Source organism: Alligator mississippiensis, chromosome 14 (assembly GCF_030867095.1).
Source record: "Alligator mississippiensis isolate rAllMis1 chromosome 14, rAllMis1, whole genome shotgun sequence".
Taxonomy (NCBI): Eukaryota; Metazoa; Chordata; order Crocodylia; family Alligatoridae; genus Alligator; species Alligator mississippiensis.
In genome coordinates, this window is record NC_081837.1 from 23,007,241 (window position 1) to 23,059,743 (window position 52,503).

A 52,503-nucleotide genomic window follows, 5' to 3' on the forward strand; every position below is an offset into this window, starting at 1 on the left:
CAGAAGTTTGGAATACTCCCCGACCCAGGGATCTATAACAGCACCGACCATGGCCATCAGGTGCTTGGCAATCTCCAGACTCCCCGACTTCTCCTGATATAAGCCCAGGAGGTGGGTGGAGAGTACAGTTAGGAGCAGACTCCAGGGTTAAGGGAAAACATCACAGGGAATCTGATCCTGGCCGTGGGAAGGGAAATGGGGTATTTCCCCTAAGAGAACAAGTGGTACCCGGGCCTCTCGAAGATGATGGTGAGCCAACCTACCATCAAACCTTTGTGCACGTTCCTTTCAATACATCGGATTTGTATAATTGGAAGAACAATAACCCCAGCTTGAGAGAGAATCCTGAAAAGGTACAAAACCAGTTTAAAACGATTTTCAAAACCCATAACCCAACCTGGGCAGATGTTCAGTCTCTTTTAGATATCCTGTTTACACCAAAGGAAAGGAGAAGGGTAGTGAACAAAGCTCGTGAGTACGTGGAAAAGGAAATTACTGCAGGGAACCTGCAAGGAAATAGAGACGATCATGTCCCCATCCAGGAGCCAGATTGGAAACCAGACCAAGATATGACCTCCATCCGTGCCTATCGAGAATATATCCTCTGAGGCTTGAGAGATGCTGTGAAAAAACCTCAAAATCTCAGTAAGGTGTATGAGATTCGACAGGAGACTAATGAGACCCCAAGTGCTTTTTTGGAAAAAAATTATACTACTTTCAGGCAATACACTCGTGAGGACCCGGAGGATGCATCGAACGCTCACATGGTAAATATGATCTTTATAGGTCAGAGTGCACCAGACATTAGAAAGAAATTGCAGAAGGCAGATGGAGCAACAAGTATGCCTATTTCCCAACTAGTAGACATTGCTTACCAAGTATTTACTAACTGAGAAAGTGTTCAGGAAAAGAAACAGGACAAGAAAGAGGAGAGAAAGATGAAAATGCAGGCAGCCCTAGTGGCAGCTGCAATCATGGGAAAACCTAGAGATGAGGGATCCTGGAGACAGCCGCAGAGACGGGGTCCATTAGAGAAAGATCAATGTGCCTTTTGCAAACAAAAAGGACATTGGAAACGGGAATGCCCTTATAGGAAAAATGGGGAAGGTGAAAAGAAAAAAGAGGAGAGCAGTGGATTGTTTGCTTTTGGAAGGGATTCAGATTGAAGGGGACCGGAGGCCCGGGAGGGAAAGATAACCCAGATCCCAGTGTCCCCTGACGAGCCTCTGGTTAAAATGCAACTAGGGGACAGAAATGAACTGGTAGATTTTCTCATCGATACAGGTGCTGCCCATTCTGTCTTAACTCAAAAACTGAAACCTTTAAGTAAAAAGACTGTGCCGGTGGTAGGGGTTACAGGGAAGGCAGTAACACGACCCTTCCTACAGCCAATGACCTGTAATCTTGGGCAGGCAGAAGTTACCCATCAATTCTTGTACATGCCAAACTACCCCGTTCCCCTTTTAGGGAGAGACCTCCTTTGTAAACTGCAAGCTACGTTGTTGTTCCAGGATGGGCAAATGTTTTTAACAGTGCCTTCTGAAAAGGGGTGGCATTTGCAGGCTTGCCTTCTTGGCCTTCTCCGAGAGGAAAGTACACCGGATATTCCTCAAACCCTGCTTGATGCTGTTGTTCCATGGGTATGGGCAGGTCACCGACCCGGGAAGGCTAAAAATGCTGACCCTGTGAAGATTCAACTTTTGCCAGGGGCCCAGCCTCCATGTGTGAAACAATATCCAATGCAGATGGAAGCCAGGAAAGGACTGAAGCCATTAGTTGAACGGTTCCTGGAGTATGGCCTTCTCCGTGAATGTACATCAGCTTTTAACACACCCATCTTGCCTGTGAAGAAGCCTAAGAGTAATGAATATCGTTTCATCCAAGACTTGAGAGTTGTAAATAAAGTGGTTGTGAGTATATACCCGGTCGTGCCTAATCCGTACACCTTGCTATCTGCTTTGAACCCAGATCATAACTGGTTTATGGTTATTGATTTAAAAGATACTTTCTTCTGTATACCAGTAGAGAGGGGATCCCAGGAAATATTTGCATTTGCATGGGAAGACCCAGATACTAGCATTAAGACTCAGTTGTGCTGGACTGTTTTACCCCAAGGATTTAAAAACAGCCCAACCCTATTCGGCAATGCATTAAGCAAGGATTTACGCAGGCTAAAATTGCCACTGTCCTGTGCTCTTTTGCAATATGTGGATGACTTGCTTTTAACAGCCACCACTGAAGCAAGCTGCCTGGAAGGAACAATTTGCCTCCTTAATTTTCTGGGTCAACAAGGATACCGGGTATCCAGAAATAAAATGCAGCCCATATCCCAGAAAGTAACATACTTGGGATTTGAATTACAGCCTGGTCAGAGAGCCCTGCTGCCTGAAAGAAAAGAAGCTATATGCCGGCTGGCACCCCCAATAACAAAGAAACAACTAAGGGATTTTTAGGTACAGTAGGTTATTGCAGGATTTGGATTCCAAATTTTGGGGTTATTGCAAAACCTCTGTATGAAGCGACACACAGAGATGAAAAGGTGCTCGAATGGACTGAAGAGTGTGAGCAAGCATTCTGCCAGTTAAAGCAGGCTCTCATTGAAGCACCCGCCTTAGGACTACAGGACATGAGTAAGCCTTTTTCCCTTTTTGTGCATGACCGAGGTGGGGTAGCCGTGGGAGTCTTAACACAGAAATTGGGTAGCTGGCAATGACTAGTGGCATATTTTTCAAAAAAATTAGACTTTGTGTCATGTGGATGGCCTGCTTGTCTCCGGGCTGTTGCTGCTACCTGTCTGCTAATACAAGAAGCTGAAAAGTTAACCCTAGGCCATGAAATGACTGTATATGTGCCTCACGCAGTACTTACAGTCCTAGAACAGAAAGGAGGGAACTGGTTAACTCCGGGACGAATGGCTCGATATCAGGCCATCCTCCTAGATAAGCCTGAAATAAAATTGGCCATTTCTCGCACTGTAAATCCAGCAACACTGTTGCCATCTATGGGTGACACACCAGATCCTGTGCATGATTGTTTGCAAACATTGGAAACTGTTTATTCTTCAAGACCAAATTTGAGAGAGAGACCTCTTGAAAAAGCTGACCTGGAGTTCTACACTGATGGCAGCTCGAGTATAGAGAATGGAATTTGAAAATTCGGATACGCTATCGTGACTACACAGAATGTGATAGAAGCAGGACCTTTAAACCCATCTGTTTCAGGTCAAAAGGCTGAACTCGTTGCTGTGACTCGGGCTTTGCAATTGGCGGCCAACAAAACTGTCAATATTTATACTGACTCTAAATATGTTTTCCTTGTTTTACATGCTTACGGAGCACTATGGAGAGAGCGAGGTCTACTTGATTCAAAAGGAACAGGCATTAAGCATAGCAAGCAAATAAAAGCCCTCCTCAAGGCAGTCTGGGAACCAAAAGAGGTAGCGGTAATGCATTGCAAAGCACATCAAAAAAAAAACATCCCTCCACAAAAGGTAATCGATTTGCTGACGCTACAGCAAATAAAGCAGCTAAAAGACCTCAGGCAGACTTGCTGCCCGAAGTAAGTAATCTGTTACCTCTCCTCCCAGACTTATACCAGCCTGTGACACCACAGTACAGGGAAAGAGACAAACAATTGATAAGAGAGTTTCAAGCAAAGGAGGGGGAGCACGGGTGGCTAGTAGCAAAGGATGGCCGCATTATCATCCCAGCTTCCTGGGTTCATATGGTAGTGAAGAGAGCTCATCATGGCACCCACTATGGACCCAGGGCCCTGGTAAGGTGGATAAGTCACTATGTAACTGGAGTGGGATTAAGAGAGGCTGCCAAGAAGGTATCAGAGACATGTGAGGTCTGCCAGAGAAATAACCCAAAAGGAGGGAGAAAAGAAACTTCAGGACATCAGAGAATAGGCAATGGGCCAGGAGAAGAATGGCAGGTGGATTTTACTGATTTAACCTGGCAACAGGGGATGAGATATCTCCTTGTCTTTGTGGACACTTTCTCTAATTGGGTTGAGTGCTTCCCATGTCAGACTGCCCAAGCCCGAGAGGTGGTCAAGGCACTCCTACGAGAAATCATACCTCACTTCGGACTTCCAAAAGGAATAGGGTCAGACAATGGCCCACATTTCATTGCACAAATTATTCAAAAGGTTTCTGAGTTCCTGGGAATCAGCTGGCATTTACACACCCCTTGGAGACCCCAGTCCAGTGGAAAGGTGGACCGTATGAATCAGACCTTAAAAAGACACCTTGCAAAGATTTGCCAAGAAACTCGACTCAAATGGCCAGAGACCCAACCCTTGGCCCTGTTACAAGTAAGGGTCGCACCACATTCTAAATTGGGATTAAGTCCATTTGAGATAATGTATGGTAAGCCTTACCCTCTGAGTCTGCCCATGGGTACTGAACAACAGTTACATGTTTTAGGGGAGGGAATGATTAGAGAATATGTATGGTCTTTGGTTTCTGTTTTGTCTTCCATCCATCAGCAGGTACGGGACGTGCTGCAGACACAGGACCAATCTCCTGCCCCGGAACATTGATTATTACCTGGGAGTTACGCTCTTGTGAAAGATTGGAACGAGGAACCACTTCGAGCCAGATGGAAGGGCCCATATAGAGTACTTTTAACGACCGCAACGGCAGCAAAGCTCGAAGGAATCAAGACTTGGATACATTCCAGTCACCTAAAGCCGGTGGCTGGACCAGAACAAGAAGAAACTCCTGCAAACTCCAGGACCGGAGGCAGAGAACAGTGGAAGGTGGAGCCAATAGGAGACTTAAAATTCCTATTCAAAAGAAAGGAACTTTGAATAATTTGTCAATCTTTGATCAAGTTTTACAAGCCTTATTATGAAATTGTTCAAGGTTTTAGTGTGGGGCACCCTGATCTGTGCACTCCTACTTATAGGAGGGGAAAATCTTTTACAACAAGAATTTGACCCTCAGGAAAATGTCTGGATTTATCTGGCCCGGGAAATATTAAATAGAACGGACTTCTGCTTAGCGGGAGGGATCAATGCTCATCTGGTTTTTACCTCATGCTTAATTGCAGTACCTACCCCTTTGAAAATTTTACAAAATTATACTATGCTGAAAGATGTAGAGAAGGAAAATACGTATCAGGATATATACAAGTGGGGGACTATTGTAAAAGAGAAAAGCAGAGACATGTTTTCTGTACGGGTTCAGGCAACAGCTAATGCTTCTGAATGTTTCCTAATAGTCAATTGTACCAATAATTGCTTTGAATTGAACCAAGGTAGAAAAATCTTCTGTAATAAGACCAGTCAAATATCCTATGTATACACGCATACCATCCTTCCTCGAGGATGGTTTCTGGCCTGCGGGAGAATGATATATTCATACCTTCCAATGAATGCTACTGGGGGACCATGCACCAATGCCCGGGTAACTGCAGCTCTTCCAAGGAAATCTGACCTAATGCACATTGAACAAACCCATCTTGGTGGGAGGTTTAAACGAGCATATACTACTCTCACTGCTGATTGTGACGAGAATGATTCCCCTGGACTATTATCTAAGGCAGAATACATAGCATTAGCTGCATCTATGGTGGGGGTTCCGGGTTTTGCTGTAAGTAATAGCAGAAATCTTAATGCAGTGGCCTGTGTTTTAGCAAAGGACTAAATGCTACATCTCGAGCGCTCTCAGCCCTGAATACTGAGCAAAAACAACTAAGGGACGCTGTTTTAGAGAATAGAGCTGCTATTGATTACCTCTTGCTACGACACAATCTGGGGTGTGAAACCTTAAAAGGAATGTGCTGCTTCAACCTCACTGATAATTCTGTGCTAGTTGAAGACAAAATTGGTGCCTTACAACGATTGACACAGACGTTGAAAGAATCATCTGCCTTAGAATTTTCCTGGTTAACTTCCTGGTTTCCCAATTTTGGATGGTTGAAACAGTTATTTTGTATGGTTGTTCTGTTTTGTTTTATAGGGATTTTGGTTTGTTTCTGTATCCAATGTATACCTGTTTGTATTGCATCTATCTTCAGGCCTAAGGTAAATCAAATGATTTTGAAAACAAAGGAAGCTGAGAATACTAGATTTCTGTTAAGTCAAATTGAATGGAGCAATCATAATTAATAATAATTATGAATGCTCCAGAGGAGGAAATGTGAGGTTTGACCAAGAAACTACTATACAAAGCCTAAGCAAAAGTGAATGTTATGTGACGAATGCCCATCTGCAATGATAAGGAGCAGACAGTCTTAGATAGAGGAGGCTTGAAAACAAAAAACAGAATCAGAAGTACTGGGAGAAAGAGCTCATTAAAATACTAAAAACCACACCCCTAGGTGGGCAAAAGATCTGCTAATGAAACATGTATGTATATTAATGAGATACATAGCTAAAACACAGGTATAGAGACATGCTCAGTAAAGAACTCCTTGCGTCACTCCTTTATAGCCAATTAGCAAACAAGGATGCTTATAAAGGTTAAGTCAACAGATACTACTACTACTACAAGAACAACCAGCACCACTACTTCTACTACTACTACTACTACAAGAACAACCACTACTACTACTACAACAACAACCACTACTACTACTACTACTACTACTACTACAAGAACAACCACTACTACTGCTAGTACTACTACTACTAATACTACTACAAGAACAACCACTACTACTACTACTACTACTACAAGAACAAACACTACTACTACTACAAGAACAACCACTACTACTGCTACTACTACTAATACTACTACTACTACAAGAACAACCACTACTACTACTACTACTACTAGTACTACTACTACAAGAACAAACACTACTACTACTACAAGAACAACCACTACTACTGCTACTACTACTACCACTACTACTACTAGAACAACCACTACTACTACTACAAGAACAACCACTACTACAACTACTACTACTACTACTACAAGAACAACCACTACTACTACTACAAGAACAACCACTACTTCTACTGCTACTACTACTACTACTAGAAAAAACAACTACTACTACTAGTACAAGAACAACCACTACTTCTCCTACTACTACTACTACAAGAACAACCACTACTACTATTACAAGAAAATCCACTACAACTACAACTGCTCCTAGTACAAGTACAACCACAACTACTACTACAAGAACAGAAACTACTACTACTACAAGAACAACCAGCACCACTACTTTACTACTACTACTACTACTACTACTACTACTACTACTACAAGAACAACCACTACTACAACTACAAGAACAACCACTACTTCTACTACTACAAGAACAACCACTACTACTACTACAAGAACAACCACTACAACTACTACTACTCCTAGTACAAGTACAACCTCTACTACTACTACAAGAACAGACACTACTACTACTACAAGAACAACCACCACCAACTCTAGTACTACTACTACTACTACTACAAGGACAATCACTAGTACTACTACTGCAAGAACAACCACTACTACTACCACAAGAAAAACCACTACTACTACAACAAGAACAAACACTACTTCTGCTACGACTAATACTACAAGAACAACCACTACAACTACTATCACTACTACTACTACAATTACAACCACTACTACTACTACAAGAACAACCACTACAACTACTACTACTCCTAATACAAGTACAACCTCTACTACTACTACAAGAACAGACACTACTACTACTACAAGAACAACCACCACCACCACTAGTACTACTACTACTACTACAAGAACAACCACTACCACTACTACAAGAACAACCACTACTTCTACTACTACTAATACTACAAGAACAACCAACACTACTACTACAAGAACAACCACTACTACTACTACTACAAGTACAGCCACTACTAATACTACGTGACAACCATTACTACTTCTACAAGAACAACCGCTACTACTACTACTACTACTACTAAAGAACAACCACTACTACTACAACAAGTACAACCACCACTACTACTACAAGAACAACCACCACTACTACTACTACTACTACTACAAGAATAACCACTACTACTAATAATACTACTAGAACAACCACTACTACTACTACAGGAACAACCACTACTTCTACTACTACTACAACAAGAACTACCACTACTACTGCTACAAGAACATCCAATTCTTCTACTACTACTACTACTACAATAACAACCACTACTAGTACTACAAGAGCAACCACCTCTTCTACTACTACTACTACTACTACTACAAGAACAACCACTACTACTACTACTAGAAGAACAACCACTACTAGTACTACAAGAACAACCACTTCACCTACTACTACTACTACTACAAGTACAACCACTACTACTACGACAAGAACAACCACTACTTCTACTACTATTGCAAGAACAACCACTACTACTACTACAAGAACAACCACCTTTTCTACTACTACTACTACAAGAACAACCACTACTACTACTACTAGAAGAACAACCACTACTACTACTACAAGAACAACCGCTTCACCTACTACTACTACAAGTACAACCACTACTACTACAAGAACAACCACTACTTCTACTACTATTACAAGAACAAACACTACTACTACTACAAGAACAACCACCTCTTCTACTACTACTACTACTACAAGAACAACCACTACTACTACTACTACTACTAATACAACAAGAACAAACACTACTACTACTACAAGAACAAACACAACTTCTAGTACTAAAAGAAAAACCACTACTACTACTATAAGAACAACCACTACTTCTACTACTACTACTACAAGAACAACCACTACGAATACTACAAGAACAACCACCACTACTACTACTACTGCTACTACAGGAACAACCAATACTACTACTACAAGAACAACCACTACTTCTAATACTACAACTACTACAAGAACAACCACTACTACTACTACAAGAAATAACACTACAACTACTACTGCTGGTACTACTACTACTACTACTACAAGAACAACCACTAATACTACTAGAACAACCACTACTTCTACTACTACTACTACTAATACTACAAAAACATCCACTACTACTACAAGAACAACCACCACCACCACTACTACTACTACTACTACTTCTACTACTACTACAAGAACAACCACTTCAACTACTACTACTACTACTACAAGAACAACCACTATTACTACTACAAGAACAACCACCACTACTACTACAAGAACAACCACTACTTCTACTACTACTACTACTACAAGAAGAACCACTACTACTACTACAAGAACAACCACCACTAGTACTACTACTACTACTGCTACTACTATTACTACAAGAACAACAACCACTACTACTACTACAAGAACAACCACTACTACTGCTACTACTACTACTACTACTACAAGAACAACCACTACTACTACTACTACAAGAACAACCACTACTACAACTACTACTACTACTACTACAAGAACAACCACTACTACTACTACAAGAACAACCACTGCTTCTACTACTACTACTACTACAAGAACAACCACTACTAATACTACAAGAACAACCACCACTACTACTACTACTACTACTACTACTACTACAAGAACAACCACTACTACTACTGCTACTACTACTAGAAAGAACAACAACTACTACTAGTACAAGAACAACCACTACTTCTCCTACTACTACTACTACAAGAACAACCACTACTAATATTACAAGAAAATCCACTACAACTACAACTGCTCCTAGTACAAGTACAACCACTACTACTACTGCTACTACTACTACTACTAGAAAGAACAACAACTACTACTAGTACAAGAACAACCACTACTTCTCCTACTACTATTACTACAAGAACAACCACTACTACTATTACAAGAAAATCCAACAGCTGCAACATATTTCTAGCTGGCTGCTGCTGGCGCACAGGCAAGAGCAAAAGATCAGGATTTAAATTAGAGACCTAACCATTGAAGTGAAAGAGAGAGACACTGTACCCGCCTGCGTTCGACTAGGAGTTCGCGCGCCGCCTTGTTCCGGACTCGAGATCTTGCACCCCCGGGCTTTGTTGGTACTCCCCAGGGTTTACCCTGGCTGGTATCAAAGGGGGACCCCAGAACTCGCCTGCCATGACTTTGATGACTCTCTCAGTGGGGGGTCTTCCCTTGGGGTATCCCCTGGTACCGGCACGCCTCTTCGTGGTTACTCTCGGGGCTCCGTCCTCCCCTACACCCCGGCCATATGCCACCTCAGGTCTTCTTGTCCTGGCCTCTAACCCGTCCTCGTCTCGTCCTCTCTCGGCTCGGTCACCCTAGCCACTACCGGCGGTCTTCGGACCGGGTATGCCTCTCCCACTGGGGGGTGCTGCCCTAATCCCTCCTTCCTTGGGATGCAGACATCCTCTCTTCTTCCCCAATAGTCCCGGCCGCAGTTACCCGCGCCGTCGGCTCTGTAATGTAGGCTACAGCTGGCACCATTCTTGGGATAGCTGTTACGCCTCCTGCTGCCTCGGGTGTCGGGTTCCCCGCTGGCTGCTGCCCCACCTCTGGGGCTGACTTCTCCCCTTGTCTCCTCACTCCTGGGTGCTCCGCTGCGCTGCTCGCAGCCTGCTCCGCCTCTACCCGGCGGCGTCCCGCACTCTGCGGGTGGCGGCTGATCCCCTGCTCGCTGGGGCTCTGCGCTCCAGCTCTCTCCCGTCAGCCGCCCTGCTGCTTCGGCGGGGCCGCCTTTTGTTCCTCCCAGCTGGCATGCCCCGCCCCCGCCGCTCAGCCGCAGCTGGATAAATGCCCGGCTGATGACCTGCGCCGGCAGCGCCGGCACATGGAGTTTCTTCAGCTCCTCCGGCCCTGCGGGAGGTAAGCAGACCCCTTGGCCACCGCGGGGGTCTCCCAGTGCCCCTGCTCCCCTGGGACAGACACATAAGGGCTTTTTAGATTAAGAATGATTTCACTTACTGGCTTTTGGTTTAAAATTGGGGGTGGGGGGAGTGTGAGACAAATAATAAAATGACTATTTACAGAGAAGATAACAGGCCTTTAAAGAGTGCTGCTGATGGAAGAATGCAGCCAAATGATGGGTGGGAATACAGCTCTGGACTGAGCCGGGGGGGTCCCAGAATTATGATTTGCTCTGAGAAAGTGAGTGTGTGTGTGTGCGTGTGTGTGTGTGTGTAGGTTGACATTTCTGAAATTCTTGCCACAATTTTTCAGAGACTGTGCAAAATCTGACTGCTCTCCCAAAGCAGCATAGACAATGCGGAAGGATCAGCCTGACATCTGAAATGCAAAACATTCAAATCAGAGGCAAGGAACAGCAAGGCGGGGTTCCAGATGAAAATATGACTCTTGAAATGTAATGTTTTTTGCTGATCTTAATGCAACTGTAAAGGTGCTGAAGGGCTTCCTTGGAGTGTGCAAGCTCATTCAGGGTGTTTGCACTCTTGGGACAAGGCTCTGCCAGCAGGCTGTTCACACAGGATGTGTGCACGAGATTTGACAGCTGAAACTCCAGTGCAGGAAGCCTGGAAAAAAAGAAGTGAGACGGGCTTCTACTGTGTGCAGAGAAGCCACCACCTACCAAGTACCCAGAATTGCCTTTACTGAAGGAGCAGGGGTTGTGCAAATGGGTTCCCCTCCCCACTCTAAAGATCCCCTTGTGCAGGGGGTCCCTGGAGGGAATGAGGGACAGGGGTTGCTAGTGGAGGTTTTGTGGGAGAGCTGCAGAAAGCAGCTGTGTGGCAGCTCCAGCAGAGAGCTCAATAACGTACAGGTGAAAGGAGTGCTCCAGGTGCCAACCACAGGAGAGCTGGCTTGGGAAGTGTCTAGGGAGCTGTGTGAGTGACTGCAGGCACCCAGGAAAGACTGGACAAGGCAAGAAACCCTGGTCTCTGGAGCAGCCACACTCCTGACAGGCCCCCGCATCTTCTGTCCAGATGACGGCATCACCACCCCTCTTGTGAGGCAGAGCGAGCACCACTCCCCGGGGCTCCGCTGCAGCCACTGCACAGTGGGCTACTTTGCTGCAGGCAGAGGGATTTTGTGGAGACCTGGCTGACTAAGCATCTATACATACCTGTTATACGTTGCCTGAGTGGTAAAGTTGATAACATAATTGTTTTTGTTAGATGATGAGTATCATAATTGGGCTTATTGAAAACAGCTCAATAATGAGCTATCATTAGTAGCTCAATAGCTCACACAAGTTAATAGCTATTGAGCTTGCACAAATAATATAGCTATAAGGGCTCAAAAATGAACAACATTTTGTTATTTATGGGATGTCAAATTTGTCAGTCTCTCAGTTATTATTTGTCAATCTCTGAGTTGTTATTGTGAACAATAAACTATTGTAAATAGTTACTTAGTGTGTGGTCTGGTGCGGGGAGCACCACAGGAGAGTGCTCCAGTGACTGGTGCTCCCAGCCTGTAGACAGAGTGGGAGCAGACCGAGACCTATTGGCACCCCAGGATCCCAAAAACTTGGACATGGCTGCAGGTAGTGCTGCCACCAGGGTCACACAATATTGGTATAAAAGTGTGTGTGTGCATACATATACACATACTCATACTTCTATATAGGTGTATGTGTGTGTACATGTGTATATATACACACATAGATGCAGTACATCAAAATAACACACGTACAAAATAATAGATAATTGAATATCAGTAGATGTGTTTACATCCATATAATGCACATATAATTCGACCTTGAAAACTAAGTTGTGAGATGTGTATATTAATGAAGGCATCCTCATGATATCGGGGTCCCCTACATCTGCTACACAATATAGGTAATACACATGTATGCTTTATGATAGTGTTTGTGTGTGTGTGTTTACAGTGCATGCTTTTTTTTTTTTTCCACATGAAAAAGATCCCTCAATGCTGGTTAGTAAGATTTTCATCTACTCTTTCATTTTGCAATAAAGGCATTTTTTAAATGTAGGTCAAACTTTATTATATGTCAGCTGATCACTGTAGCTCCTTTTTATACTCATTTTGAAAGGGGGAGGGGTGCAGGCTGGAAAAGATTTACAAGCAGCTGGGTTTATTAAAAAATATTTTACTTCTTGTTGAACTACCAAAGCAGGGGCTGAGTTTCCTATCGAAACCTGCAGTGAGTTCAGAACGGTGACTTGACAGATATGTTTACTGTTAAAACCTCAGCATCCAGTGTTAAGGATATATCCGCCACATGGTGTGCGGATGTACGAGATCAAGGGAAGAGCAGACAGGCTCTCGGCCCATCTTTGGGATCATAAATCAAACAATGCAGGAAGGGACAAACAGCTTGTCTCCAAATCCACTGGACCTCCAATGCCTCAGTAGAAGCCCCGCTGACATAAGTAATCTCCTGGTGATTTATTTTAATAGTTTTACAATGCACATTTGTCTTCTTTTTAATATTGCAGGTTTCCATTTAATGAAGTAGCAGACCGGCATGAGTGTGGTGTTAGTGCTACTTCCTACGGTGCTGTCTGGTACGCTCACTGCGGCTCAGCTCACTTGCCCCAAGAACTGCAGATGTGATGGTATACTGTGAATCTCAAGCATTCAGAGATACCTCTTGGAACATTTCTGGAGGATCTCAAGGCTTAGCGCTGCACTACAACAGCATCCAGAAGCTTAAACAAATCAGTTTTGGGGCCTGAATCAGCTCATCTGGCTTTATCTTGGCCATAATTACATCAGCTCCATGGAGGAGGATGTGTTTCAGGGGATCCGAAGGCTGAAGGAACTAATTCTAAGCTCCAACAAAATTACTCATCTGCACAACAAAACATTTTACCTGGTCCCCAATCTCCTCAACCTGGACCTTTCTTACAACAAGCTACAGGTGCTACGATCGGAGCAGTTTAAGGGCCTTCACAAACTCTTGATCTTGCACTTGCAGTCAAACTCCCTGAAAATGGGACCAGTCTGAGTTTTTCAATATTGCCAGAACCTTGATTTTCTGGATTTGGGCTACAACCGTGTACGGAGTCTGTCCCGCAATGATTTTGCTGGCCTCCTGCGGTTAAGAGAGCTCCATCTAGAGCACAACCAGTTTTCTAAGCTCAACTTGGCCCATTTTCCACGCCTCTTCAACCTTCGATCCATTCATTTGCAGTGGAATATGATCCGGTCTGTTAGCCAAGGGTTAACGTGGACTTGAAGCTCCTTGCACAACTTGGATTTATTGGGGAATGACATGACAGGAATAGAGCTCAGGACGTTCCGACGCCTGCCCAACCTGCACAAGCTGAACCTGGATGCCAACAAACTCACCAGCGTCTCTCAGGAGACCATCGATACATGGCTTTCACTAATACAAATCTCTCTGTCCAGAAATCTGTGGGAATGTACTCAAACCATTTGCCCTTTATTTACTTGGCTTAAATATTTCAATGAGAATAAAGAAAGCAGTATGATATGTGTGGACCCTAAGCACATGCACGGTGAGAAGGTGAATGATGCTGTGGAAACATATAATATCTGCACTGAAATCCAGGTGGCGGTTACCGAAAGTTCATACTAGGCACCTAAAATGCCCCAGAGGCCACTTTTTATTCCCAAACCTACCCTTTCTAAACTGGAAAGTAATCATCCAACCTCCATTGTGCCAAGTCCTTCTCCAGACCTGCCGGCACCTGGAGTGGAACCTGAGTATGAGGGTGTTTCCTTTCACAAAATAGTTGCTGGGAGCATGGCCCTCTTTCTTTTAGTGGCTATGATTTGGTTGGTTATCTATGTGTCGTGGAAGTGCTACTCAGCCAGCATGAAACAAGTCCAGCAGCACTCTCTTATGAAGGGGATCAGAAAAAAGGCCAGAGAGTCTGAAAAGCAAATGAACTCCTCTTTACAGGAGCATTATGTGGACTACAAGCCAACTGTGGATGTATCCGTTAATGGATCTGGACCCTGCATGTAGAGTATCTCTGGCTCCAGAGAATGTGAGGTATGAACCCCGATCCTCCTAAAACTATTTCAGCAGCTGGGAAGGAGAGGTAAATGTTTGAAGCTTTTGCAGCGTTTCCAATCACTAGAAAAATTAATGAGCCTTTGTGCTCTTGGGAGTGCTCAGTGGGAAAGGTTATTTAAATAAATGACAACAGTCGGAGAAGTGACGGTGGTTATTTTCAACAGTGCAGACTTGAAAGAGGTTCATCCAAGGATGAGATTAAGTTGGAATAAGTTGCCATGTTAAACACATCTAGAGCCTGAATTTCTTCTTGCCGGGACCCGTTTTACGCCAGTTGCTTTACGGGCAGTGCCAGATTATGACATGCTAAACTATGTCCATCTTTAGAGGCCGCATACGATGAAAATAATCCAATGTATGTATACTTTTGTCACATAAGGACAAAAATGTCCACATTTAGAGAGTCGTTTTCCCAGATTTCCTTTATCTCCTTTATTTACTAGCTGCTTATTATAAAACTTGACATTGAGTCGGTTTTAATTTTCTTATTTAGAGGCCCCTCATATTGTGAGGCCCTAAAGTGTAGATTAAGTAGTTTAAACCTAAATCCAGGACTGTTTATGGGAGTCACTGACAATGTGCACTGGTGTAACTGGGAGGCGATTAAGGCACCTGCTGGTCTAGGGAACATGGAGTAGAATGCTTGCGGGGAAAATCTGTATAGTAGGGTCAGTATTATATCTGGTGGCTTCTCCAACCTATTTGACAGGGGTTAAAAAATATGATGCCGTTTCTCTTTTCCATATTCAGCCTGCAGTTCAGGGATATAATTGATCACAATGAGACTTGAGCACTAGCTTAACCCACTTGAGTGCTCTGCTGAATCAGGATGGATGGGAGCTCTTGTTTATGGACTTGCCTGAACTAGGGTCCTAAAGTAGGGAAAAAGTCAAAAGTAACATTTGCAAATGCCTGGTTTGGTGTTTTTTGCTGTAAAGTTTCAACCGAGAGACCAAGAGATGGCAGAAGGGGATGTAGCTCAGAGTTGCACCCTTTTACATGAGGTGATGTTTTGGCTCTATAAGTGTAAGTAAAAACCTGGAAGTCATGGGGGAGCGTGTGTGTGTGTGTTGAGCATATACACACGTATATATGTTGAGCTGTAATTTTGTAATAATTAGGACATTAATAAATAAGAAAGGGTTCTACTTTAGATCCCCACGGCCCATTTATACATAGTAAGATGGATTTGTGTTATGCCATTTCAACAAAGACTTCTTTGGGTAACTGACTTTCTGCTTATGTGACATTGTGCATGTGCTGCTGTGGTGTTAAAGCCAGGTTAGACTTGGTTTTTCTTATCACTGTAAGCATCCTAATGGGAAACATGAACAGCTTGTTGTGGCTCCTTCCCATCCCTGGAATTCTCAATGACTTCCGCAGGTTGGGTTTAAACCAGGTTAGGGCTTGGACAGTGTCTTTGACGTTCAGATATGCTAAAATGTAAGGTCAAAATTGTTTAAGTGTAACAACTGATTTTGAGTGACCAACTGGAGATCCTTTCCTAGGACCTGATCTTTTGCGCACTTTTCTGAAGATCAGGACCCTTTAAGATATATGAATTTGGGCACGCAAAAGCACCAGTCACTCTTGGAACATGTTTGCTCTAATGAGCCTGATAAAAAGTAGAAGTCTGTGCTTTGTGTTTAACTTGCTTAAAGCAATATCCCTGCTGAAATCAAGGGACCTTGCATATCCTCACCTTTGCCACCAGAAGTAGTGTGAATAATGTATGGTATCACTGTCAGCAGTGGTACGGAGAAAAACAACTCGGTGGAATTACTCTGGGTTAGCCTTGGTATCAGTGTGACCCCCAAGACCTCCTTCTCTTGTCACTCCTGGGTTTGGTTTGGTTTTTAAATCCAGTGTAGCTCCATTAGCTTCAATGAGATTCCCTTTGATTTATGCCAGCACAACTCAGAGGAGAATCACATCTCTAAAGAATGAGTCACAATCCAGTATCTGAGTGGAATGACCACTAAGAGACACAGGAGATGTTATACATCAGAAGTAATTTAAGGTTTGAAAATATCTCCAATTGGTGTGTGATCATGGCGATTGAATAAAAAGGTATGTGTTTTACCACGGGGTAGTAAACAAGGGGGTTTATATTGCATACTTTCTCCAGGTCTATAGTGATCTTAATCTGAGATGAACAATAATGAGACTTCAGGCCATGGTGATGCTGCTGTAAAGGTCATCTCCTGGGAAGATAAAGTCTGAGCATCTGTTTATGACCGATTACCTTGCAAAGAAAGATCATTCAAGTAAGGTTTTAAGACCATTTGTACAAGTGCAAGATGGCCTTTAACAGTACATGTTCACGTCTTTCTTGTGGATTTAGAAAGCTGGGGTAGCTGAAGATTTCTGTGTTCACAAATGATACGAGTTCAGATGCAAGTAGCAAAGAGCACAAGAAAGGAAATGTAATATAAAGGTATTTAATCAGAAATTGGCATTTAAATGGATTCTGATGCAATCTTAAGAAGGACAGGGCAATCCATAGTATTAGCTAAATTACTAGTTGCAAGTCAGCACTGTTCCATGACCTGCATTAGTATGTCTGTGTACCTGAGATGAGATCTGGCCCTGTAATCCCTACAAATGACATGTGTAGGCACAAATTACGTGAGTCACCTCCATCCTTGGAAAGGTCTTTGAAAAAATTATGAAGGATCATAGTTGTGGGAGCCCAGTGTAAAAATCAATGCAGAAGGGAAAGCACCATGGATTTGTAGCAGGTAGATGATACCTTACCAATCTGGTTTCGTTTTATGACAGGGTCACAAAAAGCTTAGATGCAGGAGTAGAGGTGGATGTCGTTTTCTCGGATTTTAGCAAGGGCTTCCATATGGTGTCTTATCCCATTCTCATAAATACATTTAAGAGGCTGTGACATAGATGTTTACACTGTCCAGTGGGTGGCAAGTTGGCTTAGAGGTCACACCCAGAGAGTGGTAGTAGATGGGTCGTTATCGACCTAGAAGGATGTGGGGAGTGTAGTCCTGCAGAGTTCGGTCCTTGGACCTGTAGTCTTCAATGTCTTCATCAGTGACTTGGATGTGAGTGTGAAGTGTACTCTGTCCAAGTTTGCATACAATACTAAATTGTGGGGTGAAGTGCACACTCTGGAGGGTAGGGAACAATTGCAGGCAGACCTGGACAGGTTGGACAAGTGGGCAGTACACAAAAGGATGCAGTACAACAAGGACAAATGCAGAGTGCTGCACATATGGCACAAGTATATCCAGCACAGGTACTGGATAAGAAGTGACCCTCTCAGCAGCACAGCAGCGGAAAGGGATTTCGGAGTCACAGTGGATCCAAGATGAACACGAGTGATCAGTGTGATGAAATCACCAGGAAAGCTAACCGCACTTTATCATGCACCAGCAGATGCACAATGAATTGATCCAAGGAGGTGATACTTCCCCTCTACATGGCATTGGTCAGACCACAGTAGGAGCACTGCATCCAGTTTTGGGCACCGCACTTTAAGAAGGAATTTGATAGACTCGTGGGTCCAGAGGAGGCTGCTCATATGGTTAGGGGCTTACAGGAAAAGCCCTATGAGGAGAGACTTATGAGGGACCTGGACCTCTTCAGCCTCTGCAAGAGAAGGCTGGGAGGTGACCGTGTGGCCGCCTATAAATTTCTTAGGGGGACACAGCAAGGGATCGGAGATGCTCTGTTCCCCAGGGTGCCTCTTGGGGTAACAAGGAACAGTGGTCACAAACTGACAGAGCAGATTTAGGCTGGACATCAGGAAAAACTTCTGGGTAAGGGTGGCCAAAATTTGGAATGGGCTTCCAAGGGAGGTGGTGCTCTCCCCTGCCCTGGGGGTCTTTAAGACAAGGCTGGATAGTCATCTGTCTGGGGGCATCTGACCCAGCACTCTTTCCTGCCCAGGCCGGGGCTCGAACTTGATTCTTTGAGGTCCCGTCTGACCCCAGCATCTAGGACTCTATGAATTTCATTGGTGCATTGGAGAAGTGCAGATGTATGCATCTGTCCTGTAGTCTTAACTTTGGACAGCCGCTTGGATAGAATTCACCAGATTAGACTCCTCGGGGGGATTCTCCTCTCTCCCACCGCTCTGAACCTAGAGTAACTTTACCAACGTCATTGCAGCTATTCTAGATTTGTACTAGGGGAAGAGTCTTGTTTTTTTCTTTCAACAATTGAAGGGACCGACCAACTTCACATGATCGCCATGGGTCACACGTTTGCAGGCACGTACGGTCAAGTTAATTTTATTTACTCAAAAGCCGCCTTCTCAGATCTCTCCATAAAACTCCCATCTCCCCAGTGTCTAACGAAGGCATGAGCATGGCTGCTGGCTGGTGTTCTGTCAACTTTACTTTTCATGCTGAGGATTATTTCCCCTATTTCCCTCTGTTTCCTAGCATGTTGTCTGCCAGCTGATATTTGATTGTTGGGGGAAGGACCTACCTTTCCATGACTGCTTGTACAGCACCTAGCATAGTGTGGCATTGATGTCTCCAGCCCCTACTGTAATGCAAGTATTAAATAATAAATATTTGCTTCAGTATGTCTGTTCATGTGAATAAAGTTAAGCCTGTGTATAAATATCTGTTGGATTGAGGCCACAGGTTGTCAATGCACCTGCTGGAAAGTTGACCCTGTATTTCCATGATGATTTAGTATACCTTGGCTATTAGTAGAGAAGACTAGAAAAGACATTAAAGCACCTGATCATTGAAGACTCACGTAACATCCCTAAGCCCCTACTATCTTCAGCTTGGATTTAACATTTGTCATCCCTACAGCTACCAGGTTCAACTTGCAAAAGGACAGACATGCTCTGTACAGCACTTATCAATCGGAAAAGAATCTTCCTCGGTATCTTCAGCAAAAGAAAGTTTCATAACTGGGGAAAAGGGGAAGTGGAACATAACAGTATTAATATTTGATGCACTCAGACAGACATAGTCTGAGAGGACTCATATTTGTGAGAGAGAGATGTAACTCAGGGCCATCTTTACCAGTCCTGACTGGCTCATTCATTGTTCCCATGATCAGCTTTCACAAACAAGAAAGATTTAGAGGCAAAGTAAGGTCAGGGTCTCAATTTTTTTTTTTAAGGACACACTGAAGTGGCTCAAGTTTTTTATTGATTCCACTTTGTCTTTTTGTAAATCATTGCCTGTCTTTGAAAAAATAATAGATAGGAAGGATTTTTGGAGGCAAAAGCAACCAACTCATGGTTTGAAAAATGTGTGGGCAGCAGGAAAGGAAGGATTATTTAACTCACCTTTCCATTTATAACCAGTGGAAGGTTCCTGAATGTTTTATCAATGGAAATTAGAGATAGTTGATGATTCCTAAGGGCTGTGTAGGATGTACCCATTGTTTTCACAGTGTGGATTTTGCGGTAAAAAGGGCCTGGCTACATTTTATACCTAAACCCCCTGTTGTCTTATGGCAAACCAGAATTGAAGCAGTGCATCTTAGATTCCAGCTCAGCATGGCATTCGAGCATGTAAGCAGCCCCAAATACTTCAGGGAGACCTGTCACCTGCTTAAAGTTGTGTGTGCATTTGGAGAGCTTCACTGAACCAGGGCATAACCTTGCAAATAAGAGAGCAACAGAAGCAAATTATATGACTGCATTTACAACCTGGGCTATCTGAATGTCTCTCTTGAATGCAGGTATAGAGCCAAATTCAGCCTTGTTGTAAAAGGGTGTAAATCCATTGGCATCCGGTGGTGTCATAATCACTGCACCTGGCTCATCATATTCCATTTAGTCTACTGGGAAGCCTTGCTAAATAACGCCATGCTTATGATTTTGGTTCTTGCTCTTCTATTAGCCAACTGCAGCTCCTTTAGTTTGGTCTTTGTCTTGTGTATGTGCCAGTATGCAACCTGCATTTTTCTCACTTATTTGCATGAGTGCTCAGACCTCACTTAAACGGCAATTCTTTTTATCAACCAAAGTATACTATCACGCATGTATACTGATCTGCACCATGCCGCTGTGTGTTGGGATGGGGTCCTGCTACAAATATGCTTGCTTCCTTAAAGTGGAAGTTTGCTGGCTTACTGCTTTTCAGGATCAAAGTTATAAAATAACAAGAATAACAACACCTCCAACAAACTAAAAAAGTGATCTTTTTTCCTTGTAAATTGAGAAGTTGAAGCTAAAATGTTCAAGATGTAACCAACATGAACCTTGAGTTGCCACTTTTACAGGTTCACTTTTTAATCTAACCACTTCTCAACGTTTGGCAAATGAGGCTGCCTGTTCGGACAGGACAGCATCCCATGCCTGATGTTCCCAAGTGTTTTCATAGGATCAAAAATAAGGCAGTCTTTACTTCCGTTCATACATGCTAAATCGGTCGCATTATATTATGCTCATGCACCTTCTCCTTTCATCAGTAGGAGGAGATAGAGCACTGAAGGACTGTAATGTCAAAAAACCTGTTAAGAAACTATAGATCTGTTCCCTGTAAGACTATTTTGAAAAGGAAGTGTCGGTACTAGTGCCATTTATTAGTTAATTATTGAGCCCTGACAGCATGTATTGTTCTGTATAAGGCTCATGTTAGGACACTCTCTGGCTCAAAGATCTTGGAGTCGGATGTCCTAATTCCTCATGTGCCCTTGACTTCAGTGGAGACACTGATGTGTACATGGTGAGGACTTGTCTTTACAGGATCCTGGAGCAGAGAGAAAACAGGAAACGGAGAAGAGGTAATAACTTGGAGGGTTTAAAAACAAATGATCCTGTTAATTTTGTTATGAATTTCCTTCCCTTAGCAAAGATGGCTGAGCAGAGAATAGTGGCTTGGTGAAATGGGACTGGAGGAGAGTGGCAAAGAAAGGGGGGTGCTGGGAGGGGAATGGGTAAAGGAGGTGACCCTGCAGGCACGGTGCATTGGCAACCTTATTCCAGATGGGGTTGAAGATAACCTGATTTGCTAGATAATTAACATCTGTTGAAATTGTGAGAATAAGCATGATGCATTTTGGTGTCTTGTTCCTCTTTTACACTGTTGAGTCTCCCTGGCTTTCCTCTCCCACCATCTCTGCATAGGCCTCCCTTTTCTCCTTTGAATGTATCAAAGCCAAAGGTAAAAAGGATGCAGCTTCACTTGTAGCTCTGTATCTGCATACAGGAGCCAACTAAGGAGAAAACTAACACAGCTGCTCACCAGTAAAAACATTTCTGAAGAAAACATTTTGATGAATGAGAGCCAGTTTGCATGTATGCTTTAAGTCACCATGTCAGGTAGATGACCTGAAGGTTAGACCAATGAGAGGTTTGCCTGACAAAGGACAGAGTAAATCTTGGAGGATCTTTAATATTTGTTGCAGGTGTAGGCATTGTCGCTAAAGAGGCTATGGAAGTAGCTGTAGCAAAACGTATGCAAAGGCTTAGAGTGCCTAGCACCCTTAGGAAAGGTCAGACTTTCAGCTTAGCTCCCATTTAAATATCGGCTCATGGTAAAATTGCATGTTGGGCATGGAAAATCCAGCTGCAGTTTGCTGAGTCATTTGGAAAATCTCATTGCACCTTTAGTTAGGTGCCTAAATGGGACCTGAGCTCTTCTGCAAATCCAGCCAAAATTCCTGGGTGCTCCCAAGACCTTGTAAATTTAAGGCTCCTTGCCTTCAGTTGTACACCTTTTGTTTCTTATTATGTAAACAGGAAGTTAAATATGAAAAGTGTGGGCATGAAATGTTGGTGGGTTTAACGGTGGAGAAGAGCTTGTGATGGCATAAATGTGGGTGGTGATGCTGGAGTGACATGGCAGACTCCTGCGTCCCTCTTCCCCCCAAGAAAACACCCTGTTTCTAGAAACATCACCCAGCAGAGAGGCCCTTTTTCATTTGTGGTGCTCCTGGGAGCAGACCGTTACCATTACTGGCCATCCCTGAATTTAAAAAAAAATATGTATATGAGCATTAGGCTCATTAGAAATTAGAAGCTGATTTTGAACACATCAAAACAGTTAGATCCTCTCACGATACTATACTATACTAAACTTTGACAAATGTAATTATACTAGTAGAGATTAAGGTGTATATCTTCTCTGCCACAGTCTCCCCATTTTATGTGGTGTAATCTTAGACAAGTATAATGTATTCCAGTGTAGGAAGTGGAGTAGGCTATTCTGCCAAGAGTCATCTTTATACCCATTGACCTGGGCCTACACTACGGGCTGTGCTGATGTAGCTACTTGGCGCATCCGCACGAGATGTTTACTATGCATTAGACTAATGAGCTGTGCAGTAAACATCACACTTTTACATGTGCGCCCCTGTTAAGCTGGAGTAAATGAATTTACTCTGCAGCAGGTAAATACAAGTACTATCCTGCTGTGGCATTTTTTACTCCACAGCAATGCATGTGTAGATGCTGCCCTGGCTAGCTGAGCAATGAGGGTGCTCCACTGCCGGCTAGCCCTGCACTGAAGCACCCTTGTGCCCCAGCCAGCCTGTCCACAGCCCATTGAGCCTTGCCAGCCAGGTCTGCTCCAACCTGACTCAGTGTGCTGCAGTCCTGGGTGCGTGTTCAAATTGTGCACCTGCAACAATAAACTCTGCAGCATAAGCTCCAGCGTTTATTGCTTCACATTAATACACACATGTAGATGCGCCCAATTTGTTTAAAACAAATCACACCCTTAATACAAATAGTTATACTAATGCAAAACGTGGGTACAACAGGGCCTAGTGACAAACAAAAATCTTGGCCTTGCTGTTTAAAATTAGGCATCTAAATCCATATGTAGTCACAACAAGGGTTCAGGCCACCTGCAAAAGAAATAAAAGGCACATTGCATTCAATTAGTACTGCAGATCCTCATTACCTACAAGTATCAGTGCAGTTTTTTGAGTGCCTTCAACTAGAGATACTTTATCAAACTTGAGCACACGCATCTCAACACACTGGTTGTGACTTACAGTTTCATAGTTTCTAGGGTAGGAAGGACCTGAACAGATCATCAAGTCTGACATGGTACCATATTATTTTTTTAAGCATTTGTGTTACTCTAGTGTTAGAGGCCCTACTGGTAGAAGGGTCCCATGGTTGTATATGCTGGACAAACATATTGACAGACATTACCCTAAAGCCTTCACCATCTATGGAAGTAAAACTGATTCAAATAGGTTTGTCAAGCCCTACACTAGCCTAACAGGCCATTGGGTTGTTGTGATAAGGACCATTGGTTTCATCTGCTGAAGTCTAGCCTAACACGTTTCCTCCAGAAACATTGTCCCACACCTTCCTTTTAAAATGAAGTAATCATTTCCAGGAAAGAGCCACTGTTTTCATTAGATCCAAGTGCAAACTGCTGCATTTGGTGCAAAGGGATACATAGCTTTCAGTTAGAAATGTGTGAACTTTGCTTTTAAGAGGCCACTGAGCATTTGCAGTGTTTTCAGATCCAGGGAAAGGAAACAAGCTTTCCCTCTGTGTATTTATGTTTACTGAGCCAATATTGATACATCCCAGTCTCATTGGAAGCCAATGTCACGGTGAGTTTTCCCTGCGCGTCAGGCCATGGCTTTGTTTCCGTATGCAGTGATATTATTCTCCTCTGCTCAGGTAGGCGCTTAGGTACTTGTTCTGCTTTCCTTGTGTTGGTTGCTAATCAGGTAGATGCAAGGTCTGCTTTCTTTGGTTTCAAAAGTATTGGCTTGGGACTATGCCATCATCATCTTTGCATCAAGCAATGGCATGAATATTGAAGAAAGAGCTTGCTTGCCACCCTTCTTCTTCCAATGAGTCAGTTCTGATTTTTCATTTCCACTTCTTCATCCTTTTGATGTTTTATCATCTGAATCATTTCGTTTTTTTCCCTCTCCCTTTTTGGCCTCTCTTTCTGCCTACCTCTGAGCTTTGGCTGATTACTTTAAGGAAGATCCTTGAACCTGCCAGCTTTTTTTGTAGGAAGGATCCCGTGAAAAGGCTACTGCACTGTTGCTGCCTATTTATTTGTTTATTTATTTATTTTGCCGTTCATTTTATTTTAAGGCAGCTCGATATGATATTATCCCCTCTTATTTTACAAGGCTATAGGAAATCCTTTGCTCCAAAATTTAATATGTCCTGAAAAGATTTATTGGGATTTATATTGCATTCTTCCTTTGGCTATGGATAATGGTCATTTCTACTTATAATATTTGAAGTTGGGTCTAAATGTCTCAGATCTGACTGAACCCTATTTTGGCAAGGTGCTATGTATGAGTACTGAGAGGCATTCTGTACCCTAAACAGTCTGTAATCTCAATAGGTAGGACAACCAAGGGTGGGGAAAAAGAAATAATTCATAGAAGTTAAAGCCAGAAGCAACCATTAAGTCATCCAGTTTAAATCGTGTGTCCTAGGTCATTAATTTTTGCAGTTATCTCTATGCTGAACCATATGTGCATTATGTATCTATGAAGACCCACACAATCTAAAATACTTTTAACTATAGTATATCTTCTAGTCTAGACAGACATCCAGTCTTGATTTGAAGGCATCAAGAGATGATGAATCTGTTACTTTTCTTGACAGCATGCTCCTCACTAGTTTTAAATCCTTTGTCTTATTTCTATTTTAGATTTGTTCAGCTCCAGCTTCTATTCATTTATTCTAATATGGTACGCCTCTGAGAGATTAAAGAGTCCTTTTAGGGTTGTTTCCCTTTTAAGGTATTTTAAAACTGGAATTAAGGTGTCCTTTAACTGCCTTTTCAATAAGGCGACTTTCAGGAGTTTCAGTATGATGCCTTGGATGCATCTCTGCAAGGCAGCACCCTGCATGCAGCATTCACTCTTGACAACATGTCTGTATTGGCCTGGTGAATACTGGATATAGAGGTAAAATCACCTCTCTGTCCTATCTCGCTGCTTAATGCATCTGGGTATCACATGATGCTTGAGCATCTCTTAGCTTCATTTATGTAGAACGAAGGCACTGAGAGAGTTTAACTGATTTACCGCAGAAAGTCTGTGTCAAAGCCAAGGATTTATTTCCAGTCCCTTGTGTCCCAGTCTGGCACTTTAACCACCAGGCCATCATTCTTCAGCCAGGCTCTTTCCTGTTGAGCTAGTAAGTGAACAAAGATCTTGACCCTACAGTGTTTCACAGCTTCTTTACATGTGTGCAAAATCCCAATAAAATCAAAAGGACTCCTGGCAGGTGAGGGAGTCCAACCACATAGATCGTGTGGCAGGATTGGGTCTACGTATCCAGTTGCTGAAAACAGACTCTCTATTCGAGGGACTGTACTAAAACAGGAGTGGAAAATTATTTTGTGTGGTGGACCGCTGACTGAGTTTTGGCAAGCCATTGAGGCCTGCATGGGTAGTCCTGCCCCTTGACAGGTGCCCCGCCCCCTGGTCACTATTTTGGGACTGGAAGTCCTGTCCCCTAATCTCCGAACTTTGCCACCAGAAGTCCCTACCGTTGTTCCACAGAAGTACTCCTTTCAGCAAGGGGATTTGTCATCTCTGAACCAGAGATGTACCAAATTATATTCTAAAAATCAAACATACTACAACATTCATTAATTTCATTAAAAAAAATAGTTTTTTGTCTTGATTTACATGTGTTTGTGATGGTATAATAGCTTCAAATGAAAATTACTCTTGTGTATTGTGGGAGAGTGTGGATGGGTGGGTAGAGATTTGTGGGGGGTGGGGGGTTTATGGCGGGGTGTGGGTTTTGTGAAGGGAGAGCATGTGGGGATGTGTGGAGGTGTGGGCTATGGGTGGGTATGGGGTTTGTGGGGGGCTCTGAGTGTGTGAGGGGAGGGTGGCTGGGTAGAGTTGTGGCTTGTGTGGAGGGGGAGGGTTTGCCCACAGTCCCCCGCAGCAGGCAGAGCCCTCGCCACTGCTGCTCCAAGTCTAGGCTCTGCGCTCTGGGCCCCAGGGCACTGGCACAGGCACCGGCCCCGTGTTGCGGCTTGCAGACACTTCTCCCCCTTTTGCCACCGCTGCCCTTCTGGCACTTCCCCATCCACCCCCCCCCCCCTCAGGCTGCTTCAGCACCACATCCCAGCTGCTCCTGTAGTGCCAGCGCTGCAGCTGGGAACCACGTGGTGCTGGGAGGGGAGGAGAGGGGAGCAGGGAATGGGTGCAGAAGGCAGGAAGAAAGGGCAGCAAGCGGGTGCATGGAGCAGAGCAACAGCTGGGTGGAAGAGCGAGGCCTGTGCTGGTGCACCAGGGTCAGTGCTGCTAGGGCCCAGGGTGTGGTGGCAGGAGCACGGGCCCTGGGCTGGCTGGGGCTTGATGGAGCCAGGCTGGGCTGTGCCAGCAGGGTTGGGGGGATAGTCTTTGACAGGCAGCCTAGGGGCAGTTAAATATTAATTTTCTAAGTGTTTTAAGCATGCTGGGGGCTGGATAGAATGGCCTGGCATGCTGAATCTGGCCTGTGGGCCATATTTCCCCCCCCCCATACTAAAACATCTGGATTCCCCAATTTTCCCTTTTTCACCCTCAAACCTTTTTCTTAGGGAAAAATCGTACACAACTTGATGTAAAATAGCTTTCTTTGTCTTAAGCACAGCTTTGTGTTTTCTCCTTTTCTGACCATCGTTTTGAGTGTCACCTCCTCCATTGTGTGGTGAGCCCCATGCAGCCAGGGCTTCTGCCAAACTTCACACCCAGCATAGGAAATTCAGACGCATTTACTTTCAGCTGAGATCAGCATGCCGTTCACACTTGTAATTTAGCAGCACCTTGCTTCCATTCCTGCCAGTAAGCAGTTGAGTCAAATTTTTGAAACTCTGTAGCAGCTCTGAGACTTCAGCTCTGGACTGCAGACATTCAGTCCTCTCTGAGTATCCCATTAACCGTGGGGATCACTGAAGGCTTAGGCCTCTTCTGGACTCCCTTTAATTAATAAGCACAAGTATGCCTTTCACTTGAGCTCTACCGCCCACTGCCTTTGGTATGAATCCAGGTTTCTCCTTACATTGAACTGCATGGCCATTCCTTCAAGTACCCATACAGCAAGTGGTACCAAAGAACCCTCTTAATTAGTTCACCATGGCAGAAAGGGAAACATGGTAATTAAGAAACTATTCTGATCCTCTGAAAATCATGGGGATATGTTGTTCGGGGGAGAAACACTCGTTTACCTTTTGTGAATTGCTATAAAAATATCCCCAAGGCAAAGTTGTATTTTTGTAAAAAAACCTTAGATATCATAAATAGCATGATCAACTCATCAACTGATTCAGCAGATGTTACAGAACAGAAAGTTAGCCGAGGGAGAATGAAGGACCCGACACAGTGCTCAATTCTAGGAGCTGTCGACCATATCATGCAATTCATTGAGTCCCTTCTTAAAGTCAGCAGGGGCTAAAACATCTCAGAGCTTTGTGTGAGGCACTCGGCACCTTTCAAAATTGGGTCATAAATCAGTTAAACATGATCAGTTAAACACATCAGTTGAACACAGAGATAGCGTGGGATCACATGGAAGGGGTGTATGGTAGAGGAAGATACTCCAATCATTGTGCATTGATGCAGTTTTGTAAGACAAAGGGACAGAAGTGATGGGTAATTAGTAGATCATTTTTTCCCTCTACTTTGTCAGTTTGAATCTTGTCATGGCGGCTAGTGAGTGAAAGTTTCAGCACTGGCTGATTTTTTCTGGGCTGCATAGAAGGAGTTTACTTCTGTTAGCTCATTTTTCATCTGACAGGTCTTCATATTTTTCTGCTTGTACAGCACCTGACAAGGGTTTGTTCACAAGGATTAGAGGCACAATTGCACAACAAATGATATTAATAATAATGGTATAAATTGCTTGGGACAAGTGGAAAATATGTTGGCAGCTACAGAAGACACATCAACCATTAGGACTGAATTAATTATTCCTGCATCTCAAGATTGAAATTCTCTGTGGCCGGGATAACATAGCTGTGGCACCTCTTTGGTGGCTACAGCAAGGACTCCAGTCTCCAGGGCTGTTAGTCTGGGAGGCATTCAGGAACATTAAATTCCCGCACAAAGAATCCATCTGCTTTAGCAATATATATTCCAACCTTGTTATGTAGCTTATTTAAATCTGTACTAAATGAAAAAAGTGACTGAGCTTCTCCCACGCTTTGTACCCCTTTTATGGATGGTAGAATAATTAAAGACATTCTTTGGCAAACATCTTTTTAGTCTAATAAAAGATTTCATCTCTAGCATGAGTCCTGATTGCCAGTAGAATAAGCAGGCTTCAGGATTGTACCATTAAATACTAGGATTGCAACAAGGAAGTTAATCAGTTCTTGTATCCTGAAATTTCTTGATACCTAGTCTTACAATTCCCTCCTCCCTAGAAATACAGAAGAAAAGATAAGCTTCTTCTGACTTCTTTAGTACCCAGAGTTGCCAGCTTGTCCAATTTTAAGTCAGCCTTATGCTGTTTGGTGTCTTTCTTTAACCTCTTTTCTTAGAGGCAGAGGATTACTTGAGAATCTCGCCATTTATCTTTTCTTAAATAAGTTTCTAACATTTGTGTCATTGTGGAAAAGCTAAGAAATGTCAACACTGAAGTCTGAAAAAGGAGAAGACAAGAATATAGGCCTCCAAATGTATTATTTTTGAAACTGTCGTGTGTTTAGGGGCCTCGACCCATTTTGTATGCTTGCAACTGGCACAGTGGTAAGACCAACTGTTCGGGAGCTCTGTCTTCCCCCATTACTTGTTTAAAATGTGTCTTAATTTAATCTGTCTTCCTGGAGTGCCAATATCTGTAAGACCAAAATTAAGCCATGTCTGAGCACAGGAGCAAACCTCTTGCCTTCCTATTCTTTCCCATTTCCTAGTGGTGAACTTAAGTTACAAAATGTGGGTCTGGATCTTGATCCTGAACTACCACAAAATTAGCCTGCGCTACAAAGATCAGAGGTGTGTCGAGTCTAACTTTGAGAATGTGCTTCTGCTCCAGTCCTCAATATTTCCCGTTTCCTTATGACTGGTTAAGTAATGTGTTAAATAGATTATGAGAAAGCCTTGTGATACTTGGGTACCTTTCAGCTCCTTCGGTAGGAAGCACACGGGTTTGTAACAAAATGGATGCAGTTGGGATCTGCTGATAGCCACTACGTTTGGGGAACCAGGCGCCTCGGGTGGTATTCTCAGCTTCTCTGCTAACCTCTGTGCGACTGTTAGCAAATTCTTGCATTTGATCTGCTTGAGTGTCTCCTCCTATCCCTTGTCTGCTCTGAGTGTGGGCTTTTTGGGAAGGGACAAGGTGCCTTGTATGGATTTTTACACAACGGGCTGTTAATCTTCATTGGGAGCTTTATGCTACTGTAATGTAAATCATCATAAACCTGCCCTTTTCACAACACCCTTCCCTATCTCTTGGTGCCATTTAGAAGCGTAGACAACACATGACCATGTGAGCAAGTTATCACTAAACAGTTGTCTCTCTGGTGCCCAGTGGGGTCTCATAGGATGCTATCTGGAAACAACCTGCTAAATAATGGGACCTATTTTGCTCTCTTTATATGCTATGATTGCCAAGCAGGGTAATTAAAGAAGGGACCAGGAAGAGCCAGAAGTATTGCACAGACTCTTGAACGAGGGAAGTCATCTAAGTTATTTTAATTCAAAGGGAAATAAGAAAAATTATGGCTGTTTTAAAAGATTATCTCTATCAATAGTCTCCTCTTATTCTGCCCTTCTGTGGTTTTTATGGACCTTAACTGGCTCTTTTTTTTTTTTTTTTTAATTGTATGAGGGGCTTTGGCCTTTCTTGTGAGTAATTGCCAATATATTTTAATTGATCAAATCTCATGTCCCTCATTGCTTAATAAAATGATTTAAAGGCTATCTAAAAATAACACGATGTTGATGTTGATTTTAAATAAAGACCATAATAATCTCTGGGTGTTTTAGGATTTCAAGTGCATATCTAGCAGGGGAGACTGTCATAGATAAGTTAAATTTTCTGAATGTCTTAAGACTCTCTGGAAATATTATACCATCTCAAGACATTACTTGAACCCTGATTGTACATAATAAAGTACTTTGAGATCCTTGGATGAAAAATATTATATCTAGGTAACCATGGGTTCAGCAGATATCTTGAGAGGATATTTTATAATTGCACTTTGAGATAAACCAGATGAGTTGCCACGTGAATTTGGCTCAGATGTCATTGTTGTTTGGCTAAACTTTCGAGGAAGTTTATTGAGCCAGGGTATGAATAATCTGCATTTGCCTGAAATAGGGCCTGATCCCAAGAGTCCTTAGGTGAAGTCTGTAGGAGTGAGGTTTGTCCTTACGATAAAATTGACCTTCCCAACAAGATGGGTAAGACTTCATATTGATGTTTCCTTGCTGTATATGTTTTAGTCATTAGGCGGCTTTGTGGGCTTCGTAAGAATCCAGATGAGGTTTGGTTCTTGATGAAGGGCAGAATTAGAACTGGAGCTACCTATTTGTCTGTAGTTGCAGCTGTATATTTTTAATTACTGTTCCTGTTTAGAAAGGTTGCCGATGAGAAATCGACCTGCACTGTCAAAGGCAGGGCACCTACTTACCCAAGGGATGTCTCTCTGTGTGACACTGCCTCTGGGAGGGCCTGGGCCCACCTCTAAGAAATAAAACCTACTTACCCAGGCCCACAATTAGGCAATGGAAACAGTTTTAACCTGGGCCCTCCATACGATCTAATTTTCAGGCTTGAGTATGGTATTTTAGGTGAAGGCAAGAGAAGGGGAAGGGGGTGATGTGACATTTTTTGTCAGGACCGTGGGCACCCCCTCCCAGGCCTGCAGTGGCCTGAGCTGAGTTTTAAGGGTTCAGTGCAAGGCTCACTTCCCCTCCCTCAGTCATGAATTAATGGATGTTGTACAGAGGTAGGCATGGGAGTCTAGAGATTATCTGAATGATCATAAGAACTGGGGTCCCCACTAGTGATTCAGGACCCCATTGTACAAACACAGAGCTAAGATGGTATTTGTCCCAGAGAGTCTACAATCTAGCTGAAAGACCCAAGAAAAAAGATATTTTTTTCATAGATTTCATAGACATTAGGGACTGGAAAGGACCATGTGAGATGGAGTCCAGACCCCTTGCCATAGGCAAGAAGTCAGATGGATCAAGTGATGCCAGCAAGAAAAATATCCAGATGCTTTTTGAAAGAGTCCAGAGTAGGTGCTTGCACCACCTCTGGGGGGAGTCTATTCAAGACCCTGGACAAGCTCCACAACATTTTCCTTATGTCTAGTCTAAATTGGCCTTCCTAGAGTTTATGACCATTAGACCTTGTTGTCCCTTGGGGATTTCTGGTGAACGGCTGTTCTCCCAGGTCCTGATGTACCCCCCTTGAGGGTCGAACTTAATGATCTGCTCAGATCCCTTCCAACCCTACCAACTATGAAACTCTTATGTAATTGTAGGCTGCCAGCAAGTCCCCCCTGAGAGTTCTCTTTTCCAGACTGAAGAGTCCCGGATTCTCAGTCTTTCATGGTTTCATAGTAGGTAGGGTCGGAAGGGACCTGAGCAGATCATCAAGTCTGACCCCCTGCCACAGGAAGAAAAGGCTCTCCTCATACAGCCTACCCTCCAGGGACTGTGCAGCCTCAGGCAGTTCCTGGGAGAACTCCTGGTCAAGCCCTTGATCCTGGGAGGGAGGTCTGTAGTAGACTCCCACCATTGTGTCCCCTGTGCCATGTTCCCCATGGATTTTAACCCAGAGGATCTCCAGTCATCCTCCCAGGGTGCCAATGTCGGTGTGCAGGGACACATAGCTTTCCTTAACATAGAGAGCTACACCCCCGCCCCTTTTGTCCACTCGATCCTTCCTGTGCAGGGGATAGCTGACTATACCTGTGGTCGAGTCGTGGGTGGAGTCCCACCAGGTCTCTGTTATCTCTGTGACATAGTAGTTATTTGTGTTAAGCAGGAGGTCAAGTTCCTCCTGTTTATTCCTCAAGCTCCTGGCATTTGTTTACAGGCAGGCAAGTGTCCTCCCATCCCCCGGCGGGCTTAGTTTAAAGGCCAGTGAAGCAGGTCAGCCAGTCTGGCTGAGAAGAGCTTTCTCCCCGGTGGAGAGAAGTGGAGTCAGTCCTTTCCCAGCAGTTCGCTGCCTCTCTTTGCCAAAGAGCAGACTGTGGTCATGGAAGCCAAAGCCTTCCCGATGACACCAGTGCCGCAGTCATTGGTTCACTGCCTTGATCTTCCTCTCCCTCCTCAGGCCATAGCCTGAAACTGGGAGAATGGATGAAAACACCACCTGTGTCTCCACCCTTTTAGGCCCGCTCCCAAATCCCTGTAGCACTTCATGACCCAGCTGGGAGCACTCCGAGCCCTGTCATTTGTGCCCACATGGATAAGGAGCGTAGGGTAGTGGGCAGTGGGCTGGAGGAGCTCACGGATCTTCTCTGCAATGTCTCAGATGCAGGCTTCCTGGAAGCAGCATCAGCCAAGTATCTAGAGGTAGTTTTAAGAGCAGTGTATGTAACTGCTACTGGAGGAGTAGGGCAGGGGGAGGAGGAATGTCATGGCCAAAGGGCTACACACAAGTTGGATGTACGATCAAAATACAGAAAAAAATGCATCATCTTTCTTTCCTGGAGGAGTCGCTCTGTTTTGCCCTTATCTGTAGTACCAGGACTCATCTATGCAGCTCTCACATTTTCCAGAATATACCGTATGTATGCAGTCGGTGGTACCTGTGCATTTTGTGTGCTGCAGGCAGCAAACAAAGCTGCTGAAGCACATGAGGATCCAAGTTGTTAGATGGACAAGGTCTGTTGGAATGAGTCCATCCCTCTGCAAATGGAGACTCCAACCCCGCCCCCCCAATAGAGGGACATCTTGAGTATTAAACTGATGACACTTGATTTCTACTATGATTCTCTGAAATCACAGCAGCTTTCACAATTAATTCAATTCCCTTTGGGACAACCTGGTTGCCAAAGTGCCAGAGAAATACAAATATGGAATAATGTGTTAGTAGTTCAGCAGGAAAGATCCAGGAACCAATTAGTATCTTGGTCCAGGTCCTTCAACTTCATTGGAATTACCAATCAGGCCCTAAATGTGCAGAAACGTGACCTTTCACTGCTTTTCTTTTCAAGAATAGGTTTGACCAGAGGATCTCTTAGAGCAGTCTTTCACTGTTACTCCCTTCTCTAGTAACTGTAATAAATGTGTACAGTAAGAAGCGTTTACATTTTAATGCACGTCACAAAAAATTTGGAAAGTGTGACAACTCCAGAATCCATTGATCTGTTTTGACTGCCCAAACAATTTATTTAATCCTAATGAAGTATTTATTGCCTCCTGCCAAACACATCTACTCTATATTCACAGTGAACCCCCTTACATTTTCATCCTCCACCATACCCTCTCCTCCCATTGGTGCAGGGAAAACTAGTGCAGACAGGACTCCAGGCAGTGGGAATTATGCATTTTATTCTAACCACCTTTGAGATGACAGTGCTCGGTGGGCACTGGTTCTGTGCTAGATCTGTGTTTATAATACTGCTTCCGCTGCTGCGAGCGCTAGTAAAATACAATAGCCTGTGAGAGCTCCTGCTAGAGAAAAAGACTTACTCTAGCCATTTCTCTCTGCTTTAATGTAGAAGTGCAGGAGAAAAATACACTGGATGTAGCAGACGAGGTTGTGCTTCTCAGATGCAACATGCCCAGTCTGTCAGACTTGAGATTTGCATCGACATTCAGGGTTTACATGCTCCAGATTTTCTTCCATGTCATTTCAAGGAGTATCTTGCCCACCTTACTTAAGGTGAACGTCAATGGTACACAATTCACCTGGGCTTGGTTTAGAATATTTTTTCCTGACACAGCAACACAAGATAGAGACAGGATGCCAAGGGCTGGATGGAGCGCATCTTCTCTTTGTACTCACCTCACTCAGTAAAGCAGGATGTTGATGTAGTTTCTAGAGGCAGCTAACAGTCTTTCTAGTGAGTTGTTTCAGCAGCGGAAAATGGCTATACATGTATATATCTATTTGTAAATGAGTGACTTTCAATAGGAGAGAAAAGGAGGAGGAGCCCTATTTGCCAAGGTATTAAGAAAGACATGAATTTCTCTGCAAAGTTGAAGGCCTTTTCCTTAGACGCATATTAGACTATTATCTTTCATATGGAAGGTTTCTACTGTGTTTGTTAAGACTCCACTGTTCATCTTAGAAGAAGCAATTTGAAAGAATTATGCATGCCATGTTCCTTGCATTTTACATTAAAATGGCATGTGGCCAATCTCTATTTAGCCCTAGTAGCCACATATATATATATATAAATATAGCCACTTTAGGGGGAAAATTGTTCCCTAGTGGAAGATTGGAGGTTGCTGCAGGGAAATCTGTTTTGGTGGGAGGGGTGGACAGTTAGAAACTTCCCAGGTGGGCTCATCTTTGTCACTGGGTAGGGGGAATAAAACATGTGTTTGCTTACCAGCAGAGTTCTTTTTCCTGTGCTGCTGGTGTTACAGGTCCTGCTGACCTGATGAAATCGCAGTGTCACTCCAGTTTTTACTGTCTTCTGCTCAGGTCGCATTCTTTAGGGTCATAGGCGATGCGTGCCAAAACAGTCATGTGTTGCCAGATTCCCCTGTCACCCCTTAGCCCCTGCCAGTTGTTTCTTAGAGCTGTGCAAAGCTCCTGGTGCCGATTTGATTCGGAGGAGGTTCAGCCCGATTTGGTGGCCAAATCTCCCAGTCCGAATCCAATCGGGAGCCAATAAAAAAGTCCAAGTCAATTCATAGATTCATATATGTTAGGGTAGGAAGGGACCTCAATAGATAATTGAGTCCGACCCCCTGCATAGGCAGGAAAATGTGCTGGGTTCAGATGACCCCAGCCAGATGCCCATCTAACCTCTTCTTGAAGAACCCCAGGGTAGGGGAGAGCTCTTCTTCCCTTGGGAGACCATTCCAGATATTGGCCACTCTAACTGTGAAGAAGTTCCGCCTAATGTCCAGGATAAATCTGCTCTCTGCTAGCTTATGGCCATTATTTCTTGTCACCCCCTGGGGCGCCTTGGTGAGTAGAGCCTTGCCAATTCCCTTCTGCGCCCCCAGGATGAATGTATCAGCAGATTTAAGCTCTCCAAATCTTTGGAAAAGATCTGAAGAGCTGTGATGATTTAGGCAGTCCCCGGAGGCTGCAGTAGGGAGCTGGAGGTGGACTCGGAACTGGTAAGCAGGGGTGGGGAGGGGGAAGGGGACCATGGAGGGGGACCCCTGTGCCAGGCCCCATCCCCTGCTTGCTCCCCTAGTCCCCCCCAAACCCCCACCTGCTGTTTTTTTTTCCTTAAAGGGCCAGAGCTGGGGCATGCGAGGTAGCCATGGTGGGGGCTGGGGAGCAAAGAGGGGTTGGGGGGCTCGTGCAGAGCCCCCCATGCAGTGCAGGGCAGTGTGGAGCAGCAGGGATGCCCCCCCCCCCCCCGCAGCAGCACCCGCTGAGTTGGTGTTTTTTTTTTTTTTGCAAGTGCCAGGAGCTGGGGCAGGCAGGGCAGCCATTGCCAGGCTGGAAGAGTGGATGGAGTATGGGCCTGGGTGATTCGGAGACTTAGCTGCTGCTGAATCTCTGAATCAGATTCAGCCAAATCGATTGGGGACAGTGATTCAAATTGCCAAATTGAATCATTGTCCCCCAAATCAACCGACTCCGAAGTGAATACTAGCTGCTTCATGCAGGCCTATTGTTTATATCACATGACAGATGTGCCCCATTGAAAATGGTTTGTCCGCCTGGCTCATTCTCACTCAACTGACGCTCTGTGCAGTTCTTACAATCGTACAGCTAGGGCGCTGGGCTGGAAGTGGGACATCTGAGTTCAGTGTCCAGCTTGGCAGGTTTGCTTCTTGACCTTGGCTCTTGTTGCTCTACCTCTCCAAAATTTGGTTTTCTGTCAAATTTGGCTTCTATTTGTCAAATGGAGAAAACAAGACAATACTCATTTTCCCCATGTGCCTTTTACGTGATGCTAGTGCACAGCAGACTAATTCTTCTGAGCCCTAGCACTTGATCACGGCTTTTGCCATGACACGGTACTGCACGGTAGAATTAGGGGGAATACTCTGGAAGGACTCCTCTGATGTGCTTATTCTGGGGTGTTTGGGAACTTCTTTGTGGACATGCATGGAGATGTAATGGGGTAATACTGTGTGGAAACATGGGGATATTTTTCCTTTGAAACTGGCAATCTTGTGCGGTGATTTGGGGAATTTGCATAGAGGTGTGCATGGGAGTATGATGCTCTTTGTGGAAGACAATGAGGCCATGCCCACAGTTCAGTGGGGTTTTACCATGCTCTTTGTTATGCGTAGAAGTATGGTTGCACACCTGGGGCGATTCGGTACTATTGTGAGGCAATATTGGAACTTTTTTTTGTGAAAACTGGGGACTTTGTGTGGTCCTACGGCAACTTGGTGTGGAAATGGTGTGTGGGAATACAGAAATGTTTGTGGACAACGGTGTGCTGATTTGGGAACTGTCTCTGGAACCAGGGTGATTTAGGAACATTTGTGTGAAAAAAGTGTAAAAATATAGTGATTTGTTACCTTCTTAAATGTGGGAGGAAGCGTGTTGGCTTTCTTGGGTGGCAAGCTGTTGATTTTGTGTTGTGTTTGGGGAACATTTGTGGTAATGTGTGGACACACACACACAACACCCTGTGTCTGCCTTCTAGATCATTCAATCAGGTCCTATATGGTTGCTAAAGATTTTGTCTTCATGCTTGTATGTTTTGGTAACAGCAGATTTTTCACCCTTACTGTAATGTCCTTAACCTTTGGACTAGGTGGCAGATTTCGCAATCCCGGCTAGCAGATGTTCAGTTAAAAATGCATCCTCTGGGGAAACCCATATCCAAATTCAATTCCAAAAAGCGGAAAATGTTTAAAGAAGCCTGACTTCATTATACTCATCAAGGGTGATAGTGTAATTTCCTTTTCATTAGAAAAGCAAAGCTATACCCAGCATAACTCCACTTCAGTGGATCTATGCCACCGTACATGCTTCTGAAGCCCCAGTTTTTCAGTCCATCCCTGTTCAGGAAAGAGCTGTAAGCACATGGATAAAAGGCAGCTCGTGATAAAATGTGGTCGCCCATAATCAACAAAGTAAGCATATACGTAAGCACGAATGCGCAGATGAGCTGTAGCTTAAACGAAGCTCCCTACCGAGCCTGCAAGAGGAATCAAACAGCAATGAAACCTTGGGAATCCCATGTTTGACATAGCTGTAGGATTTCACTTGCTTTCGGGTAAAATCTCCTGAGTTCTGCTATTTTCTGTGGAGCCGGTATTCAGCAATGTGAATAGTGAGACTTCAACCTCTGCAGTGTCAAAATTGCACTGGAAAGGAAGATTTGTGTCCCTAAATTTCGTCTTCTGAATCTTTTATGTTAATCTCATGGATAGAAACTATACAGAAATGCCATGTGTAAAGGAATACTTGTTTCAAGTGCACTACCCTTAGGACTATAGTGTTTATACTGTTTAGAGAGAAGATCTACAGAGTTGAAGGCTTTAGGCATAAATTCCAGTTAATGAATCCAGTCCATTAGCCCAAAACCTTACTTGAACATTTAAAGCGCTTCTAATGTAATAAGCTTCTTTTTGTCAATAGAGTCACGACTCACTTCAGAGCAGATTCATTTATCGACTTGATGAACTCTGCAACACTTTAATATACAGGGTATGTTCTTACACAATAGCATTTAGGGCAAAGTTAAACTGTCCCTGGTTGATCATACAAGTTTAGTCAAAATAGAGACTGTGCTGTCATCGACATAGCTGAACGGCATGGGGATATATTTCCTTATTAAAGTACATACATTTCACTACATTAAGTAAATGAAGCATCAGTTAAAACTAAGTCAATATTAATACATGGTACAGTTTTCAAAAGAGTATATGAAATCCATTTTGTAGCCAATGCTGTAAATAGATGGGTACTAGTGCATTGTCTGGTGATAAATATCTTGTCACCCTACATTTTGTACAGTGACTTGACTCAGTCTATGGGACTGTGCTGTCATGGAGCTTCACTGTGAGCCAAACACTCAATCGGATACTCTGATAGATTATACACAGCCAAGCAGCTTTCCTTACATTTGTCTTATTTTTGCCTGAGCAATTTTTTTACTTTGTTATAGTTCACTGTGTTCCAGAGCCAAATTTTAAAAGAGTATCATACCTTAAACAGCTTCAATAAATGGCTTTAAGAAGGCCTTTGACACTTTCTCTCACCCCACTCACATCATTAAATTAAGCGACTGTGGCTTTGATGCCTGCATAGTTGGATGCAGGCAAAAAATTGGCTGGGTAAAAAATTGGCTGATGGGGTGCACCCAGAGAGTAGTGGTGGATGGGTTGTACTCAACCTGGTGAGATGTAAGCAGTGGGGTACCCCAGGGCTCAGTCCTCGGGCCCACACTGTTTAACATCTTCATCATCGACTTGGACAAGATGGTGGAAAGCACGCTGTCCAAGTTTGCTGATGACACTAAGATGTGGGGTGAGGTGGACACACTTAAAGGGAGAGAGAGGCTGCAACTAGATTTAGACAGACTACAAAAGTTGAGAGATGAGAGTAAGATGGGGTTCAACGTAGGATGCTGCAAATGTAGGGTGCTGCAGCTGGGGAGCAGGAATCCACAGCATACATACAGGCTGGGGAGTTCCCTTCTTGAAAGCACAGAAGCAGAAAGGGATCTTGGAGTCATTATTGACTCCAGGATGAACATGAGCCGCCAGTGCCAGACCACAGCCAGCAAAGCCAACCACACCTTGTCATGCATCCAAAGGTGTATCTGAAGCCGGTCCAGAGAGGTGATCCTCTCCCTCTATGCAACTTTGGTCAGGCCGCAGTTGGCGTACTGCGTCCAGTATTGGGCGCCACACTTCAAAAGGGATGTGGCCAGCCTGGAGAGGGTTCAGAGGAGGGCCACCCAATTGGTGAGAGGGCAGCAAGACAGGCCTTACGAGGAGAGACTGAGGGACCTGAACCTGTTCAGCCTCAGCAAGAGGAGGCCAAGGGGGCACCTGGTGGCTGCCTGCAAACTCATCAGGGGAGATCAACAGCAAACAGGTAGAGCCCTTTTCTTCCCAGCACCACCTGGGGTGATGAGGAACAATGGTCATAAGCTGATGGAGAATAGGTTTAGGTTAGCGATCAGAAGGCAATATTTTACAGCTAGGGTGGCCAAAATCTGGAACCGATTTCACAGGGAAGTGGTCCTCGCCCCTACCTTGGGCAAATTCAAGAGGAGGTTGGACGATCGCTTGTCTGGGGTCTTGTGAACCCAGCATTCATTCCTGCCTGTGGCAGGGGGTCAGGCTAGACAATCTGTTCAGGTCCCTCCAGATCCTAGCTACTATGAAACTATAAGCTTCAGAGTGGTATGATGGGACTGGCAGGTACTAAGCCAGGAATCTTCCACTGTCTTTGCCATTGATTTGCTAATAAGTAAACTTTATGCATCTCAATATGAGTTATTCCATTTTGGCGTCTCTGTATCAAGGGTTTTCAAATAAACTCTGCTCCAAGTGGGGTTAAAATGCTAAGTGCTATTTTATTATGGTTACCTGCTTTTTGCACTTTGAAAAGTCATAGCCTGTAAAGAAATGTATGATTGAATTGTTATTATGGAAACTTGGTGCGACAACTCTTTTATTCGAGTGGGAACATCAAATGTAGGACATGCTGTGTTTGAGAAGGGAAGAGAAGTGGCACTGGCTTGTCTGTCAAAAATCTAGTTACTTCTCTGATCCAGGAGGGAGGTGTGGGATTTTCAGTTTATTTTGGGGGAAGATAAAGGTGGCAAGAAGTTCAGTGGTGATATGATGGGGGCTGTTAAACTGACAAGTCGGGAAGACAAGGTGGACTGATTTTTTTTTTCCCAACACTTTTGACCCTTCCTTTATATACGAGTAGTCCTACAGCTAGTCCCCTTAGTAATAGCAGCCCAACAACTTTCTGTAACAGCTGCCCGGCTTTAAGGAGCTGAGTCCCCTATCTTGGAGAGGAGCTGTGCAAATTCAGGACTCGGGTGCCCCGGGAAAGGGAAGAGTCTGATGCCACGGGGAGTTTGTGCTTGTGGCTGGGTCGGAGCCATGGGAGAGTTCAGGCTGCAGGAGCAGGGGACCTGCCGGTAAAGGGAGGCAGTCTCTATTAAGCAGCCCTAGTTTCACAAGGAAAGGGAACGTGGGGAGGCATTCAGCCTCTTGGTGCTTGTAAGAAGTTGATTTCCAGGGAGGAATCATCTCGCTGCCATCTGAACGGAGGTTACCGTTTAAAGAAACAGAGGAGCCCTGCGCTGCTGTCTGGTGACCACTCACAGCAACAGCAGTGCTGCTATTTATGTCTATGGGAGTGAACTGAATTTCTGGTGGAGCTGAGGGTTCAAGTCTAAAATTTGTGACTGGACATATATTGACAGGGCCGTTGTACATGGGATCACGTGCTGCATGGAGTATTCACTAATGTTGGGCTTACAGAGAATATTTTGGTTATGGGTTTGAATGAGTGTTGTTTCACATATGTAATGCAGATATGTAAATGTGTGTATTAGATTTTATATTAATCTTTTCTCTTCTGTAAATGCTTATAATTAACATAACCAAAGCTATCTGTTCCTTAGGCTGGAGTGGGCAGTTGAGAGTGAGGAACAGGCCTTTTTGGTGGGACACCAGAGAGCCCAACACTACTGACACCCTGAGGATCTTGAATCTGGTGTAGCACCTGGTGCTGGGGTGAGGGGCTTACATTTACAAGTGTCAGCTTTCCCAGGAAGTGTATGGCATTTCTCAAGGTACCTCCTGAATGTAGAATAACTTTTATTTTGGCCAGTTCCCCAGAAGGTGTTTAGGTCCTGATAGGAAGCAGGTAAGGAGCAGAATTGGAGATGGGACCCAGAGTTATCCCTGGAGCATGGAAAACAACCTCCATTTGTACAGGTCATGGCACTGCTCCTTCTAGGAGGATGACTAGGAGGGTCTTTATCCTGTGGTTGCACCAGGTAACAAGGGGGCTTACCCCCTGCAAATAACTTTTGGCACAGGGTCAGTGTGTCCACCCTCTTGTATCAGTGTAGCGACATCCTGGCAGATATTCCCAGTCTCGGCCAGCCTTGAGCGTGATCGGATGAGTGAGCAATTAGTTGTTTTGCTTTATCTGCCACTAGTCTGCTAAGAGGGACCCTGAGAAATCATGTTGTGTGGAGCAAGATGTGGTGTGGAAAAGCACTGAGAAATGGTTGACAAGGGAAACACATTTATATGTCTGTTTGGGACATCTGATCCTTCTTACTCTTGCTTGGAGTAAATGTACACAGGGACCCAGGTGGTTAGTGTACTGTAGGTTATTACTGTGCAGCACAGGACCTCAATTTCTAAGCTCCACAGACACACAGTCTCTGACTTCTATAGCATCAGAGAGCTGCCTTTGAAGGTGAAGGACAGATCCAAGGCTTGGTGTAAACTGGCACAAATCCTAGGAAATCAAATGGGAATTATACCTCTTTATACCAGGGCTGAACTTTCTCCACAAGTGATTGCAGTTTGCTCTGCCAGTGTCCACTGAGCAACTTGTCTTGTGCATTCCTGCTATTAGGCTGTCATGTAAGGTGAAAAAAATGTTCATTTAAAATCCAGCTACGGGGAGTCTTGGAATTCCTCCAATCAGCTTTCAGAGAAAAAGGAAGAACTAACCACTTACTAGCTCTGAGCAGCAGAGGAATTTGCTCTACCATTGCAAAAGTTATCATTAGCTTTATTGTTTCTAATATACAGTGTTTGTTCCTACCTCCCTAGATGAAGTGCACCAAGCAATAAGAACCCATGATAAATCATACCAGTGGTCTCCATTTTCCCTTTTCTGCCCTTGAAATGAAGAGGTGTTGGTTACAGAATGAAATTACAGACAATGTCCCTGGCTAGAACGAGCTTGGGTTTTCTGGTAGTTGTAGAAAAAGCTGATTGCCCGTATACCTTGAAGTGTACAGGGTTTGTTTTTTTTCCTCCCAAAGACTAGGTTTCTTTCATCTTGATCTTCACATCTCCTGCAGACAGGAGAATGACCTGAAAACGTAGATAGGAAGAGAATTCTAGCAACCTTTTTTTTTTACTAGAAATATTTACTTTTAGGCTTAACCTTTATAACTTTGATTTTTATTTTTTTTCAAAGGTGGTTGTGTTCATTGTGGAAGTTTTCGGCAGAGGTGTGCTACAAAGCAATTTTAAGTAAAAGAATAAACAGGATTGAGGATGGGCCTTATTGCCTTCAGGGGGAGTTTTCAAGGCTAAGGAGTTTCACAACCCAGTGATTTTGGTGCCTCGGCACGGTGGAATTTTCCCGCCACATGAGAGCCTCTTGCAAAGTAAAGGTTTTCTGTTCCAGCAGAAAACCCCCGGTGCTAGAGAGTTCCCGCCATTCAAATGCAAATTTGTGTCCCGCTATTGGCCAGCTCTAAGTTATTCCCATGTAGCGGCTAGTAATTGGCTTGCTAGCCATTTAAAACAGAGCGACTTGTGCCCAAGTCGGAGAACTTTGAGCATGCTGCACGGTGTCTCTGAAGAGATCTGACTCGTGGCTGAGCTGATCGATAGACTGATCACCTATCGATTCTTCTCCCCATCACCGAGCGCAATCCCAGATGTATCCTTTTCCCTGCCGGCCTGATCTGTAGACGGACATGCTGGCCTGAGCCCTGCCAGCTGGAACAACTAACGTAGTTGTTCAGACGACCGGACCATTTTCATCGCAACCGCAAGCGACGTAAGTAAAGTTTTACAACCATAAAGCTTTCTCGGCCTCTCTATTCACCAGCCCGCCCGACGAACGAACAATTATAAAATCACCTCGAGTCGGCTTTGCTGTCTGAGACATGGCGACGAGGATGGGATTAAATGGCACGGTGATAGAGAAGAACCTAATCAGGTGCTGCCTCTGGCACACCGGGACTCACCACATAGAGAATGCCAATGATCTATGGGCGCATATCGCTTACCACCAGGTGGTAGAAGGGGATGAAAGAAATATTGATGGTTACTACTCCGTAAAGAGAGAAGAAGCCGTAGTGAAGGAATGGAGAACTAAGCTATCCCTTGGGAAGTTCGGATGCATAATGGGGAGCAACTGGGTCTGTTATCGACCCCTGGAGGAAACCTCGACCATATCCTTAGCCTGGGTGAAAGCGCGGAAGGCAGAAAAGCTGACCCCCACTCAGGAGATCGCTCAATGCATTCGATACTTAAGAGAAGGAGGGGAACCCACCCCCACGGACTGGTTCAACTGTCCGGATTTGGTGCCTGAGTCGCGAGGCCATGAGCTCCTCGTTCAGCTCTGGGAGGATTTGGAGACTAAGGGCCGTCATGTGCTGAGATGGGGTCTAACTAAATGGAAGAAGGGAAAAATGAAGAATGTGCTGTTCCATACAGTAGCGGGTCTACTAAGGGAATACGCAAATTTAGAGGCACAGATGCATACGGCAGGTAAGGAGTCGCTGGAGCGGACAGCAAAAGGCTCCGGAGCGGCGCTTATCAATAGCGCCGGCCGCATGATGCCGCTAGCAGAAAATGGCGCCGAAAGAAGTGCGAGCCATCCAGGGAACCCAGAAAAGAGGGGCGGAGCTTCAGAAGACCCGGCGGGGATCAACCTAGCGCCTCCGCCCCCTGAGGTGACATCATTCCCGGCATCCCCGCCTCCTTGCCAAGGGGAGGGGGCAATGGGAGGAGAGATGTACCCAACGCTCCCAGACGCAGAAATTAACTATTTCTCTACCGCAGCTCACCCCATAGCTGTGATGAAGCATGTTGCGGATGAAGATGGTGCTACACGTACCACTGTTATCTCACGCACGCGCACCCAACCAGAAATTCAAGAGCTTTGCAAGGAATCTAAAATAAGATCAGAGGAAACCTTGGCAATGTGGTTAGGACAGTTAATAGTGGAATCTGGATCTGACACCTTAGACAAAGAAGAAGCGAGTGCCTTGACCCGACAAGCGGCATGGAGCGGAGGACGTGCTACCAACTTGAATGTGGTCACAGACAGTGCCCACTGGCCCATCCGGCTCTCGGCGCTCGTAGTGGGACAGGTAACCTACAAATTTCACACCTGGCACGAAGGTCGTCCACAGAAGGCTACTGCAGAGCAACTCCTCCTGGCTATAGTTGGGGTGTCATATCTCTCATGGAGCCTGAGAACAAATCCAATGGGACTAACCGCCATGCAACGAAAAGAGAGATGGGCTCATCGCCACCTATCAGACCCTGGGGCAATCCCAGCGCCCTTGGAAGCTATAGATGCCTGCGTGGAGGTATATGGAGGAGCAAATACCATTACACTCCGACTCTTCTTGAACCCAATGGCAGGTCAACCGGTGGGAAATCTCTTAGGCCATCTCCCACGTCTACAAGCACTTATGAAGCAAGGTGAAGAAGGTTCTGATGATATAAGGGACCGACCTTCAGCATACCCAGCCGGAACACTGAGACCCAGACGGCAAGAATTTATCCCTCAACGAGAGCAAGGGTGGTCACCTCCAGGAACCCCGAAGGAAAGGATCCTGAAGGAAAGAACCATGTTTGGTTTTCTTCTCTCCCGCACCAGACTTACAAAATCTCAGTTGCGAGTTTTGGAAGAACGAACCCAATATTGTATAGCTGAAGCATTAGGATTTAAATTCGAGGACCCATCAAAAAATGAGTAATGGCCGTCGGCTCCGCCGCCGGCCTTCTCCAGTTCAGACCTGACCCTACTGATTCTCGCCCATACGCCGAACTCACTGTTTGCAACCCTATCGTTCCGGATGACCAACAACAAGCATTCTTCCTTCTCAATACTGGAGCTCAAACCAATGTGATTACCTCGACGATACCTCACCAAAAGACCACCAAAACGATCAAGGTAAAAGGGCTTAACGCTATTGCCGTCACAATGAAGGTCAAATTTTGGGTCCAAGGCCACCGATACCCGCTGGAGGCTGTCCTAGGGGGCATCAACATTTTGGGGATCCCGGGGATAAAAGCGCTTGACCTTAAAGAACACGTGCTACAAGCATTACCCATTATTATCCCAGAACAGGATTGACATCGACCAACGCTTCGTAACAACTCCACCTGGCGATATCAACCAATCCCGACTAAGGGTTCTCTAAAGCAGTCCCTTACTGACCTCCTGCGGTGACTAGAGCAATGAGGCTGCATTAAGACCGTAACGGCCAGCACCTACCTGTCATCAGGATGGGGAGTTGCGAAACATGGAAAACCTGAGGAAGCCCGGCTAGTCGTAGACTATAGAGAGGTTAACAAAAGGTGTCACGTACTTCAACAACCTAATCCTTCTACTCTGCCACAATGTATGTTTGAGATGGCACAGTTCCAACAAAGTGGGTGGGAAACACGTTGGATTTAAAAAATATGTTATTTTCCATCCTGATAACTGACCCAGAAGGAATACTAAACATGTGTATTGATGGCATCGTGTACAGGTGGACGGTTTGTCCACAAGGATATCGTAACGCTCCATCACTAGCCACTGGTGCCATGAATAACACCCTAAAGAACTTTCAAGCTTCATACTCTCTTTCCCCAGAGAAGGAACTAAAGATTTGGAGTTATGTCGATGATATCGCCATCATGGGTCGTGATAATTCCGTAGTTACCAATATAGTTAACCAACTAGTCGCTCACCTCCAGAGTGAAGGATGGACAATTAACAAGGAAAAGTCATGCCTACATCCTGTAGAAGACATTACGTTCCTTGGTACTCGATACATCGGTTCCATCCACCACAGAATTTCGCATGAGGGTCCTATCATCGATCTGTTAAAAACATCCTTCCCTACTACCAAGAGGCACTTTCAACAGCTTTTGGGTCATTTAAATTGGTATCGGCATTATGTTGGACCTAGTGATTTGGCACTCCTCACCAAATTGCAGTGACAGATCAGTAACAAATCCCCAAAGTCCACGCCCTGGACAAAAGGAGATCAGCAGAACCTGCTTCGCCTGCTAGCCATGATTAAAGATACCCAACTCCATGCCATCGATCTGGGTGAGTCACTAACCGTAACCCTCGGGTTCACCACCAACCACGTGTGGGCCGTCGCACATAACCCTCACGATGAGCTAGTATATACAGCCCATAAGACGCTTCAGGCAGCACAATATCGATATGGAGCTGTAGGGAAAATCCTCCTAGCCGAACAATTGGTGGAGCCATTAGCAAGAGGGCATGGGACATTATGCGCTCCCAGTGCCACATTGTTACCCTTGCTGGATGCGGGAAGAGTTGACCCACATTTTCAGGGGGAGTCTAAGACCTGGAATACGCTAGTGCTTACTCACCATTACAACTGGCATTGTTGGAGGTTGGAAGACACGGTACCTGATCCAAGCCCAGAAGATGAGGAGAAGGTCCCTACACTGTATGGAACTTCTGCCCAGGCATGGATGGCCTCAGATGGAACCACCCGACATGGCGGAGGCTATGGGTATTATTGCAAAGCTTGTAACGATAGCGAGATATTTCAAGCCGACCCAGATGATAATTCGGCCCAAAAATGTGAATTATTAGGATTCCTTAAGGTACTAGAACATTGTTTGACACATCATAACGATACACTCCCCGTTCCAATCATCGCAATTGATTCTCAATATATTTATAAAATTCTTACTGGTACAGCTTTTCCCTCTGAAAATTTGAACGATTGGCAAGATATCTGGGAAACGTTAACTAAATTTGTGCACCTCCCGTTGGTTAGGCACACTAAGTCCCATCGTCCAGATACCGATCCAGTACATGAGGTCATTGATAAGCTCTTAGAAGATCCACTCTGGACCAACATAGTCTTGCCTATCACATCTACCTCCGGTCCTGAAGTAAATCTATTCCTCGCGTGGCTTTATGAAAATTGGGGTCACCCGGGACCACGAGCTTGCCATCAACGTTGGTGCCGAACCCTTACGGAGCTGGCTTCATATGGAGCTCGACGCTATTGGGAAAAGGTAGCTCAGGCCTGTGAGATATGTGCTAAATAAAAGTGCCATAGAACCAAGCACCAACTCAGAGCTTTCAATCCTTCACAGTTTCAGGCAGGAAAAGTTTGGCAGGTGGATTTGCTAGGACCCCTCCCAGGGTCTAAGCCACCAAATAAAAGACTAGTTGTTGTCGACTTGGGAACAAGACAGTTACAGGTTATCCCCCTACGGAAAAGTAATGCCACTGCTGTCATTTCAGCCTTGACTGCTGTATTTGCTACCTGGCAACCCCCTCACGAGATTCAGTCTGATGGAGGACCCCCGTTTAACTCTAATGCTCTAGACAAATTTGCTCATCTTCACAACATAGCCTGGCATCTTCATTTGCCGTACCACCCGCAGTCCAACGGTGTTGTGGAAAGACACATAGGCCTGTACAAAGAACAACTTCGCCTCAGGGGAGGAGGGACGTTTAAGAACTGGACTAAATTCTATCATGATGTTCTTATTTCACTAAATACTGTTAAACCATTATGGGATGAAGCTAATGTCCAGAAACCTCCACCTTGGGAGCCCAAGTTCCAACCAGACGAGTTAGTGTGGATTTCAATACCGCACCCCCATCAATCTCATCCACAAGTTCACAAAGGGACCGTTCAGCGGTCGGGACAATATCCCAACACCTATTCTGTCCAATTGGAAGAGAAGCCCAATCATCCTCCTATTATCGTTCATCACAACTGGATGACACGCCGTTCCGACGTTCACCCAGTATCCTTACAGTAAATTTGACTATAAGTCTCTTTTGTTTTGTGTTGTTGTTTTCTTTCTTCACAGGTCTAACCCCAGAAAAGTAATAATCCTCAACCGCCTGATTGTGAGATTCATCAAGCACCAGACTGCAGTTCGTTCGAGTCAATAGAGTGATGGTTGTGAAGGAGACACTGAGACGGCGAACGTCCATTTGCTCAGGACTTGCTATAACACTGTTTTCTTATTCTATTAAGCATTTTATTGACATTGTCTGTTAATAGGAGAGGATGGACTGACTACCAGATGAGGAGAGTCCCAAGCAGACTTTCTCCAATCAGACGATGATCGACAGTTGTTGTTATATGTTCAAAGTTATTGTATTTTGTAACTTGTTGAAAAGACCGGTCTATCAAGTTGTTTGTTTATATATATATATATATATATATTACTGGTTGTTAAAGCTTTGCCAGGTCAGTGAGTCCTGAAACAAAGATGCCGTATGATGTGCTCATGTGTCTAAAATTCCAGTTGTGCTGTTGGCAAGGGGGCATGTCACAACCCAGTGATTTTGGTGCCTCGGCACGGTGGAATTTTCCCGCCACATGAGAGCCTCTTGCAAAGTAAAGGTTTTCTGTTGCAGCAGAAAACCCCCGGTGCAAGAGAGTTCCCGCCATTCAAATGCAAATTTGTGTCTCGCTATTGGCCAGCTCTAAATTATTCCCACGTAGCAGCTAGTAATTGGCTTGCTAGCTGTTTAAAAATTAGCGCTACTTCCGCCCAAGTCGGAGAACTTTGAGCATGCTGCAGAGTGCCTCTGAAGAGATCTGACTCATGGCTGAGCTGATCGATAGACTGATCAAATATCGATTCTTCTCCCCGTCGCTGAGTGCAATACCAGACATATCCTTTTCCCTGCCGGCCTGATTTGTAGACGGACATGCTGGCCTGAGCCCCGCCAGCTGGAACAACTAACCTAGTTGTTCAGACGACCGGACCGTTTTTGTCACAACCGCAAGCGACGTAAGTAAAGTTTTACAACCATAAAGCTTTCTCGGCCTCTCTATTCACCAGGCCGCCCGATGAACGAACAATTATAAAATCACCTCGAGTTGGCTTTGGCCATCCGAGACAAGGAGGATCTATATCAAGTGAAGATTGGCACCGCTCCATTGCAGCTAGTGTAGTTATACAGACGCTTTCATCTGCTGCAAGTGTTACCTGGTGGTTGCTGTAGCGCATTTCTAACATGAGATAATTCACAGATGTGAATTCCTCCAGCCAGTCAAACCACAGACGACAGTGGGACTCGGAGAGCCCCAGTGACTTGCAGAATTGCTTGCATGTGCTGTGAATGCAAAATCCATGTTTTACACAAAACTCACTGTCCATAAGGCCCTCATAAGGGATCCAAAAGGTATTGTGCACACTTTGTGATTCTTAAAATTTATACTGTGATCATGCCTGGAGGCCAATGTAACTGAAACCCCATTCCACTATGTGCATGATATTTATGCATTTCTTTCTCACTCTCTTGTTTTTTTCCCCGTGCTCCCTTTTCTCTCTCCCTCTCACGCAGGTTCTTCACCACATGAAGACTTTGCCCTATTACAACTATGGCCAATGAGTGATCAGATACTGCCAGGCTCATAAGCTGCTCCATGTAAATAGGGAATATGGCACCATCTCCTGGGAGCAGGCTGAGACCAGCAAATTCGAACTCAGTCGTGACCACACTTCATAGCTACAACTGTGAGCTCGGCTGCTCCAGCCATCTACATTAAGAGAAGAACAAACCAATGATGGAGACAGCTTCTTGACTCAGTTTCCCCGCATCTGCCCTGTGCATGTGGTTTGTGGTGGTGGGTGGCAGTAGTTCTCCCTGCAAGCTGTGAGCACGGGAGCTGCTGAATCCTGTTCCTAATTAAGTTATAGCTATTTCCCACCCCATTGGGCTCTGCTGAATGGTGACTCGAGGACAGGACCCCAGAGGCACTGAGGTCCGACTGCGTTACCCCATCCCTGAACCCAATGGCACAGATTAAATACTATGTGGTGTCAGAAGTGACCTGTCTCTCGGTGGAGTCACCAGCAGCCTGATTAAGGGGGTTAAAGTTTTCATTCAAAGAGAAAAAAAAAATGGAGCATTTCCAACCTACACCAGCATTATCCTTTATTGGAAATCTTGGAGTGAACTGGAGGAGATGGGAACAGAAGCTGTGATTATCCCTTGCAGTCACAAAAGCTGAGGAAGAGGCAGAGGATTGTAAAAATGTATTCGTGCTTTACTGCACTGGGGATAAAGCCCTAGAAATCTACACCAACGTGCCAGGGGTGTTTGCAGACCCTACTGATAGCACCCTTGCAGAGGTGCGTGCAGCATTCGAGCACTACTGCAAACCCAGAAAAAAACCCTGTCTTTGAAAGGTCTCGGGTCTGGCAACTTGGATACAATGTGGCTGCAGGCAGAAATGATTTTGTTACAGAGCTCGGAAGCGGAGTGCAGCATAGTGAATGTGGACTTGCCGAGGATGTGATGTTGAGGTATGACATTGTTTTCAGCATAACTGCCTGCGGCTCCTTGGAAGGAGAACCACGGGCAAAAAGTGGGGGAAAGCACTGGGGAGGGAGGAGGTCGGCCATGGTTTCTTTGTTAAGTGCTTATTACTCTTAAGTGCTTTTTTTCTTTCTTTTTTTTTTTTCAACACACAAAAACATTTGCTGCTTTTTAAATTTCTATTTTCCTTTTTTTGGCTTTTATTTTTCAATTGAGCGCTAGTACTTCAATCTCATGTTAGAAATGTGAATGTCATTTTTAATCTCACTCGTGTGAAAAACGTCACTTCTAACATGCCTAATTTCATGATGTTATTTGTAATCTCCTGTTAGACGTGTTGCGTGGGAGGCTTGTGTTCTTTTTTCTTGCTGCAGGACTTTGGGAGAACCATGTTGTTTCAGTGTCCCCTATTATCTTTTGTCTGTTCTTCTTATTTAATCTGCATGCTCTTCAGGGCTGGGAGGGCCTCTGACTCTGTACAGTGCCTAGCACAATGGGCTGCTGATCTCAATGAGACCTTCTGGGGAGGGCTGGGACATAACCCAAGCATAAATAATAACGATGCAAAAATAGATTTTTAAAACATGATCTCCCTTGTGCAGTTTTATACGCCTAAAAAGAAACTGATACAGTCCATTCAATCTGTGTTAATACAATGGCTGCGGGAGGTTGTGACTTCCTTCCAGTTGGTGCTCTAGACTCCCTAGTGATCTGAAGCACTCATCTTTGATAGGAGAGTACTTTTAGCATGGTAGGACTTAGGAGAGCTTGATACACTGATGAAGAGGGGAAAAAGCTTGTTCTTCCAAATTTCTCTTGGGATTTTGACTTAAACAAGGATCGCTTTAGCCCAGCGTGGGAGTTGAGCACACCACAGTCATTTCGAACAATGAATATTCCATTCATGGGGTGAGGGGGCTACATATCTACAGCACCTCGGTAGTGTGCTAGGGGACTTTATTAGTAGATGTTAAGCATTATAAATCCAAAAAGATGATCAAGACCGTAGGGAAATACAGATTGCAGCAAGGTGTAACGTCCTACCATGGAGGTAATGTAGCCATCTTAACTCGGGCCTGGATGCACACTAACACGTTTTTCCTCCGAGACATAGAGGAAGAAAGAATGGGGAGAAGGCTGTCTACCAGAAAGATGACTACATTACTTCTGTTGCAGCACCAAGCATGGGGAAAATACCTTTTTCTACTTAAAGCTGCTGTCCCTTCACTTGGGGATGCCATCGATTTTTTGGCTTTCAGAACACAATTGCTTCTTGTTATCACCTTATCTATGGATACATTATGACACCGTTGACCTGATTTTTGCTA

General features: G+C 44.5%; 1 pseudogene; it reads left to right on the top strand.

The window, feature by feature from the left end:
• Positions 1 to 13,344: 13,344 nt before the first annotated feature.
• On the top strand, positions 13,345 to 50,421 carry LOC102567687 (leucine-rich repeat transmembrane neuronal protein 4-like; annotated as a pseudogene).
• Positions 50,422 to 52,503: the final 2,082 nt, after the last annotated feature.